The sequence below is a fragment of the Brassica napus genome, chromosome A2 (assembly GCF_020379485.1).
Source record: "Brassica napus cultivar Da-Ae chromosome A2, Da-Ae, whole genome shotgun sequence".
NCBI lineage: Eukaryota > Viridiplantae > Streptophyta > Magnoliopsida > Brassicales > Brassicaceae > Brassica > Brassica napus.
In genome coordinates this window covers 21,213,699-21,278,733 of record NC_063435.1, presented here as the reverse complement: position 1 = coordinate 21,278,733, position 65,035 = coordinate 21,213,699, and the positions used below count along the sequence as shown (strand labels likewise).

Below are 65,035 nucleotides of genomic sequence, written 5' to 3'. Positions count from 1 at the left end.
GAGTCGTGTTTTAGGTCCCTTTGGGCCGTCTTCCGACTCGACACGTTTACTACGAGTTTTCCGCGGTTTCTAATCCGCGAAGTTTGATCGATGAATTAGAATGGCGGGAAACATGGACTGAGCTTGCTACGGTCTTCGGGAGATAGCATTCGAAGGTTTTGACGAGAATGCAAGAACTGGTGTCGTATTGACGTTCGGAAAGGTTCAATCGCTACACAGCGACCGAACTTTGGCTCGAGCCCGGTCGCTTCGTAGCGACCGAGCGGGACGAGCGCTCGGTCGCTACGTAGCGACCGAGCTTGGCTGAGCTCGGTCGCTACGTAGCGACCGAGCGGGACGATCGCTCGGTCGCTACGTAGCGACCGAGCTTTGGCTCGAGCTCGGTCGCTACGTAGCGACCGAGCGGGACGATCGCTCGGTCGCTACGTAGCGACCGAGCTTTGGCTCGAGCTCGGTCGCTACGTAGCGACCGAGCGGGACGATCGCTCGGTCGCTACGTAGCGACCGAGCTTTGGCTCGAGCTCGGTCGCTACGTAGCGACCGAGCGGGACGATCGCTCGGTCGCTACGTAGCGACCGAGTTTTGGCTCGAGCTCGGTCGCTACGTAGCGACCGAGCGGGACGATCGCTCGGTCGCTACGTAGCGACCGAGCTTTGGCTCGAGCTCGGTCGCTACGTAGCGACCGAGCGGGACGATCGCTCGGTCGCTACGTAGCGCCCGAGCTTGGCTGAGCTCGGTCGCTACGTAGCGACCGAGCGTGACGATCGCTCGGTCGCTACGTAGCGACCGAGCTTTGGCTCGAGCTCGGTCGCTACGTAGCGACCGAGCGGGATGATCGCTCGGTCGCTACGTAGCGACCGAGCTTGGCTCGGGCTCGGTCGCTACGTAGCGACCGAGCGAGACGGATGCTCGGTCGCTACGTAGCGACCGAGCTTGGCTCGAGCTCGGTCGCTACGTAGCGACCGAGCTGTGTGCATGCTTGGTTGCCGCGTATCGATCGAGCTTGGCTTGTCCGCGGTCTGATTTCCATACTCGAGCTTGTCCGCGGCCGATTTGGATACATGTCCGTTGCCTTCGGACAATCGGTATTTAGTGGTTCGATTGAGATTTGGACGATATTTTACTGCAAGGCTGTTCGTAAAGATATCTTTACGAAGATTACTTTTCGTAAAAACGGTTATGCTGATTTTTACGGACTTTCAGACATTGATTCCGTCGTGACCGATTTTGACCCCAACAAAGCACCCCTCTTCAATCAAAAAGGCCAATTCGTGCTCGGCTTCTCGAAGAACGAAGGATAAAGATGGTAATTTGCCCATGCTTCACAGAACCGGCCAAAAACCACATGTAGGCATCCGTCTAGAAGTTGTAAGTTTTGTTTTAAATATTTATTTTAAAATATTCAATTAATATAATTTTTAATAATTTTTTTTTTGTAGTTGGAGAAGACAGAAGTCTTACCATCTCTGTCTGACCTATTCAAGATGACTCACGCCACATCCGACGGAGTTTTTGTGGATCCGGCATCTGAGAAACTCGCTCAAGCAGTGGCTACTCGGATTGAAGAACTGGAGACTCAACTAACTCAGGAGTCTCCCGATGGATTACCCGTCACATTGTCCACCGAAGAAGCCGACAGAATCTTCGAAGAGGTACAACTTAAAATTTTTGTTACATTATTTTTAATATTTTAACATAATTAACTATATTAATATATGTTTTAATTTTATAGCTGGCTCCTAGAAAGAAGGGACAAATAGTTGGTATAGGCTCTGTTAACGAAGTTGCAAGGGCAACTTCGTCATACACTTCGAGACGGGATGAAGAGACTTCTCAGATGAAAGCTCGAATGGATAGCCAGCAGGTTTGTTTAGACTCTCTTGAGGATTTGCTAGACGTGATGGCCGTGGGAAACCCGGTTATGCAGAGAATGTTGAGTCAGAGACGAGCCGCTCTTGGGTTGCCAGTACGAGATCCCCAAGAGTCCGATCCAACCCGTCAACAGCCGAGCAGCCCCACCGACTACTTCGATGATATGTAGTTTTTTTAATATTTCGGTGTGTATTATGAATTTAAATATTATGACTTTTAAATGCTTTTTTAAAATATGTTTTTTATTTTCATATTTCATTTTAAAATTAAAATTATTTATAATTCTGAATTTAAAATAAATTCAAATTTATATATTTGAGATTAAAAACAATATTCAAAATATATTATAAAACGAAACGTCGATGTAGGCTCGACGTAAACATTTACGACTGATTACCGTCGAAAATATTTACGAGGCTTTTACATCGAAACCATTACGTAGAGTTTACATCGAAAGTTTATGAGGGTGTTACATCGAAATGTTTACGTGTTTGTTACAACGAAATTGTTTACGTCTGCTTTACATCGAATCTATTACGTGGAGTTTACCACGAAGTCTTACGTCTCGTTTACGACGAATCTATGCTCTGCGCTTTACGAGGAATATATTTCGTCGTAAACTTAACAAGTCATTTACGACGAAACGTCGGTTACGACGGACGTTTTACGATGAAACGTGTTTCGAGGTTAATTCGTCGTAACACCCCGTTTACGACGAAGTTACAACGTATATAGCCCTCGTAAAAAATATGTTTTCTTGTAGTGTTCAATTAATCATGTGTTAAGACTTAAGAGAAAAAAATTTATGTCAGTATGCAGGCTGTTTTTGTAAGACAAGTGGAAAACTAAAGTACAATAATAACATACTTTTTTTTTTTGCAAAAGGCTTAACAATAATAACATACTTGTCCAGCCCAATAATAATTAATTGTTTTCAAAGCTAGAGAAAATGTCCAAGTAGTTGCTTCCAAGAAATGAATTAAACAGCTCACTTGTTTCCGTTAATGCCTTATCGTGCAATTTTTTTTTTTTTGGTGCAAATAAAACACATAAAGAAGAGACGTTCCCGAAACATGTTCCGTACGGCTTTCTCAAATCTCATGCAATAATTGATTAATTTCTTACGTCTTTTCCATAATTTGAAGTTTTAATATTACCAACTATAGAAAATAAACCACTTGGTTATATTAAAACGATGGAAATTTCCAAGTTGGCAAATTGATGAATAATCAAATAATATTGTATTCAATTACATTTAAAAGTCAACGGATCAGGCAAAACACCTCTCATTCTCTTGACAATTTGCTCCGCCTCGAATGTCCGGTGGTAAAGAGGCTGAACCACCGAGTTCGTGTCGAGATAATACAAACAAACAACCATCAAAACCGAGTTAACAAACATCGGTATCGGTCCAAAAAGCCACAGCAATAGATCAAGGGCCAAGTAAAGAGTCCTAAGACCAAGCGACCAAAAGTTTCCACCTCTCAAAACGGCTCTCGTTACCATTTCTGGTGGGATATCGTCGCCAGGAGTGGTGATGAGATAGTTCGCATGTAAGAAACACCTTGTGGACTGAACAAAACAACAGAAGCCGACTAGAAAACACACAAGGAGAGAGGTGTATTTGATGACCATTGTGATTGAACTTGTGTCTCCATAGACAAAATGTCCCGTAAAAACGGTCATGTTGACCGGTGAGCTTCCAATCCATGCGCCGATAAGTGAACTCAATGTTAAAGCAATGGATGCCATGAATGTTGAAGCTGATATGCTGCTCGAAAGAACAGTTAGAGCACAACCCAATTCATCTTTTTTTGCCTGTAATCAAATGAACTAATAATTTAAAGAAGAATAATAGTATAATTTCGTAGATAATCCAAATGTATCCTTGCAGCACTCTTATAACAATGGAGAATGCGAAAACTTTAAAAATATTTTAGTGAAGGAGAACTTGCCTGCATGATACGTTCGACCCAAATGGTTTTATCTATGTTCATGAAACCAATGATGGTGTGGTAAGGAAAGTAAAGGATTCTATAGAGAAGAAATAGATGGTAAGACAAAACTATGATTAATCCAAATGGGACAAGAACCAAATCTAAGTACTCTTTCTTCAAAAACATCTCCATCTTCTTCCTTTCTATACTTCTGTAATTATTATCTTGTCTTGATTACAATTATTTATACACATCTACACACACATAAATGTCTATAAAATAATTTCTTTGGCGTATAAAGTAAAGAGTAAGGAACTGACTAAGAAGAAAGTTAAGATTTAGAGGAATCTTGGACGTGTGGAATATCCACTTTGCTTCTTTTCATCTGAGTTGGCTTTTACATTATAATAATTATCTTATGATTTCGGATCTTGGCAGTTTCTGTAACTGTCTTGTATATAAACAGCGGAAACTAAATATGCACGTCAGCAAAAATTAAAATCAATTGCATGAAATGTGAGATTGAGATTGTAGAACATAGCGTATGGTATGGTAGACTTATTTAAGGAAGAGGTTACTAATAAGTGTGAGATTGTGCCTGACAGAGGGGAAATACGAAAATGCTAGATGATAATTCGCGCCATACGGGAACGAAACATCTAAAATAATAACATGTTGATAATTTAAAATCAATTATGTATTTGCGATTTGTTTTTTTTTCTCTCTCTCTACGTATAAGAACATGGTTTAAATTTAATAAAGCATAGACATGACACATAAATAGTGTTTTTTGTTGTTTTTATTTTAGTAATTTGATAGTGGTAATTGGTTAAAAATTGAGGTCTTTTTTTTTGTTTATCTCATTATAATTGATTTTACGTATATAAAACCATAATATAATTTTAAATTCAATCTTATTCAACCCATGTTTAAGCCCAAAACGAATTCAAATTAGCTGAACAAAAAACATAACTTTTTCTATCAGATCTTCACTGGAGAGAATCGAAAACATTTTCTCTCGGCAAAGCGAAAAAAGGAGAAATATGGTTATTCAACCAAATTTTACTCAAACTTCTGTAACATTATATATAAAAATATGTATGTAATTTGTTGGAATCTCTCCGGCTTCATCTTCCTTTCCAAAGAAAGAATAATGTTTTTCTTTTTAATATATTACATGACTAAATTTTACTCAACCAAATTTTACTCAAACTTCTGTAACATTATATATAAAAATATGTATGTAATTTGTTGGAATCTCTCCGTCTTCATCTTCCTTTCCAAAGAAAGAATAATGTTTTTCTTTTTAATATATTACATGACTTATTCTTAGGTTCACCAACCAATAGAATTGTGTCATTTTAGATTCAATATCTTTTAGAAAAGGAAACAAAATATTATCGAATTATATTATATTTTTAAAATAAAAATTGTATTAATCACAAAAATAAGATTTTTTAATCGCAAAAAAAAAAATGTTTTTCAAAAGTATTTTTAACGCTACCAACAAATATTAAACTCTAAACCCTAAAACTTTAGGTAAACCATAAACTCTTGAATAAATCATAAATCTTAAAGTTTAAGATTTGATCCAAGAGTTTCGGATTCATCCAAGGGTTTATGATTTACCCAAGGGTTTAGGGTTTACCCAATGGTTTAGGGTTTAGGATTAGGATTTAGGGTTTAGTGTTTTGTTGATTGTGTTAATTTTTTTTTTTTAAATTCAAGAATTTAAAATTTATCAAAGGGTTTAGGGTTTACCAAAGGGTTTAGGGTTTAGATTTAGAGTTTAGTGTTTTTTTTATGGTATTAATTTTTTTTTAAACTTTTTTTTTTTGCAACTACTATTATTTTTATTTATTTGTACCTTTTTAATTTTAAAAACGTAATATAATTTGACAATATTTTGTTTCCTTTTTTAAAAGATATCGGATTTGAAATAACTAAATCTTATTGGTTGGTGAGGTGAACCCAAGAATAACTCATATTACATGACCAAACATAAAAAAAGAATTAAATAGTTATTTTTTCATATTCGAATTTAATGATATTTATAAAGTATTAATTAATTTATTTAATGTCACTCTTTTAATAATCCTAGTAAGAAATGTTCTTAGCTTGATACGTAAGTATGTTCTTCAAAATTGTCATTTAACCAATGCTCCAGGATTAATATATAGGAATTTGATTTGGACCAAGACAAATAGTCTATTTTACTAAATTTATATCCGGCCCATTTAAACTAATAGGCCCCAAACTCTTATTACAAAACTCAACTAGATTTTGCCCTCACGTCCGGGCGGATATTATCTAAATTATTAAAACTGAAGTACAATTAGTACTTAACCCTGATTTTTCTTTAATATTTATTAACTTATGCCATTCAATTTTAACAATAAAATTAAATCTCTGCGAAGCCTTTATTAGTTGATCTTTATAAAGCCCATTAACAATAATGATGGTGATCAACAATAACTATCTGGCCGAAATATGATTATATCATATAATTTAAATCATATTACAAATCTTATATTATGTGTATTATCTGAACGATGACACTATCAAAACATCCCCTAATGATGATACTTAAAGGTGTCAAGTCAACATGACTCGTTCCTAATGTCATATCAATTTTTTCTCCATGATTATACCAGTCATAATAGTCTCGCATGAATCATCTACTATACATATATGTTTCCAAATTTTTGACCCCAGAAAAAATTTTATCGTTTTTGCAGACACTACATGGACATAAAAAGTTACCCCCATTACTCTGCGTGGTAGGCTGGCTATTTGCAAATGTCATGAGTTGATCCACCCCTGCTATGAACTCTTTCGAGAAATTTCCCATCTTTTCATCCATCCTCTTGTACATCCATTCTCGAAAATTGGAATAGTTGTAATTTTCCGACATTGTAACACTTCAAACAATCTTTTTTTTTTCTTTTGTCTTTCAACGATTTTTTTGTTCACTTTCTTTATATGTTTCTGAGCAGAAATGTATGGAAGATATCGCTTAGATTTTATAGAAAAATGGCCGACTTATTAGCGACTAATTACCGACTGCTCAGCAAAAATTAGTAACACCAATCATGAAATGTAAATCACGTGTTTTGTACATGTATTGACTGACTGATTAGCGACTAAGTTATAACCACTAAAACTCAGTCGCTAAATAGTCGCCAAATACTGACTATGTTGCGACTGAATTATTCCAACCATCAAACATAAACAACATGTTTTGTACCGGTTTTCACCGACCGATTAGCGACGACGTTATGACCCCAAATATCAGTCGCTAAATAGTCGCCATATACAGACTACATTGCGACTGCGCAACTCCGACAACGTTAATAGTCGCGAATCAGTCGTAATTTTATAACGAAATGACGACTGTATTTTGCAGTTGCTATTTAGCGATTGATTTACGACTGATTTTTTCGAGTCGCAAATCAGTCGTCCATCAGTCGCCAAACAGTCGTAAATGTCAACGACTATTTATTCAGTCGCAAACTATGGTCGGAAATCACATGTTTTCTTTTAGTGTTATTATTTGAATTAAACATATTAGCAATATACAATATACTAAAATCCTAACACTAAAATCACTATTAACTTTATTAACAATCTTGGGTTTTAGTTTTCTATTTACTTTAGTTAACTTTGGTTTGATTGTGTTCTTATAAAAAGATTTGTCGTTTTTTAAGATTTTGTTTCAGTTTTATATTAGATTTAATTTACATAGTCTTTTTAAGAAGCATTATTAATTATGTTTTTTAATTTTCTATTTACTTTAGTTAACTTTGATTTGATTATGTTCTTATAAGCTTTTTGTTTGTTGTAAAGATTTTTGATTCAATTTTATATTGGATTTTAAGTTTACATAGTTTATTTTTTTCATATTCACCAACATGATGATTTCATGACCATGTGTTTAAAAAAATATTATTTCTCTTAAAAGAATTAAAGTAAGAAAAACCAATTAAACCGAACTAATTATGGTTTAGTTCAGTTAGAAAAATTCTAAAACCGAATTAACCAAACCGAACCGATAAAATAACCTAAGTGTCCACCAAAACAACAGAAATGATGCCGTAGAATCCCAGTTCTGATATTATCAATCAAAAGGATGGTCGTGATGTTAAAGATCAGGGAAAGACGGTCATTCCTCTTCATCTGCTATGGGCAACTTTTTTTGCTCAGTTAGATGAACCAGAAGATGATTTTATTCGGATGTAAACCAGGGGCAGACGGACGCTTACGGTAACGGGTCACGTGCCCCCAACTATTTTTATTTTCCTTTGAATGTTCTATGTTAATTTGATTAAAATGGTTTTAGTTAGTGAATAAACAACAAAACTATCCCAATATCGGTACAGGATGTGGAGCAGTAGCTGTAGGAGTAGCAGTAGTAAGAGTAACAGTAGGATGCTATGTTTTCTATCAGCATCATGTTATTACATGAAAAAAAAAAAAAAAAAAAAGAGTAACAGTAGAAGTAGAAGTAGTATTAGCAGTAGTATTCAGTAGGTGGAGTAGTCTCCTTTATTGATGCGGAAACATCGGGGATAGTAGTGAAGATGAATAGAGGAGAGATGAGGTAGTGGGTTCTGAAGATAGTGGAGTATTACTGGGAAGGTTTGATGTCTTTTTTGACTTGGTGATTGTTGTTGGATCAAAAATAACATCAAAGGAGAAAGTATCAGAAGCTAAAGCAACACAAGCATTTGATGTCTCAAGAGAAGAAATTTTTGGCTGATGTTCAAAAGCAACTAAACATCTTTTTTTTTTGTGACCAAGCTTACCACACAGTCCATACTTGCTAGAGAGCCATGAGTACTCAACTGCCACCATGGAAACGTTTTCTTTTCAATCATTAACTGTGATTCTCTACGAAAATGGTTTGTCGAACTCGAGCTCCACCATTATCTTAGCTTCACCTAACAAATTGGGATAAAACCAAGGCTTATTAGTTACCATAGCTAGGCTTGCCTAGACCTGATGCTATCCATTTGATCCAAATAATTGAATAGAGCTGGCTTGGAATATTTTTTAAAGTGACTATACCGGAATCATGTTGATTTCCGGTAGAGATAGAGAAGCCAAAGAGATACAAGGATCAACAAACATGATGTAATCGTCAACATCCACAAACCCCATTGAAGGGCCCATGATCTAGTAGCTGCATCAAGAATATGAAAGATGTACGAACTCTCACCTAACTTCCGCACAAAAATCCTGCACTTCCTTCCCCAAATCTGGTTTATAACCACATGAATAAGACAATCAGATGGAACAAGCAACGATCAAACTGCCATATATATGGCGCGCGTATTCTTTCTGATTCTCTAGACCCTGGAGCAAAACTTAATTAGGGATTTGAACCTTTGGAGTACCATATTCCGTAAAGATGGGATAAGTAACTCGATGAAGATTCCTGAGGCTTTGATTCATTTTTACAGCCAATGGGAACCTGGATGGAATTTCTTTCTGCTTAGATTATGATAGTCATCCGATGGAGGTGGATCGTCAACTTGCTTTTCTCAAATTTTATGTAATAATAATTGGGTTAATTAGGTGTTCAACATCCAAATATGCAGGATTTTGGAAGACATAATTCTACGGTTTGTTTTGTTAAACAAATTTAACACAGCATCTCACAAACTAAATAAATTATTCTCGACATGTTTTTTTCTATTCTTATTGTTTGTATCCTACGGTTTGTTTTGCATTCAACTAACATTTTATCAAGATAAATACAATTTTAACTTGATGGCAGAAGAAAAACAATTTTAACTTTGTCTAAAAATAGGAGTTCAGTACACGTTCATCGGAAAGAATTTGGTTAGAAATCAAATGTAATCTGCACAATGATTAATAATGTTCCGAATTAGCCCTTTCCGGAAAAAAAATGTTCCGAATCCTCTTTTCACCGTTAAAAAAAATAAACATCAGATATTTCAGTGGATTAGGGGATATCTTATCAACATCTTTAAATTAGAAAAAATGAAAATTATACACGTTACCACCACTACAAGTCTACAATAACATATCCATTACTAATTGTCTAATACAAAGCCAACGCAGTATTTTATATACACATGGTCCAGTTGGTCTCGAAGTGGCAGAGACCTTAATTAACTTCTATTCTATAATGTTTTGAAATATAAGAAAAATTTGAAACTATTTTAAAAAAAAAACCACCAATTGATAGTACTAACCCTTACTTGTTTTCTCAACAATTTGTTTTTGCTCACTCTCAATAATTTCTATTAACAAAAATAACTAAATAAATACGCAATCGTACGCATGCATCAAAATATGGTGCGTCATAGCGTATCATATTCCACGTCCAAGGTATTTCATTTTTCATTAAAAAAATGGAGCATATTGGCTTTTAAAAATATTTTTAAAAATTATTGGCCTTCTTCAGTCAATATCCCCTACATATTATTTGAAAAGCATTGTAATATTTTTTTATAGCTACGTGTCATCATTAGAATGATTTTTAGAATCCTTATAGAAATAAGTTGGTTCATCTAAATATATAATAAGCTTTTTATTAAACCACAATAAATACATTATTAATGTGCTTCATTATTTCCTTAAATAAGATTACGGAATTGCCTAATGTGGCTAAAGTATATATGACAATTAATTATTTTGAAAAATAAAGATTTGATAAAAATAAGTGTGTATTATAATTATATTTTTTTAATTTTAAGCTATTAAAATAAATTAAACAATCATAGTAACCATATAATAAAAATTAAAAAAATTATTTATATATTATATTTTGAATTTTTAAAAACGAGTATAAATTACTAAAACTGTTAAAAGTTTCACATTCAAATTTTATGATCTATGATTTAAAACTTTTGTTATGAAATAATACAAATAATTAAAAACATAATATACGTTGAAAGTCTCATTTAATAAGTATCAAAAATAAAAGATATATAAATATATGTATCATTTTAAATTAAACTATATGCCATATAAAATACATAAATATCTTAGTTTTGAAATTTACTTTGAACATTTTTTGATAAAAAATTTGAAAAAATATTGACAACTTAATTTTTTAAAATATTATAAATTACTTAAACCATTAATCCTACAATGGAAATTTTGTTATCACTAATTTAGACTTTTTTCTATAATAGATACAAATGATAAAAAAAATGAGCGAAAAACATCATCTAATATACATTAATATTAAAATATACTATATATATGTTACTATCATTTAAATTTAATTATATATCATATCAAATAAAAAAATATTTTTTTGATTTATAAAATTTATTTATATGTTCGCACCAATTTAATTATTTAAGTAGTAGATAATGATTTTTTAATGATGAAATATATATTTATTATTTCATAATATGTTATAAACATATAATATATAAAATAATTTTTATATATAATGTTCATCATGCGCAAGGCGCGGGTCTTAACCTAGTATATATGTTAAACGGAAGCACACACCTCTTCCCCATAAAATGGAACTAGTCTGTTAATTTTTTTTTTTTTTTTTTGCTATGGTCTGTTAATTTTCTAAACTCTTTTGGACGTATGTAAAGATTCGCATTGTGTGACGCGTCATCTTCGTTGTCTATATACGAAATAAAAATGGAAAGTCTATTCACCCAAGCATCCGTATTAGAGAAAACACAGTTACCTAACAAAGAGAGATCTAGAGAGAGAGAGAATGGCATTAGAAGAGGCAGGAGATGATTACACAAAAGATGGAACTGTTGATCTTCGAGGCAATCCTGTCCGAAGATCCCAAAGAGGTCGTTGGAAAGCTTGTTCCTTCGTCGTCGGTATCTATTTCTCTTATTTTTTTCAACTTTTCTCTTTTACTAAGTGTCTTTTCCTATAATGTTTACACTTAACTGATTAATATCCCATTATGAAAATATATGGAACAAACTTTTAAGGTGATCAATATCCCCAATTATTGAGTTGTTCATTTGCGAAAATGGTAAAAACAAATCCCCAATTGATGTAATGATATATGTTCCATATAAAAAACAACTGCAAAGATTAACACTATTAACCCAGTCTTAGAAAATACGAGTACAACAACGAAGAAACTCTTACGTACGCGAAAATTAGTATGGTAAATTCAAATCTATAGTTTTATTATTTTCCCTATGACGTAAAATAGTATTGATACTAGTATAAATTACTAAGATTAATAATTTACATAGATGTATATTTTTTACACATTTTTCAATCCATAATTGATTACCTTATCCTAGTATTAATTAATGTTTTATATCAAGTGTACGAGGCATTTGAGAGGATGGCCTACTACGGGATATCTAGCAACCTAGTGATTTATATGACAACCAAATTGCACCAAGGCACTGTCAAGTCGTCGAACAATGTTAACCAATTGGGTTGGGACTATCTTTCTCACTCCCATTTTGGGTGCTTACGTCGCAGACGCTCATCTCGGTCGCTACCTTACTTTCGTAATCTCGTCCGCTATCTATTTTTTGGTATGTAATCTTCTGTTCTCTAACCAATAAAAACGAAAAATACAGAAAAAGCTAAATTAGTATATCAGAAAATAAATAAATAAAGGTAAACATAACATATTGGTCGTGACCACGTGAATCATGTGGTATGCTTAAAGATGTGAATCATGAATGTGATTTTAGTATGAGCATATACAGGAAAATAATAAACCTAGTGGTTAGAGTGTCTAAAAATTGTTAAAGTTTTTTAGACTGAGTTGTTGCAAAATTTGAGAAAGATTAAAGCACTGAAACAACCGGTTTAATATTTTTGTAATCACAGGGGATGTTGGTGTTAACTTTATCAGTATCCATACCCGGAATGAAACCACCTGAATGTTCTACGGCTAGTGCTGAAGACTGCGAAAAGGCTTCAGTTCTACAGTTAACCATTTTCTTTGGAGCGTTATACATATTAGCGGTTGGTACAGGCGGTACAAAACCTAACATATCAACAATAGGAGCTGATCAATTCGATGAGTCGGATCCAAAGGAGAAGATACAAAAAATCTCATTCTTCAATTGGTGGATGTTTAGTTTTTTTTTTTGGTACTCTATTTGCCAACACTATTCTTGTATATGTTCAAGATAACGTAGGTTGGGGCTGGGGTTATGGGCTTCCAACTTTTGGACTTGCTATTTCCATTTCTGTTTTCTTGTTGGGCACTCCTTTTTACCGCCATAAACTCCACATGGGAAGCCCTTTCTTGAAGATGGCGGCTAGAGTCATTGTGGCTTCATTTCGCAAAGCTAGAGCAAAGATGCCGCATGATCACACACGCGAATTGCCTTCACTGGAATATGAGCGGAAAGGCACCTTTCCGATCCAATCCACTAAAAGTTTAAGGTAATGATTCTTAGTATATCCTCAGTATATCACCGTACAATTCGAGTCCGTTCTAAACATAGTGAGGTAAAACAGTGACTTTAGGCCTCCAAAAGTTAAGAGTTAATATACATAAATACATGGCTCCAAAATTGTTAAACAACTAAATTGTCTAGAGACCTCAAATCACAGGAACAGTTCTACATATATAACTAACAATGTATTGCAGGTTTTTAGATAAAGCTTCACTCAAAACAGGAATTACCGGTCAGTGGAATCTTTGTACAACCACAGAAGTCGAAGAAACAAAACAAATGCTAAATATGCTACCTGTCATGTGCGTAACTTTTGTCCCAAGCGCGATGATCGCTCAAATCAACACTTTGTTTGTCAAACAAGGAACCACTCTAAACGCAAGGATCATCGGAAACTTCAGCATCCCGCCAGCGAGTATCTCCGCCTTCGTTACAGTCTCATTGCTCGTCTCCATTGTATTATATGATCGAGTCTTTGTCAAGATAGCCCGAAAGTTCACTGGGAATCCAAGGGGCATTACTTTGCTGCAACGAATGGGAACTGGTCTTATCTTCCACATGCTTGTCATGACCGTTGCATCTTTCACCGAAAGGTATTTTTAAGATGCAAAATAAAATGACTGTTTTGCATAAATATTTAGTTATAAGTACGGCTTACATAAACGGAATGATTCCATAGAAAAATGTAGTGTCACTAGCCATTCACAGGGCAATAGATGTATGAGATTATAACTATCTTTAGGTTAATTTAAATAAAAATAATTTCGATAATTTGAGGGATATGTGACCTATGTATGGTTATATAAATTTGGAGGTCAAGACAAATGTTTCTTAAAACCGACTATAGTAATCCATATTTTCTTGTCACACAGTTCTTTTATATGGCATATTTGTTACAGGTATAGACTCAAAGTCGCTGCTGATCATGGACTCATTCACCAAACGGGAGTAAAACTACCATTGACAATCTTCGTGTTGCTTCCTCAATTTGTGCTTATGGGTATGGCTGATGCATTCTTAGTAGTTGCAAAGCTCGAATTTTTCTACGATCAAGCTCCTGAGAGCATGAAAAGTCTTGGCACATCGTATTCGTTAACAAGTCTAGGGATCGGGAATTTCTTGAGTAGTTTCTTGTTGTCCACGGTTTCTAAGATAACAATAAAACGTGGAAGAGGATGGATTTTGAATAATCTTAACGAGTCTAGGTTGGATTATTATTACTTGTTCTTCGCGCTTATTAATTTTGTTAACTTCGTCTTGTTCTTGGTCGTGGTTAAGTTTTATGTTTATAGAGCTGAGGTTACTCATTCAGTGGATGTGAAAGAAGAGGAATCGAAGGTGATGGGTATCGAGGAGGATGAATGATATAAAATATTGTTCTTTTTAATACAGTTTTCTGGTTTCAGTTAATTTCAGTGATTATCTATTTAATTAACCCATGTGCGTTTAACTCCGTACTATTACTAGGTGATTTTCCATTGATCATAGACAGATATAAATATTTTAAAATGTATAATATATAATAATTAACTAGTATTTTATTTTATTATTATGTTTTAAATCGTGTTGTAATTCATATGTATAAAAAATAGGATAAGAGTCATCTGATTTTGCTTACAATCAATTTGATCGATTTAATTACTTTTTAACTATATGAGATTTGCTTTCATGAGTCCAAATAAGCTAAAATCAAATTATAGCATTTAATTTGGTTAATTGTCTTGGATTCATAATATATTTTCGTAAAAAAATGAATAGTTTGATGTATATTATTTTTGAAAACCAAATAGAAAAGTGATGGCGGTTCGGAGTTGCATAAATGAACAAAATTGGTAATATTTTAAAAGTCTATGCATGTATATAAATATATATGACCAAACAAATCCTAATAATTTGTTAATATATTGTTTTCACTTGTTGATTAGTTTTAAGTTGTTTGTAATTTGCATGCATAGAAATAAATAAAAAATGATTTTAAGTAACAATATATCAGTGAGTTAATTGGACTTTGAGTAAAAGAATCATAATTCACTTATTCATTGTCTGGCGTGTATAGTATGTATTCATCTAAAATGAACCGCAACCTTTTTTTTGTTCCAGTTAAGTTAAAAATGGTTAATTTTTAATGCATTATTTTAGTATTAAGTTTTAGATTTATAAATATATTATTTTATTTTTAACTACAAATACCTATTTTTCTTAAACTAGGTTTTATGTATAAAAATATATACATATATTTTGAAATTTATAGATTCCATTTTTTTACCTCAAACAAAAATTCCTACCTTAGCCCGAACTAAAAAACCGGAATCCGATCCGAACCATTATAAAAAAATTATCCAAATGGGAGTTAAGAGCTTGCTACTTTGGGATTTGGATATGACCCGAACCGAACCGAAATCCGAACTAGAATCTGAATATCCAAAATTAGTTAAAATGTTAATGTTTTATATAGTTAAGGTAATTAAGATGTTTTAGAGTATTCGTTTAAAACATTGTAGTTTTTATATGTTATTTTGAATAATTTAGTTAGTTTAGGTAGTTTAATTGATTTTTAATTAAGTTTTTGAATTATTTATATATTTTGGGTATTTTTCACAAATTGTTTAGTTTTTTTTTTTAAACAAATTGTGGAAGCTTTCAGACATTAGTTATAATCCGATCCTAACCAAATTCAGAAGGAAACGAACCAAAGCAATATGATAATTAGCAAAACTCGAATGTGACTTATGAGCATAATACCGAAAATCAAAAAATCTGAACCCCAAATACCTAGGCCTACATTAAAAATCTAACATATATATATATATATTGAGTATACAATCAGTTTTTTGTTAGGAACCAGAACATATATGATTCCAAAATCCAGAGAGAACATAACCTAGGTTCACATATGGCTATTTTACTCGATCAAATACATAAATAATCTAACTTATTACTTATTTTTGGAATCAAAAGATATTTAAATCTCAGGCTTTTTTATTTTCTCGGGTTTTCCCGTATATTTGAGGTTTTAGTATATTTTGGTATTTGATATATTTAAATGTATTTTACTCTTCATTAAAAATGAGGGTAAAAGTGGTTAGTGTAAACATGAAAAGTGGTACTATGAATGTGCAAAAATTAAGATTTCTAATTTATTAAGGTAAAAATGTATAAGAAAATAAATAGAATATTATATAGCTACTGAATAAATTTAATTACATTTTAATCAATTAAAAATTTAATTTCATGTTATAATTAATATATATAGAGCATATGATTAGTTAAATGAACAGTAATTATATGATATATATAAAAGAAAAAATGTATTTATTTTTCTATATTTTAGCAACATCATTTATTAAAACTAATTATAATATGAACAAATTTTTTTAACTGGTTCTAATATGAACCAAATTATTATCAAGATAAAATACACAAAATAATTTTAATAATGTTAGTTAAGCCACATAAAATAAATATACACAACTAAAATCTCTCTTATTAGCGGTAAATAACATTCAATTAATTTATAACTTTTTAATCAAATTTAAAATAAAATATGCGCTGTCACGTAGGTATTAATGATCTAGAGAGATTATCACTTTTTGATGGAAATGTTGTATACCTATTTTTGTTTAGAGGCTTACAAAACTTCAGCACATAACAGGGGTGATCGTTGGACTGTAACTGTAGAAAATTTACTTTAAAATTTAGTTTGTAGAAATTTTTCATTTAGCTATAATGGATATAGCTTTAAAATTTATTGCTACAGAAATATATATATTTTTATTTTATTTTGTAACACACAGAGATATATTTTCTACAGCTAAGAAAATGGAGATTTAGAAAATAATTTTGTTATAGCCAATTTTTTTTTCTGGCTTTTTTTAAGCAACCAATATAAAACATGATTGGTGACTTAAAAGCTACAAATTAAAACTAAAATCAGCCCTTAGTGCCCAACTAATCTCCAACATTTTTTAAGCCAAAGGAGACCTCATTTCCGCGTACAAAATCTTGGAGACTTTCTTCCCAGTTTTAGTGATGCATGGAGACGGATGAGATCTCGGTTCACCGATCGATTCTCTCCGAAATAGAACATTCTTGGGTGGAAAGAGCTTGCGATGAGGAGTTTGTGAAGCTAGTGAGTGCTTCTGTGTCCCGGTGTATCGTCTCACCGGCGGTGTCTTGAAGCGGAGGTGCGGCCGCGGAGCGAAGCGGTTGAGCCGCATCGAGTAAAGGATCTAGGGTTGTATGGATGTGGGCCTAAAGTGTATGATTTGGGTTTTGTAATATTCTGGGCTTGGCCCCTTAATCAATAAAATTTTAGATGGAAAAAAAAAAAAAAAAATCTTGGAGACTCAAAACAAATGATAGAAAGTAAAGGACGAAAATAAGATCATGGTTGAACCTGACTATTTGTTTTGGTGATTTGGCTGAGGTGTTTTTTCCAATAGAAAAAATAATGATGAAATTACTAATAAGGATTGTAATGGATTCTTCCCCTACCACTATTGCAACTTGGTTTGCTATTTCTGCTGGTTCAGCTTGAACCACCTCCCTATACGGTGGTGAATGCCTTGGTGATGGCTGCGGCAATTAGTCATGATGCGCCCGAATCAGAGGCAGAAACAAATCAAGAAGGCTTGGCTTATGAGTTTGGATTAAACGAGATGGGCTTGAGGAATTATGAAAAATATGTTTATAAGAATGTTTCAGCCCAAATAAAAAAATGCCCAACAAGAAAATACAAGTCGCGGGCTTATAATATATCAATCTGACGGTAATTCAGAGACCGTCGACCATGCAAAAGGACACAAACAGACGAAGAGTTTGGCGACCAAAAATTCTCAAATTCGGTCAAAGTCTTGGTCTTTGGTCTTTAGTCAAGTCTACAATATTTATGAGTTTTTAAGTTTCTAGGTTTTGACTAAACCTTTTGTATGCCAACCTTTTGTATGACTTGCCTATTATATAAAGGTCATTTGATCAATGAAATAAAATAAGTTTTGAGTGAATATTTTTAAAAACCTGTGAGAGAGATTCTCATGTTTGTTCCTTCGGGAACTTTTCGATCTTTGGTGGATTCCGAGATCAACTTACTTATCAAGTGAATTTCATTCTCATTTGTGGCGCCATTCTACCAACCAAAGGGTGTTCATTTGGTGTTTAAACAGTTCAGGTGTTGGGTTTCATATACTCATCATTGGTTCTGCATCAGACTTCATATGGAGGTTCCATCGCCTATCTTCTTGTTGAAACGTCGATAGCATCATGCATTGGGTTTAATATACCTCTTGATGGATCTAAACGACCCTTAGAAGCTTAAGATTATCCAAAATATTTCGGCTGAGTGATCCTTCAATTTTAGGGCGTATCATGTGGTATCAGAGCTACTCAACCGGTACTTGTCTGTTCATATTCTCATCTCTCCATCTTCTTCATCCATCTTCTACCTTTCATCTTCTTTTCTTTATAAAAAAAAGAGTTCTACGAAAAGCCAAGAGATCATCCCATCTGAAAGCTAAAGAAAGACATATTTGAGGGCAAATCTTTTTAAAGGAGGAGGGAATGATGCGCCCCAAATCAGAAGCATAAACAAATCAAAAAGGCTTGGCTTATGGGTTTGGATTAAACGACATGGGCTTGAAGATTTATGAAAAATATGTTTATGAACATGTTTCAGCCCAAAGAAAAAAAAGACCCAACAAGAAAATGCAAGTCATGGGCGTATAATATATCAATCTTACGGTACTTCACAGACCGTCACAATGCAAAAGACATGATCAGACAAAGAGTTTGGCAACCAAAAATTCCCAAATTCGGTCAAAGTCTTGGTCTTTGGTCTTTGGTCTTTGGTCTTTAGTCAAGTGTACAATATTTATGAGTTAGTTTTTAAGTTTTAGGTTTTAACTAAACCTTTTGTATGCCAACCTTTTGTATGACTTGCCTATTTTATAAAAGCCATTTGATCAATGAAATAAAATAAGCTTTGAGTGAATATTTTTGGAAATCTGTGAGAGATTCTCATGTTTGTTCATTCGGAAAATTTTCGATATTTGGTAGATTCCGAGATCAACCGGCTTATCAAGTGAATTTTACCCTCATTTGTGGCGCCATTCTACCAACCAAAGGGTGCTCATTTGGTGTTTAAACAGTTCATGTGTTGAGTTTCATATACTCCTCATTGGTTTTGCATCAGACTTCATCCAGAGTTCCATCGCCTATCTTCTTGTTGGAACGTCGATAGCATCAGGCATTGGGTTTAATATACCTCTTGTTGGATCTACACGACCTTTAGAAGCTTAGGATTATCCAAAATAGTCCGGCTGAGTGATATTTTAGGGCGTATATGTGGTATCAGAGCCACACAACCGGTAATTGTTTGTTCATTTTCTCATCTTTCCATCTTCTTCATCCATTTTCTACCTTTCATCTTCTTTTCTTTATAAAAAAAAAGGAGTTCTACAAAAAGCCAAGAGATCATCCCATCTGAAAGCTAAAGAAAGACAGATTTGAGGGAAAATCTTTTAAAAGGAGGAGAGAATGATGCGCGCCAAATCAGAAGCAGAAACAAATCAAGAAGGCTTGGCTTATGGGTTTGGATTAAATGAGATGGGCTTGAGGAATTATGAAAAATATGTTTATGAACATGTTTCAGCCCAAAGAAAAAAAATACCCAACAAGAAAATACAAGTCACGGGCTTATAATATATCAATCTGACGGTAATTCAGAGACCCGTCGACCATGCAAAAAGACACGAGCAGACGAAGAGTTTGGCGACAAAAAATTCCCAAATTTGGTCAAAGTCTTAGTCTTTGGTCTTTAGTCAAGTCTATAATATTTATGAATTTTTAAGTTTCTAGGTTTTGACTAAACCTTTTGTATGCCAACCTTTTGTATGACTTGCCTATTATATAAAGGCCATTTGATCAATGAAATAAAATAAGCTTTGAGTGAATATTTTTGGAAATCTGTGAGAGAGATTCTCATGTTTGTTCCTTCGGGAACTTTTCGATCTTTGGTGGATTCCGAGATCAACCGGCTTATCAAGTGAATTTCATCGTCATTTGTGGCGCCATTCTACCAACCAAAGGGTGTTCATTTGGTGTTTAAACAGTTCATGTGTTGCGTTTCATATACTCCTCATTGGTTCTGCATCAGACTTCATCTGGAGGTTCCATCGCCTATCTTCTTGTTGGAACGTTGATAGCATCAGGCATTGGATTTAATATACCTCTTATTAGATCTACACGACCCTAGAAGCTTAGGATTATCCAAAATAGTCCGGCTGAGTGATCTTTCAATTTTAGGGTGTATCAAGTCACTTGTCACCTTAGTAACTTTTTCCTTAAATAGAGATGTACCATAGCATACATTAGGCTATGAATCTTTTAGCTGTATCTTTAATTTCAGTTGTACAGAAGATAATCTTCCCTAATGGCTTTTATATGCTTAGTTGCTTACCTATCGTTTGCTTCATTATCTTACGTTACTTGTTCCTCAAGAAACCAAAGAAGAGCTTCCTTATGACAAACTGGCCCCTTATCAGGATGCTTCCGAGCCTGCTCGCTCACCGGATCTATGATGTCATTGTGGAGCTTCTCGAGAACTCCAACTTGACATTTCAATTCAAGGGCCCATTGTTGGCTGGTATGGATATGCTGTTCAGTGTTCACCGTTGATCCCAGCTAATATTCACTATATATTACACTCAAACTTCTTGAATTACACCAAAGGCCCTGAGTTCAAAGAAGTCTTTGATGTTTTCAAAGATGTGTTGATCAACGTGGACTCTAAGGCTGAAGCTTTGGAAGAATTATAGAAAGGCTGCTCAAGTAACACTCAACCATCAGAGGTTTCCCAAACTTGATCAGTGAGTGTCACGAGAGGTTCAAGAACTGGCTTGTGCCTCTTTTCGATCATTTTGCAAAGCAAGGGAGGATAAATTAAGAAGCATATATAGTCTCTGAAGGACCCCTATGCTACCTTGTTATATGTATTTTATGATGCATGAGATGATGAACCTCTACCTGATATTACGTATTTATGAAAATGTATTGATAGAATCAACGCACAGTTGATTTAGTATTACGTACATAAATATTACTAGAGTTAAGTCCGCCTTACACGCAGACGAATGAACAAAAACAATAATATAATATTTTAAATTTAATATATAGGTTAAAAAATAGTTTACTCACAATTAAAAATAATATTAATCTTCAGTATTTGTTTTTCATTTTCTTGTTAGAAATCACATGCTTGTAAATTTTATTTTTCAATTAATGTAATTATTTAGATTTTTATTTTGTTCCATTTTATTATAAAATAAGTAAAATAAAAGATGAAAAAAATTCAGTAAACTAAAAATGCTCAAAAAATTACCACTTAAATTCAATACAAAAATCATTATATATTTCTCCATCTTATACATTTTGTTTAATATTTATTTTTATTTTGAAATGTTTTATTATATACTATGTTTGAATTATTATTATTATTATTTTATTTTTATTTTTTTTATTAAAATTGTTTAATGTTAAGAGCTTTCTGAGACTATTTTCATTTTAGAGGTGTAGATCTTTTGATACATTTTTCTTATTTTAAATCATACTGTTTAATTTCAACGTTTATTATTTTCTCAACTTTTTTAAAACATTTTCATACGAATATTGAATTTGTGCTTTGGAATTCACGACATAATATTTTTATTTATCACATTTATTTAGATATAATAACCTTTGATCTCTTGTTTATATCATGAGAATATTTCTTTTATCATTTTTTTACAATTTTGTTTGTCGTATGTTATTTTCTGTTTTTCAAAAATTGTTCTTGAAGTATTCATTTTGATTATGTATTATTTTTTGGTTATAGGGTTTCATAAATTTCTTGTTAATTTACGTTGGTTTGAGTTTAGTGAAAAAAATGCATCACATTTACTCATTTTTTATTTTTATTTCAAAGTATAGGAGTTTTAAAAAGATAGGGCTTTTAGAATATTTTCTTACCAAACTTGGATGAAACTTTACAATGGCGCTATACATATCTTTATATACATGAGCTCAAACAATCTTGGTCTTATCTTCTATGGACAGCCTGTCTTGTGACCAGTGTTCAAAAATACGGCCTACGCGGCCGCCTATACGGTCGGTATACGCTATGCGGCTATATAACGTACGGAATTCAATGTTCTAAAATACGCTATGCGCTCTCTATGCGGTAACATGGACATATGTATGCAGTTAAATGAATGCAGTTAAGAGTAATTGAACCCAGCACCTCTAGCACTAGTAATTTCTCTTAGAACCACTAGGCTAAAGTCACTTTTTATAAATATGTGGCCGCGAAAATACTTATTATCGTGTCAGCTGGAAGCTCATGCTTCTTTTGCTTGTGGTCAGGGCCGACACTGAACTGACGTCAAGATGAAGATCCTGAAGTTAAAAACTTTGCTCCAAACAGTTTTGCAATGTTTCCAACCTTTATAACTTGATGCATATAATATATATCAAAATACTTTTGTTGTACACGCTTTTATTAGTTTTGCTTTTAAAAGAAGGTATTTACAGTTATAAATGTTTTGTGCCAGTGAAGTAATGGTTGAAAAATCTCTATACATATGTCATTTTAAAATAACATCCAACTTCTATATATAGTCAATACATATGTCCATGTTATATTCTAGACTAAATATTTTCTTTCTTAAAAATTTAGAAAACAATTTTTTTAGTCTACAAGCAAATGTTGTAGAGCAAGCATGCATTATACAAAATAATATATATTTAAAATCCATACACAAAAACATAAAAGTTGTTATAGGCATCTTTCTGACACATGCACACTCCACTATGAATAAGAATTAAAAAAAAACAGTATTGTCATCAAACTTTATCACAAATCCACATTTGTACATCTATAATTATGAGTTGGACAATTAGTTAATTTGATACAATACCAAAGCAAGAATAATCGAAAAACAATTATACCACCGCATACTAATAAGTAAGACATAACAGATAACCAAATTCTTGAATCTTAAAACAAATTTCAACTCGAGCATTTAGTGAATATCAAATTAATTAATATCCCGCCCGTAGGGCGGGCCGACCCTAGTTACTCATATAAAAATGTTTGTACAACAAAACAAATCGATGATATGGCTATTGAGTTCAAAACAAAAGAATTTTAGTGTCATAGATAGTTACAACAAACCATGTTATTTCCTACAGCGGGAGTGTTTGGGACGGATTGCGATGTAACAAATGGATCGCATTCAATGATTCTTTTAGAGAAAAAAACATTTACTCACAAGAATTGAGAGCCACAAAAATTAAAAACTACAAGAAAGAGTTTACAAGACGAAGAACGAAGTGGAGGAAAATTAGCGAGTCAGCCTGTCCTACGAATGTACTAGGAAACATCGTATTACTGCTAATTATGTTAAAAGTTTTTATTAACATGTTTTATGTAATTTATGATTCATGTAATATGTAATTCATGTAATATGTTACGTTGATTTGATATCAATAAAGTTAAGATGTTCCCAGTCAAAGAAGCTGCCATATTCCTTCATGACATCTGGTGCACTGTCGCCTCTTCGCTGGTCCCTCCTCGCACCCTGACCTTCTCTTCCTTGCCTCTGAACCCATTTTTGACATTCTTTCAGGTTCTCTGTCTCAGATCGTTTCGGGAGAGATCCCATTTACTCCGAAAGTAAAAATGGTGGATCTTCTCCTAGTTTGCTCATCTACTAGGGAATCTATCTGATGTTCAGGCAGATTTGTCTATTGATCTCGGTGTTCTTTGTGTTGCCATTAGGATTTCTTCCAATTTCATATTTTAAATTGAAATGACCGTCGGTAACTCTCTTTGATCTCCTGAAAATATGGTTGCAACCAGGGCCAGTTTTGAAGGTATCCATACAAAATATTTGAATGAAACCATTATTTTGTGGAGCCCCTAGTTTTTAAAACATCATATTATTTATATACATTAATATTTATATAATTATATATAAATGTAAAGATAAAACAAAATTTAAGAATATAAAGTTATTATGTATAAAATTTATAGAAATAGAGTTTGTGGTATTACGATAAATAAATATAATCATAAACTAAAAAGTATTAAGTTCACAATGTATTCAAACTAAAATAAAATAAAATAAAAGTATTTAACAAAGATATCATCAAATTTTAAATGAAACTATTTATTTTTTGAATAGGGCCCTTGATTTTTCCGGATCGATTTTGGTTGCAGCGGGTGATCTGCCACTGGCAGAATTAAAATGATTAACGTTGTGCATGTTTTCTTTTTGCCACGTAACTGAATATGTTTATATATGTTACACATGTATCTAGCTATGTTCTCACGTGTTGGGCTAAAAATGTACTATTTTACCTTTGGACTTTACGAAACAAAGAAGTTGACAAAATAATATTAAGTGGAATCAGAACCTCTTCCCCATAAAATTTTAAAATGGAGTGTAGTCTATTAATTTTCTGAACTCTCTCGGAGTCGGACGATAGTATTAATTACGTCGGAAGGTTGGCATTGTGTAGTGCATCATTTTCGTTTTCTATATATTAGCTCTAGTCACCCAAACATCCATGTTAGAAAAACACAGAATCTACCTAACAAAAAGAGATCTAGAGAGAGAGAGAGGAAATGGCATTACAAGAGGAAGGAGATGATTACACAAAAGATGGAACTGTTGATCTTCGAGGCAATCCTGTCCGGAGATCCCAGAGAGGTCGTTGGAAAGCTTGTTCATTCGTCATTGGTATTATTATTATTTCCCTTAATTTTAGATATAATATATATATGCTTAATTACAATGTATATATATGGTTGATATTTGGAATGTTAAAATGTTTAGTGTACGAGATGTTTGAAAGAATGGCTTATTATGGGATATCGAGCAATCTAGTGATATTCATGACTACCAAGTTGCACCAAGGCACGGTCCAGTCCTCAAACAATGTAACCAATTGGGTTGGGACTATCTTTCTCACTCCCATCTTGGGTGCTTACGTCGCAGACGCTCATCTTGGTCGTTACCTAACTTTCGTAATTTCTTCCGCTATCTGTTTTCTGGTATGTAATATTTTATCCTCTAACATATAAAAGAAAGAATACAGAAAAACTAACTAATATATTCTTTGTGTGGTGTTATTTTAACCAGTTATTCTGGAATATCAGTAAATAGAATATTTAAACATTGGATCACTTCTCGGCACAACCGTATGAATCATTCCCGTTATCCTCCAAATATTAAAGAATTATTATATATATATATATATATATATATATAAAAGTCATATGGCCCTCTAAATTGTCAATTTTTTTAAGCTCGGCCTAAAAATATTTATAGTTTATTAAATCTCAGATCTAGCTCTGTATAGACAACAAAATGGTTGTGATTACGTGAACCCTGTGGTATGCCCAGAAACATGAATCATGAATATGATTTTTTTTTTTTTTTTTGAAAGAATGTTAAATTTTATTCCTCAAAAAAACCTTGTTACAAAAGATGCTATCCTTATATCAAACTAGAGTTAAAACTCTGTGCAAAGACTCCTATAAAGATAATCAAAAGCTAGTCACACTCTAGTACCAAACCTGAGTTGCAAAGCATCTTTCATACCCTTTGCTCATTTAGCTCTCAACACACTAAGTTTATTTCTCACCCCCTTATCGGTCAACTTCTTCAACACAGATATAGGCATTAGCTTCTCCCCATGCCTAACTCTGTTTCGTTCTCTCCATATTTCATATATTGCAATGTGAAACGCATAACGGAAACAGAAAAGCCTCTTTCATGGCATATTAGTGGTTAGAGTGTCAAAATGGTTAAAGTTTCTTAGACTGTATTGTTGCTACGTTTGAGAAAGATTAAAGCACGGAAACAACCGGTTTACTGAACTTTCTGAATTACAGGGGATGTTGGTATTAACATTATCAGTATCTATACCGGGAATGAATCCACCAGAATGTTCTACGACTAGTGCTGAAGACTGCGAACAGGCTTCAGTTCTACAGTTAGCGCTTTTCTTTGGAGCGTTATACATATTAGCGTTTGGTACAGGCGGTACAAAACCTAACATATCAACAATAGGGGCCGATCAATTCGACGAGTGGGATCCAAAGGAGAAGATGCAAAAAATCTCATTCTTCAATTGGTGGATGTTTGGTATTTTCTTTGGTACTCTATTTGCTAACACTATTCTTATCTATGTTCAAGATAATGTAGGCTGGGGCTGGGGGTATGGGCTTCCAACTTTGGGACTTGCTATTTCCATTTCTGTTTTCTTGTTGGGCACTCCTTTTTACCGCCATAAACTCCCAACGGGAAGCCCTTTCTTGACGATGGCTCGAGTCATTGTGGCTTCATTTCGGAAAGCTAAAGCACCAACGCCCCGTGACCCAACACGCTTCCACGAACCGTCTTCACTGGAGTATGAGCGGAAAGGCACCTTTCCGATCCACTCCACTCAAAGTTTAAGGTAGTGATTTTAGTATATCCTAAGTATGTCATAATGTACAACTAGAGTCAGTTCTGGGGATAGCGAGATGAACTATTTGCTTGAAGTCTCCAATTTTTTAGAAGTTAATATACATACGAAATTACTAACCAAATATTTTGTTATGCTTTTTAATAAACGGTCTAAAACCCCTCAAAATCTCAGTACCGACTATACAAATGTAACTAATGGTGTTTTGCAGGTTTTTAGATAGAGCTTCACTAAAAACAGGAACAACCGGCCAGTGGGATCTTTGTACAACCACAGAAGTCGAAGAAACAAAACAAATGCTAAATATGCTACCTACCATGGGCATAACTTTTGTCCCAAGCGCTATGATCGCTCAAATTAACACTTTGTTTGTCAAACAAGGAACGACTCTAAACACAATGATTGTCGGAAACTTCAGCATCCCACCAGCGAGTCTCTCCGCCTTTGGGACAGTCTCTTTCCTCGTCTCCATTGTCATATATGATCGAGTCTTAGTCAAGATAGCCCAAAAATTAACCGGGAATCCAAGGGGCATTACTTTGCTTCAACGGATGGGAATTGGTCTTATCTTCTACATCATCGTCATGACCGTCGCATCTTTCACCGAAAGGTATTAAGATTTTAAATAAAATAATTACTTTGCATAAATCTTTCATAAGTAGGGCTTATATCAACTGAATTCACACGGCCTGACCCGAGTTTTAGAAAATCATAGACACTTCTATGTTAATTTTAAATCAAAAAATCTGGACAGTTTGAAGTCATGCAACCTATAATACGTCTTTAAAATCTAGAAGTGAAGTTAGATTTATATTTTCTTGTATTGATAGTGAACTTCACAGTTTCGTACTTGGCATATTTGTTACAGGTATAGACTCAAAGTCGCTGCTGATCATGGACTCATTCACCAAACGGGAGTAAAACTACCATTGACAATCTTCGTGCTGCTTCCTCAATTCGTGCTTATGGGTATTGCTGATGCTTTCTTAGTAGTTGCGAAGCTCGAATTTTTCTACGATCAAGCTCCTGAAAGCATGAAAAGTCTTGGCACATCGTATTCGCTAACAAGTCTAGGGATCGGGAATTTCTTGAGCAGTTTCTTGTTGTCCACTGTTTCTAAGATAACAATAAAACATGGAAGAGGATGGATTTTGAATAATCTTAACGAGTCTAGGTTGGATTATTATTACTTGTTCTTTGCGCTTCTTAATTTTGTTAACTTCGCCTTATTCTTGGTTGTGGTTAAGTTTTATGTTTATAGAGCTGAGGCTACTCATTCAGTGAATGTGAAAGAAGAGGAATCAAAGGTGGTGGGTATCAAGGAGGATGAATAATATAAAAATATTGTTCATTTATACAGTTTTCTGTTTACTTTTAGTTTCAGTACATTTACTTCATATTTTCATTATATATAGATGTGTTTAACAAGAAAATGGTAATTTAATTCTTGGAGTCTTTGAAATTCACACTTTTGTTCTCCAACTCTTCAGTATGACATAATATCAGAAGTGTGTAATTTTCTTGGACGTCTAAAACTCTACGTTACGCAGTAAACATGCATCATTAGTCTACTTTCCCCAAATCTAACCCTAATCATTTTAAGTTTTATGGGTAACATCTCTAGAAATTTAGGATCTAGTCGATGATTTGTTGTTTTAACTTTTAACCAACGAGGAGTTGGTCTATTGGCTATCTAAAATATAATTACAAATTTAAGAGGAAGAATCAAATTAAATGCAATCTCTCTTATTAAAACGAAATATTCTCTTTGGTTCAGTTTTTTTTTAAGTTTTTTAAATTAAATATATTCTTCTATATAGTTAAACTCACCTTTAATTAATTACTACTAGATTTTTTAACCGCGCTACGCGCGGATAAGATATTATATGTATTTATCAATTCTAAAAAATAATGTATAATATTGTATTATATTATTTAAAGAATAGAAAATAAGACTACATAACATAAATATATTTTTTATATTTTCTTTGTGGAAATCATTATGTTGTTTGATTGTTGTACTTAATTCACATATTTGCATAGATATTTGTGATAGATGAATAACTATATTTTTATTATCAGTAAATAATATATATTTATTATATAATATAAGAAAAATAGAATTATTTACTTTTTAACAAACTTGTCTCATGTTGGGGACTCGGTTATAGACATATCATATTCGAATGAAACATTTTTACACTTATCAATCTTCTTAACAATCAAGAAACAAATCTGAATATCAAAACAATATCTCATACGATCTCTTTGTGGAATAACTGCTCTGAAAAAATTGAATTTATGCATAAAAAAAGACTGGAAATGGATGTGCATATGTGTTATCTAAGTCAGCTTTACAAAAAACTATTTATAGTTCATATATCATTTATGTCCATCCTATTTTTTTGTCCATCATTTCTTAAACATCTTGAAATAAGTAATGCTAATTAATAATAAATTTTTTGCTCACAAAATAAAAATCAAATTTGTCTAATTATCGCTTAATTTGTCTAACTGATATATGTATTTCTCAATTCTAAAAAAATAATGTATAATATTGTATTACATTATTTAAAAAATATAAAATATGACTACATAACATAAATATATGATGACAAAAAAAAACATAAATATATTTTTAAATTTTCTTTGTAGAAATCATTATGTTGTTTGATTGTTGTACTTGATTCACATATTTGCATAGATATTTGTGATCGATGAATAACTATATTTTTATTATCAGTAAATAATATATATTGATTATATAATATAAGAAAAATAAAATTATTTACTTTTTAAACAAACTTGTCTCATGTTGGAGACTCGGTTATAGACATATCATATACGAAGGAGACATTTTTACAGTTATCAATCTTCTTAACATTGAAAAAACAAATCTACATATCAAAACAATATCTCATACGATTTATTTGTGGAATAACTACTCTGAAGAAATTGAATTTAGGCATCAAAAAGGACTGAAAATGGATGTGCAGATATGTTATCTAAGTCTGCTTCACAAAGTACTATTCATAGTTCATATATCATTAATGTTCATTCTACTTTTTGTCCACCATTTCTTAAACATCTTGAAATAACTCATGCTAATTAATAATAAACTTTTTGCTGAAAAAAAAATCAAATTTGTCTAATTATCGCTTAAATATTTTATTAATATGGTCTAAGAAGCTTTTAAGTGATATCATATTTAATTTATTAGTTTTTTTGTTAATTTTTAGAGGTTTTTGTATTTAAGATTTTTTTTCCATATTAAGCTTCTATTTCTTTCACGGAATTGATATATATATATATATATATCATAAAAATTACCATCAAATCAGTTTTACTTATTTATTATTTTGTTTTAACGAAAATACACTTTTTAAATAATTTAATTTAATTTAAAATAAAATTATTATTAATTTGCTGTATTTTAACAATTTCATTGATTTAATTAATTTGCTTTGGTGGATAACTTAAAAAGTTTTCATATGAATCGGGGAAAGCAAGCTTATGTTGTTATATTATATTTATTTTGTGTATATAGAATCTATATATAATGCTAGTGTAATAAAGAAAGAACATTATTTTTTTGTAACTTCAAAAAGATACATTATTACAATTTAAAATGAATCAAAATTGAATAAAATGGTAATTAAATATTTGTAAATCTAATTGTTTAGTTGGATTCTCATGAAAAAAAATCGATTGGTTAAACAAATGTTTCAAAATTTGTTGTGGTATTGTTTTGTCTATAAATTATAAAATTTATTGAATTAATATATTTAATTATTGCATCCTTAAATAATATTTTATTAAGACATTAGAAAAATATGTTTTGAGTTGTTTTGTCAAATTGTACAAAAATCTATGCTTTTTCATATTTGTAACTTCAAAAAGATACATTATGACAATTTGAAATTAATCAAAATTGAATAAAATGGTAATTAAATATTTGTAAATCTAATTATTTTTATCTTGTTTAGTTGGATTCTCATGAAAAAAAATCGATAGGTTAAACAAATGTTTCAAAATTTGTTGTGTTATTGTTTTGTCTATAAATTACAAAATTTATTGAATTAATATATTTAATTATTGCACCCTTAAATAATATTTTATTAAGACATTAGAGAAGTATGTTATGAGTTGTTTTGTCAAAATTTTACAAAAATCTATGCTTTTTCATATTTGTCACGAAAATTTATATGTTAAACTTACTTTTACAAAATCTTAACTTTGTCACGAAAACAAAAATCTATGCTTTTTCATATTTGTCAACGTTCTCACACTTTCTAAGAATATATTAGCTTAGTCACTTACTTATTTTTTTTTACAAAACAAAGTATCGGAGTCTTGAAAGTTGAATTCATATTATTGTAAATGTACATAAGAGTTTGTGATTATATATTTAGTGGTTTTTGTATATGTGTCCAAGAAAGTTTCAATGGCTTAGTGGTAACTGTCCTATATATATATCATACTAACCCGGGTTCGATTCTCACATTCGCATTGTTTTTTTATTTTTTACGAAAAATAAATGAGATGACATGGCAATTTCGGGTTCTCTGATTGGTTGATTTTTCTATCCTATGTGGACACCCTCTCCATGGCTTATATCTCCCTTTTAGTATAGTATAGATTCATCTCTTTAATTTAACTATTGTTACTATTTTAATGTTTCAGTTGCTAATTATAGAAAAGCTTTAAGCCAATGGAAGAGACAAATAAATGTAAATTTGGAAAAGTTAGTGGAGGAGCTTAAGGAAAAGGTGGAGGGTCTATATTTGAATGACGATGTTACTTTAAAGAAAATACAGATGTTCTAAAGGAACTATCTACTGTTCTCAAGGCATAAAAGATGTTTTGGAGATAGAAAAGTATGGTTCTCTGGTTAAGGAAAGGTGATAAGAACCCAAAATACTTCCATGTGCTAGTGAAGCGAAGAAGAGCAAGGAATAGTATCACACAACTCCTAAATGAAAATGGAAATATGGTGGAGAATGTGGAAAGATTAGTAGCCATTGCTACTAGCTATTTCAGGAAAATAATTGAATCTTCTAACCCGAAGGATATAGTTGATGCGCTAGCAAAGGTCTCGATAACGATTATTGGGGCAATAAATGAGGCCCCTACAGCACCAGTAACTGAATGGGAGGTTAAATTAGCGCTTTTCGCTATGCACCCAATAAAAACCCCAGGACTAGATGGAATGACAGTCTTCTTCTACCAAAAATTTTGGAATATTGTTAAAGAAGACTTAACTCGTATGGTTAATCAGTTTCTTTTTGAAGGAACAATGGCGCATGGGTTAAATGATACCAATATCTGCCTAATCCCTAAGACGACTAAGCCGAATGAGATGAAAAAGTTTAGACGTATCAGTCTATGCTATAAAATAATATCTAAGGTTTTATGCCAAAGATTGAGAAAGGTTCTTCCACAACGGATATCTGAAATTTAGTCAGTTTTTGTTTCGGGAAGACAAATCACAGATAATATCAAGAGAGCTCAAGAGATGTTCCATATGCTGAGAACCAAGCCAGGGGGAAGAGTTAAGAGAACGGCTATAAAAACGGATATGAGTAAAGCATATGATAGGATGGAATGGTCATTCATTGAAGTTGTCATGCGGAAGACGGGTTTTTCAGAGATATGGATTGATTGGATTATAAGATGCATCACCTCGGTCAAGTACAATGTTCTTATGAATGGAGAACCAAGGGGAAATATTATCCAAGGAAGAGGTTTATGTCAAGGAGATCCTTTGTCTCTTTTCATATTTATTCTATACACGAAAGCGCTCGTGAGCCTTCTTTATCATGCAGAGAACCAAGGGAAGATAACAGGGATGCGAGTCGCACGCGCTAGCCCTCAGTATCACACCTTCTCTTTTCTGATGATAGCCTTTTCTTTTGTAAGGCACAGCCTCGTGAAAGCGAAGAAGTTATGAAAGTAGTCAGAAAATATGGGCAAGCATCAGGGCAATAAATCAACTTTGATAAATCCTCATTACTCTTTGATAAGAGGATTCCAGCAAATGATCGACAACTGATTAAAAACACACTTGATATCCAAAACGAAGGGGGAATGGACTCCTACTTAGGAATCCCAGAGGATATTAATGGCTCCAAGTGTAAGCTATTCGCTTTCTTAAAAGAAAAACTACTACACAGAGCGATGTTTTGGATTGGTAGATGGCTATCAAAAGGAGGAAAGGAATTTTTAATGAAATCTATTTTGATAGCTCTTCCGACGTATGTCATGTCCAGCTTCTTGCTTCCTTTGGAGATATGTGAGAACCTTACAGGTGCCATTGCACAATATTGGTGGAGCTCAAATCCACCAAACCGGGAAATTCATTGGGCTAAATAGGAAAATATGTGTGCACCTTGAGAGGAGGGGGGAATTGGTTTTTACCATGATCTATGAATTCAACTTAGCTCTTTTAGCGAAGCAACTTTGGCGTCTTGTTCAATTTCCAGATTCATTAATGGCGAGTGGGAAAATATTATCGCCTGAGTCTGTCTTTGCGAATTGGTGCAGTGTATAACTCATCTTATGTGTGGACGAGTATTAAAACGGCAAGGAAGCTATTACTTTTGGGTATCAGGAGCAAAGTGCACTCAGGATATGAAATTAATGTTAGGCAAGATCCATGGATTCCCTCAACTCTAGCAAGACCGGCTCAGTCCAGGGCCCCAATAGTACATCCAAAGATGATTGTCAGTAGTCTTATTAATTTTGAATCAAAGGAGTGGGATGCTCGAGTAGTGGAACAGTATGTAGACCAAGAGGACATATCGATGATTCAGAGTCTAGCCATAGGCCCTACTCATCGACGTGATACCTTTTGCTGGAGATACACCAAAACTGGTCAATATACAGTCAAATCTGAATATTGGATAGCTACAAATATACTGACAGATGTCGACGAAAAAGAAGTTCTAGAGCCCAGTATAACCAAATTTCAAGTCTTTGTTTGGAAACTGAATGCACCACAAAAGATTTGTCATCTTATATGGCAATTAATCTCATGACAGGTAGTGGTCACAAGGAATCTGGTACGTCGCAATATGCGATTGGATAACTACTGCCCAAGATGTGAAGAGCCAAAAGAAACTATTACTCATGCGATCTTCGAATGCTCACCGACCTTACAAGCATGAGCACTATCTTCAACACCATCAAGCTCTCAAACATTCCCTATTTCGAGTAACTACGCCAACATGGATTATCTATTTTTGAAGAAGAATAATATTTATGGAGCCATAAGATGATAGAGACCATTATCCTTGGATAATTTGGTACATTTGGAAGGCTAGAAATGATAAGCTATTCAGAGGTATAGATAGGGACCCATTGGAGCTTGTCAGATATGTAAAGAATGAGTGTGAGGCCTGGTACAATGCAAAGGATACTATACATGTTCCTCTACATGCACAAATTGTTGAAGAAACACAAGCCTTAAGTTTGGGTAATATTTGTATGTTGGATGGTTCACGGACCTTCACGGATCAATTCAGTGGAATTAGATGAGAGTGGAAGGATAACATGGGTCCAACTTATGGGGACACATAATTTAAGGAGGTGTGAGATAGCACTACACTCTAAACTGGAAGCGTTAAGATGGGCAATTGAGAATATGCTACAACACTCGACCTGTCAGAGATTTGGGACAGATTGCAAATACTTGATTGCAATGATAGTAGGCCCACAAGTTTGGCCAAATTTTTCAACTCAGCTGGAGGTCATTCAAATTTTCCAGATGTGTTTTCCAGACTTAATCCAAAAGCGCAAAATGAAATTGATGATTCACTAGTTAAGAATATCCGTTCTTTTCATAGATCTTTTTACTTTATTGGTTGTTTTATTCATGTTTAGTTATCTAGATTACATCAAATTTGATTAGTAAAATAACTGTTTGTTACAAAAAAAATATATTATTATTTGGGCTTAGAAAACGTAGACAAACTATTTTAGAAATAAACATGTTTACATATTATGCAAATAAACTCCAATATCTCTCTTATTAAAACATAACTTTCTTTTTGGATTCAACTTTTCTTTTATAAATTTTTAAATTAAATATAATCTTCTACTATACAGTTAAACACACCTTTAATTTGACTATTGTTACTATTTGGGTTTAGAAACGTGTGCTAACTATTTTAGAAATAAACATGTTATAATAGTATGCAAATACACCCGAATATTACGTGAAAGCAGTGTGCAAATATGTTGGGTCCAATAGATTATGTCATATTTATGATATACGAGAGTTAACATTATGACATCTCCATTATTTAAAATCCAAATCAAAATAATCATGTTTGTTAAAAATATATATAATATCGATAGGGTTATAAAGTAATTGTTCACGTTCAAACGTTTTCAAAATTTAATAAAATTAGTAGTACTAAAATTTCCAAGTTAATCTTTTTTGTCCATCTGTCGACAATTATAATGCTATGAAAATACACACATAGTATGATTTTAACATTGGAACATAAGAGTATACATACATAATCTCTATTAAAATAACCGATAAATTATGTAATATTTTTTTTATTATGTAATAAACAAAAAATTCAAAACACTAGCTCATAACTTTGTGTTATAACTAAAAAACAACCTGCTTTTTCAAAGTGCAGGTCATGATATAGTTAGCAGAATTAAATTTGAAGATAATTTTTTCTTTAAAAAAAACGAGAGAGCAAGAGAGATAGGACCCTAGCAACCAAAGCCGCTGTCATCCCGACTTTTGCTCTGGCGGTTGATGCTTCTCACCGCTGCCGGAAGCAGTATCTCTTCCTCTCCTTTTACTTCTTTACGGTACTAATCTCGGTATCTCGACATCAGTGTTAGGAGCAGCTTCGGACCTGAGTTTTTGGAGTGATTCAGATGGGTTATTCTGTCGGATCTCGGTGCCCTAGTTCGAATGGAGATTAGATGGATGCAGGGCTTGTTGGTTTCACTCTGGTAGTCTTGAGCTTCTCTGTAGGGCTCGGTTACAGGTGAAGTTCGGTGGTCTTGGTCAGAAGAGAGAAACTCATGTTTATGGCTGTTTATAGGATGTCTAGGTTATGTTCATGTGTTAGTCTTTAGTTCTAGAGAAGCGGTTTTGAGTGGGTTTTTGGTGGTTGCGAGGTTGTGGTTCTTTTCTCTATCTCTCTTGTTTGTATGGCCGAATATTATGTCTTGTTCGATTGTATTTCAAATGTTTTAATATAATCCTTAGATAAAAAAGAGAATTTTTTTTATTATATATTTTCACACATATAATTCACACTTAAAACTTATAAACAAAAATATAAGCAAAATATTAACTAGTTACTATAATTTAGTTTTTTTATTAATATGCATCAGAAATTTAGCTATTACTCACTTAACCAGCTTTGGTTAGAAAATAAATTAAATATTTTTAACAATTTGAAAAGAAGTGTAAGAGAGTAACAAGTAACCAATGTAAACAAATAAAAATACATTTTCGGGTTCAATTATTTTTACTAGATAAAAATTTACAATAAATTAAAATAAAGCCTCAAGATAGTCGGTGGATATAATTCAATCAAAATTTTGACCATCTCTCATGTAATTTGCTATTTTCTCAAGAATATAAGAAATCTTTAATATAAGTGTAATTAACTTTGATATATTCTTCTAAAATAATATTTCTTTATATTTCAAATAAAAAAAATGTTATTTATTTCCCTAAATATAGAGGACAGAGTAGAGGTCTATATTTTATAGAAAGAAATAAAGATAGATTAATTAGAGTACTCTCAATCTAATAACGTCACTTACCTAGATATTTGAATCATTACATATATTTTGCTTATATTTGTTTATACCGTTTCCTTAATTATTTGGTGAATCCTCTTGTTTGGGTGTCTTGTTCTTCTGATCTAGATTATACTATGTGTCTGTAATATAGCCTTTGGTTTAAAAGGCTATGTTTCTTTCTCAAGAGAATTATGTTGATTCTGCGGGTTAATTAGACATATATTCTGGTGGCTTTATCTTTTGAGGGGTTCTTGTAACTCGCTAGCTATTTTATTCTGTAATTTCCTGTTTAATTATCATTGTTATGTGTTACAAAAAAATTTACCATCGTTATATTTTAGAGAAAAATGACGTGATTTTTATTTAGTTTAATGAAAGTAAGATTGGAGAAATATAAAAAAATAAATGTAGTAATATTTTTGAAATTTAATGTTATCATATCTGATCAAGTGTATGAGTGCACAACATCACTAGTTTTTAAGTTCCATAACATTTAAAAATAGAAAAATAACAAAAAGTAAAATGAAGACCTTCTGTCATATGAGACTTTGCTAAATCTGAGAAAGGCTGATTTTACATGTGTATATGTTGAACAAAAAGTTTTCATGCGCCATGCAAAAATAATAATGTCAAAAAAGTACATTTATAATAATTATTTTTATATTTTAACTTTAACAGTTTGAAAGAAATAAGATCATGAATGTTTTATTTTTTATTTATTTAATTTAAATATTTCAGTATGATTCTATTTAAATTTCAAAAGAGTTAAGATTAAATTTATAAAAATATATTTATATCATATTGTATTTAATGATTACTTATTTTAATATATTTCTTACCACCAAGTTTAAGTATATATATAGTGAAATATAAATTCTAATAAATATTGGATTTTTGTTTGTTTTAGTTAAGTACATTAAATTGGAAAAAAAATTGTACTTAATGAACTGATAAATTTAAATAAAATTTAATCGCTTAACAATTAAAAATTATTTGATTAGTATTGTTTTAGCTTTGTATTTCTTGATACACACTTACAATTAATTTTGGTAAAATATATATGGGTTATACAAAATGTGATATGTAAATTGATGTGAAAAATTATATTGGTAATTATAATAGCTTATTTTTATTTTTGTGATAGAAAATATATATTTATTTAATGGTGAGATATAAGTTATTAGTTATTAATATATTTTAATATTTTCCAAAAAAATAAAGATGTTTAATGGTGATATAGGAATTAATAGTTATTACCATATTTAAAATAAATTACAAAATTTATTTGTATAAGGAAAATTTATACATGGCACAATTAAGTTGATATCATATTACATTTTGAATGTGGTGATAACACATATACAATTTACTTCACAAATAATGTTTAGGGAGGGTCAAAGACAAATTTGTTAGAGATTTTAGTATAGTTTTCTTCTTCTAATATATTAAAATATATTTTAAAGACTCATTCTGATCTCTAAGTGATAATGGTGCGCTGACACCTGTTAATAACATTTTATTGTATGTTTAGTCAAAATCATTTTATTGAGACTTTAGTATTTTCAATAGTACTTTTAGTAACATAATATTGACCAATGGTTGTTTCCAAATAACAATCCTGAATTAATTGTATAAGTTATGTGACTCATCAAGGGTTAATGATTACTCAGCAATTTATGTAAAGATTATGATTGTCCAAGTGTCTCATTCCCTCATTTCCTCTCTCTACATATACATATATAATACATGAGACCAAGTAACAACTCTCGAACAAAAAAAAGATAGAGACAGAGGGAGGGAGGAAATGACATTACAAGAGGTAGGAGATGATTACACAAAAGATGGAACTGTTGATCTTCGGGGCAATCCAGTCCGAAGATCCCAAAGAGGTCGTTGGAAAGCTTGTTCTTTCGTCATTGGTATGAATTATAATTTCCCTTATTTTTAGATATCTGTGTATTATATGATTAATTACAATGTATATGTGATTGATATTTTGGAATGTTAAATGTTTAGTGTACGAGATATTTGAAAGAATGGCTTATTATGGAATATCGAGCAATCTAGTAATATTCATGACTACCAAATTGCACCAAGGCACGGTCCAGTCGTCTAACAATGTGACCAATTGGGTTGGGACCAGTTGGCTAACTCCAATATTGGGTGCTTATATTGCCGATGCCCATCTCGGCCGCTACATTACTTTTGTCATCTCTTCCGCTATTTACTTCTTGGTACGTATAGCTTTTCTTGTTACGTGTACGTGTATAGTTTTGATTTTTTTTTTTCTGAATTGATATATAGTTTTGATATTAAATAGTATAATTTATAGAATATACTATATTCCCCTATATTTTATCAAACAAACTAAATAATCCCCCACGAAACCTTCATAACCTACAGCATGAAACAAACGTGCAATGCTTGACTGTATGTAGTTGGATCGTAAAGATTTTGGTCAACAGTTGATCTTTTGAAAGATCAATACATAGTTTATTAAATTAATTTATATTACATTAAAAAAAAAATGATTGTCACAATCAGTTTATTGTATTTTACCAAAAAGACATCCTATGAGGGTGAAACCATAACCAAAATTAAAAATAGTTGAATGATTAATGAATACACCGGTGACTTTAATAACGTCGTGCCGTCATGACCGGTTTATATAATCATCAATAAGATTACACCGGTTAACTTCAAATCAATTTAACCGTTTTTGTTTGTATCATTCCCAGGGAATGGCGTTGCTGACATTATCAGTATCTCTACCGGACCTTAGGCCACCGACATGTACGAAGACCAATGTTGAAGACTGCGAAAAGGCTTCGGTTTTACAATTAGCCGTTTTCTTTGGAGCGTTATACATATTAGCAATTGGTACAGGAGGCACCAAACCAAACATTTCTACAATAGGAGCAGATCAGTTCGATGTCTTTGACCCAAAGGAGAAGATTCATAAACATTCATTCTTCAATTGGTGGATGTTTAGTATCTTCTTTGGTACTCTCTTTGCCACAACCGTTCTTGTTTATGTTCAAGATAATGTAGGATGGGCCTTAGGTTATGGGCTTCCAACATTGGGACTTGCGATTTCCATTATCATATTCTTGGTAGGTACTCCGTTTTACCGCCATAAACGCCCCATGGGAAGCCCATTCACGAAGATGGCTAGAGTCATTGTGGCTTCACTTCGTAAAGCTCAAGCGCCTATGTCACGTGATCCCACATGCTTCCATGAGCTCCCTCTGTTGGAATATGAGAGCAAGAGAACATTCCTAATCCATCCTACAAGAAATCTAAGGTAACGAATGTGTATTTGGTCCGGTTCGGTTAGGACATTCATTTTGGATATTTATTTATTCGGTTGAATGTAGGCATGTATGTTCGGGTTTGAATCGGATTTTTGGGTTTACCCTTCCAGGTTCCATTTAGGTCTCATATATGTTTGTGTCTAATTTGTTTACTAATACTTTGGTTCATATATGATTTATAAATTTGCTTAAGATCTTTTTTGGATCCAAACTCATTTCGGATTCAGATAATGTCATATCATGTTTTAGATATCATATTAAAATAAATACTCCTTCCGTTTAAATTTAATTGCCGTTGCAGAGTAAATTTTTCGTTTCAAAATAAAAGTATCATTTTAAAATTTTAATACAAAATTATTTAATATTATTTTTTCAGTTTATTTTCTATTGGTTAAAATATTTAGGTGTATATATGTTTTTATTATGAAAATATACAAAATTAAATATTTTCTTAATTTGTGTGCATAAATCTAAAAAACAACTAAAATAAAAAGGAGGAAGTGTAAAATTAAGTATTCAAGTACTTATTTAGGATACCAACCTGGTTTTTTAAAGCATGTTTTCGGGTTTCTTTCGTATTTTCAAACTTTTGAGTTATTTAGGTTTGATCAATATAACAACACTTCTAGTTCAGATATATTTTTATATCACCTTACATAATCTATTTGGGTACTCTTAGAAGTCTAATCGGACATGGAAGTTTTTTTGTTCGAATTATTTTTGAACTTTGGGTTTCAGATTTTTTTTGCACAAGCCTAGTTGAATGAGTTTCTTTTTGTTTGGTTACATTCATTAGAGTAAAGATATAACTATATATGTGTTGCAGATTCTTAGACAGAGCTTCACTCAAGACCGGACCAACCAATAAATGGAGTCTCTGTACTACAACAGAAGTAGAAGAAACAAAACAAATGTTAAGAATGTTACCTGTCCTGTTCATAACGTTCGTCCCAAGCATGATGCTCGCTCAAGTCATCACTCTATTCGTCAAACAAGGAACCCTCCTCAACCGTCACATCACCAGCAACTTCAGCATCCCACCCGCAAGTCTCGTAGGGTTCACTACATTCTCCATGCTCATCACCATAGTCATATACGACCAAATCTTTGTTAAACTCGCCAGAAAACTAACCGGAAACCCAAGAGGCATCACATTGCTTCAACGAATGGGAATCGGTATCTTCCTCCACATCTTTATCATGATCATTGCATCAGTAACAGAACGGTATAGGCTCAAGGTCGCTGCTGACCATGGACTAGTCCACCAGACCGCTGTACCACTTCCCTTGACCATTTTCGTGTTGCTGCCACAGTTTGTGCTAATGGGTTTGGCTGATACTTTCTTAGAAGTAGCTAAGCTTGAGTTTTTCTACGATCAAGCACCTGAGAGTATGAAAAGCCTCGGGACATCTTACATGACCACCAGTTTAGCAGCCGGGAACTTCATGAGCAGCTTCTTGCTTTCGACAGTGGCTCGGGTGACGAAGAACCAGGGAAGAGGATGGATTCTTAACAACTTGAATGAGTCGAGGTTGGATCACTATTACATGCTCTTTGCGGTTATAAACTTGGTTAACTTCATCTTCTTCTTGATGGTGTCTAAGTTCTATGTGTACAGAGCTGAAATCACTGATTCAGCAAACGAAAAACAGGAGACAAAGGTTCTAGATAACAACAAGGAGTAAGGGAATGCATTCATTCAGCTTCTTGATTTTGTTTTGTGTTTTACTAAATGTAATGATCACAAACTGGTCTTCTGTCTATCATACACTGAGAAAACAATACAGATTGTTCTTGTAATCTCCTCAGACAGATAGATAGATACTAGAGTACAAAGGCAAGGACTTGCATGGTTTTTCGATAAAGATTAGTCATCTCGGTAGTTAAACTTCCTTTTGACAGACACACGGTCATCTTCATCATCTTGCTCTTCCTCTTCCTCTTCTTCATATACTTCTTCTTCTTCGGCTTCTTCTTCTTGCTCAACATCATCTTCCACAGTGTTAACCCTCTCACACTCGTCAATCCATTCGCTATAGCTGGCATCCCATATTCGAGCAAAGCAGAGGATTTAGAAAAAAGAGTGAAAGAACAAAATAAGATACCGTTGCAACACATTGAACTTACATGTCTATAGCTTCACTCAAAGCTGCAAGAAACAAAACATGTAAAGTAAAAAACCAATTCTTGTACTGATAAAACAACAACAATGTCTTAAAAGAATTGAAAACATGAAAAAGAAACCTGTGATGGTGGTGCTAAAGCTTTCTTCACAGATTCTACAAGTTGCAATACCAATCATCTCCTTCATGTTACTGATAAAAAAAAAGCAGAGGAGTATTCAACATATACAGTTTAACAACAAGAGTTGGGTTCGTTAAAAGGTAAGAAAAAATCATACATTTGGCATTCGACACTAGAGCCGTGGTTGCAGAAAGGACAGCTAAAGACAGTGTCAAGCTTGTCCATACGCTTAGTAGTAGCAGGCTTCGCCCTTGACTTCCTCTTTCCCATTGCTTTAAGCACCTTTGGCCACAAAGCAGATAATCACAAAGAAGAAGAAAAATCAATACTTTCTCAGAAGGATCAAAAGAGATCTAAGAAATTGCTGATTTCAACCTAATAGATAAACAAGTTACCCAGAAGATTTGAATTCGACGAATCTCAAAAGTTTGATACACAAATCTAAAGAATCGAAAAGCCCAATGAATCCAGAGATAGACAAACCTGTAACTGCGCAAGATCGATTCCTCGGGAAGAGCCAAATACGAAACCCTAAGATAGTGCGACGAAGAGGTGTGATTTGTGGAAGAAAAATAAAAAGGAGATTGTTGCAACTTGATATTTTTCTAGACTCTCAGGAGCCAACGACGCCGTTTCAAAAGAAAAATAAGTTTATAATAAGACATTTTCTGTATCTTGTAATAGGGGTGGGCACTTTACCCGATATCCGAAGTGGCACCCGAACCCGATCCGAAAAACCCGAACAGAAATCCGAACCGAAGTAGCAAAATATCCGAACGGGTATTGAATTAAGAGAGATTGGATATCCGAACCCGAACGGATAATACCCGAACCCGAATGGATATCCGAAAATAACCGAACATATGTATAATTAACCTTATATTTTTAGTTTACATCTTTCATTTTATATAAAGTATTTATATTGATACTACACATATTTTAAGTTCATAAGATATACATACAATTACGGAAAAAATGATTTGCTACTCACTTAAAATACATGTCAAATTTTTTATTTCAAGAATGAACAAAAAGTTACATCCAAAATTTAAAAACAATAATCAAATTAATGTTTTTTAGTTTCAAAATGTTATGTCCAAATCTATTAACCATTCAATCTATTAAAAATAAAAGATTAGTGAAGTGAAAGTTATATTTTTAAATACAAGAAATTTGAAAAATGAAAATCTAATTTTGTTTTTTTCAAAATCTAAATATCCGAACCCGATCCGAAATAACCGAACCCGAACTAAAAATATCCGAACCCGACCCGAAGTACAGAAATACCCGAACGGGTTCTACACCTATATACCGAAATACCCGAAAATCCGAAATACCCGACCCGAACCCGAACGGATACCCGAACGCCCACCCCTATCTTGTAAAGACTTCTTTCCCGTCGGTCCGGAAAAAACGCACTTACAACACCTAACTCAAATTTGGAATACTTTCCGACTAATGCAATGGGTGGACCGATCATCTATACGGTCTACCATGAAAACCAGTTAGACTGAACCCAAACTCAAACTTCTTGATATCAATGGTTTACAAAACACTTCTTGATATCGGTTCATTTTTTTAAATAGAGTTTTGGTTTCGCTGTATAATATGAATGGTTTGGTATATGTTCGGTTTTAATTTGGTTTGGTTCTGGTTTTAGTTCAGACGCCAAAGACTCTGAGATAAGAGAAACAACGGTTGGCGGAGATGGAAAATAGAAGAGAATAATCATTCATCTATTCAAAATTCCATGAAGATGGAACTTAAATTTTGTAAGTTTTTGGACTATGTAAAATTTTATATTGACGTGAAAGAGTGTGGATCAAATGTGAGTTTACATAAAAAAACCTTTCAACTAAATCCCCTATATATTATTTGAAAAGCATTGCAACATTTTTTTGTAGCAATGTGTCATCACTAGAATGATTCTTAGAATCCTTAGAGAAATAAGTTGGTCCATCTAAATATATAATAAACTTTTTATTAAACCATAATAAATACATTATTAATGTGCTTCATTATTTCCTTAAATAAGATTACGAAATTGCCTAATGTGGCTAAAGTATATATGACAATTAATGATTTTGAATAATAAAGATTTGATAAAAAATAGTGTGTATTATAATTATATTTGTTTAATTTTAAGCTATTAAAATAAATTAAACAATCATAGTAACCATATAATAAAAATTAAAAAATTATATATATATATATATATATTATATTTTGAATTTTTTAAAATGAGTATAAATTACTAAATATGTTAAAAGTTTCATATTCAAATTTTGTGATCTATGATTTAAAACTTTTGTTATGACATGATACAAATAATTAAAAAATAATATAAGTTGAAAGTCTCATTTAATAAGTATCAAAAATAAAAGATATATAAATATATGTATCATTTTAAATTAAACTATATGCCATATAAAAATACATAAATATCTTAATTTTGAAATTTACTTTGAACATTTTTTTGATAAAAAATTTGAAAAAATATTGACAACTTAATTTTTTTAAATATTATAAATTTCTTAAATCATTAATCCCACAGTGAAAATTTTGTTATCACTAATTTAGACTTTTTACTATAACAGATACAAATGACAAAAAAATGAGCAAAAATCATCATCTAATAAATGTTAATATTAAAATATATCATATATATGTTACTATCGTTTAAATTTAATTATATATCTTATCAAATAGAATTTTTTTTTTTGATTTATAAAATTTATTTACATGTGTTTGCACCAATTTAATTATATAAGTAGCAGATAATGATTTTTTAATTATTCAATATATATTTATTATTTTATAATATGTTATAAACATATAATATATAAAATAATTTATATATATAATGTCCATCCCGCGCAAAGGGCGGATCTTAATCTAGTAAAATATTAAAGTAAAAGTTTCACATTATTTATGACAAAATAAATATCGTAATATAAATATGGCACTATGCAAGCCACAGACGTGTGCCGCCGTCGGGTCGGGGTTGGATCTTGGTGAATATATATATTATCCTACAAAATATTTCTTTGGAGTAAATTTATACCAATTTTACATAATTTCCTATATAAATCCTAAAGAATTGTGTCTAATTTATCTCGGTAAATTTAATTTTTTTAGTGTTAGTATAACTTAGGGAAAACTTCGAGACTATTATTGGAATATTTCAGATACATCTCTTTCATGATAAACATGAATAATTATAGAATATTACTAGAATATCTTATCGGTCAAACTTTCTAACCATATAAATAATCACCTAATCTCTTCATTATGATATACGCTTACGTGCAATTTAAAATACAAAATTTAATATATTTGAAACATATGATTTGATAAAAATGAATTTTCATTTTTATACCAATTCCACTTTTATAAGCTTTTTTTTATATTTTTAAAAATTCATCTTAGTTAAATAATTTTCTTAGGATATTGAAAATCAAATATCTTCTCTTTTAATAAAAAAAAACTATGTGACTATGCTTTTTGATAGTTATACAGTTTTATATTTCTACAAAAATTATCCTCACAACTTTATGCAATTTTTATAATTCCCGTAGCTTCATTAAAAAAAAGTTTGTTGATATATGCAAAATCAAAGTGAACACATGAGGTTTTGGAAAAATATCTTAAAAGAGTTTTTTTTTTACAGAATTTTCTTTTTTACAACACATGAGTTGTTTCCAATTGAGATGGTTTTGATTGATGATGAGATAATTTCATCATATTTTTCGACTTATGCTAATTCTACAATTATAAAAATTATAATTCCATCCATAAATTCTGTATAACTTCTACTTTATATTCTTATTATTATTATTTTAAAGAAGAGTTATCTAAGTCAGCTTTACAAAAAAACTATTCTGTATAACTTCTACTTTATATTCTTATTATTATTATCTAAGTCAGCTTTACAAAAAACTATTTATAGTTCATATATCATTTATGTCCATCCTATTTTTTGTCCATCATTTCTTAAACATCTTGAAATAAGTAATGCTAATTAATAATAAACTTTTTGCTCACAAAATAAAAATCAAATTTGTCTAATTATCGCTTAATTTGTCTAACTGATATATGTATTTCTCAATTCTAAAAAAATAATGTATAATATTGTATTACATTATTTAAAAAATATAAAATATGACTACATAACATAAATATATGATGACAAAAAAAACATAAATATATTTTTTAGATTTTCTTTGTGGAAATCATTATGTTGTTTGATTGTTGTACTTGATTCACATATTTGCATAGATATTTGTGATCGATGAATAACTATATTTTTATTATCAGTAAATAATATATATTGATTATATAATATAAGAAAAATAAAATTATTTACTTTTTAAACAAACTTGTCTCATGTTGGAGACTCGGTTATAGACATATCATATACGAAGGAGACATTTTTATAGTTATCAATCTTCTTAACATTGAAAAAACAAATCTACATATCAAAACAATATCTAATACGATTTATTTGTGGAATAACTACTCTGAAGAAATTGAATTTAGGCATCAAAAAGGACTGAAAATGGATGTGCAGATATGTTATCTAAGTCTGCTTCACAAAGTACTATTCATAGTTCATATATCATTAATGTCCATTCTACTTTTTGTCCACCATTTCTTAAACATCTTAGAAATAACTGATGCTAATTAATAATAAACTTTTTGCTGAAAAAAAAATCAAATTTGTCTAATTATCGCTTAAATATTTTATTAATATGGTCTAAGAAGCTTTTAAGTGATATCATAGTTTAATTTATTAGTTTTTTGGTTAATTTTTAGAGGTTTTTGTATTTAAGATTTTTTTCCATATTAAGCTTCTATTTCTTTCACGGAATTGATATATATATATATATATATATATAAATCATAAAAATTACCATCAAATCAGTTTTACTTATTTATTATTTTGTTTTAACGAAAATACACTTTTTAAATAATTTAATTTAAAATAAAATTATATATTAATTTGCTGTATTTTAACAATTTCATTGATTTAATTAATTTGCTTTGGTGGATAACTTAAAAAGTTTTCATATGAATCAGGGAAAGCAAGCTTATGTTGTTATATTATATTTATTTTGTGTATATAGAATCTATATACAATGCTAGTGTAATAAAGAAAGAACATTATTTTTTTGTAACTTCAAAAAGATACATTATTACAATTTAAAATGAATCAAAATTGAATAAAATGGTAATTAAATATTTGTAAATCTAATTGTTTAGTTGGATTCTCATGAAAAAAAAATCGATTGGTTAAACAAATGTTTCAAAATTTGTTGTGGTATTGTTTTGTCTATAAATTATAAAATTTATTGAATTAATATATTTAATTATTGCATCCTTAAATAATATTTTATTAAGACATTAGAAAAATATGTTTTGAGTTGTTTTGTCAAATTGTACAAAAATCTATGCTTTTTCATATTTGTAACTTCAAAAAGATACATTATGACAATTTGAAATTAATCAAAATTGAATAAAATGGTAATTAAATATTTGTAAATCTAATTATTATTTTTATCTTGTTTAGTTGGATTCTCATGAAAAAAAATCGATAGGTTAAACAAATGTTTCAAAATTTGTTGTGTTATTGTTTTGTCTATAAATTACAAAATTTATTGAATTAATATATTTAATTATTGCACCCTTAAATAATATTTTATTAAGACATTGGAGAAGTATGTTATGAGTTGTTTTGTCAAAATTTTACAAAAATCTATGCTTTTTCATATTTGTCACGAAAATTTATATGTTAAACTTACTTTTACAAAATCTTAACTTTGTCACGAAAACAAAAATCTATGTTTTTTTCATATTTGTCAACGTTCTCACACTTTCTAAGAATATATTAGCTTAGTCACTTACTTATTTTTTTTTTACAAAACAAAGTATCGGAGTCTTGAAAGTTGAATTCATATTATTGTAAATGTACATAAGAGTTTGTGATTATATACTTAGTGGTTTTTGTATATGTGTCCAAGAAAGTTTCAATGGCTTAGTGGTAACTGTCCTATATATGTATCATACTAACCCGGGTTCGATTCTCACCTTCGCATTGTTTTTTTATTTTTTACGAAAAATAAATGAGATGACATGGCAATTTCGGGTTCTCTGATTGGTTGATTTTTCTATCCTATGTGGACACCCTCTCCATGGCTTATATCTCCGTTTTAGTATAGTATAGATTATCATGGCTAAGTTGAATATATTGCAAAAAATATGACACCGCAACACAAAAATTATAAATAAAGCTTTAACTAAAATAACATAAAAATACACAAACAAATAAAACATTGGATTAAATATATTCATGTCTGCGCATGAATGCGGATCAGTCACATAGTAAATATTTATTAGGAGGAAATATATATATATTTCCATTTTTTTTAAATTGTGATATGACATAAAACTAATTGTGGCATGTAAACAATATTTTTTTATAAAAATTCATATCTTTGGAACTATTTTAAGAATATGATAGTGACTAGTATACATATCACTATTAAGTAAATTTATTTATAAGAATTCATATTTTTGGTAAAATCTGAAACTAAATAATGATTAATAACTCATATATCAATACTAAAGTATTTTTTTATAAAAGTTATATTTTGGCAAAGTTTTTGAAATATGGTAATGATTAATAATTTATATCTCATTGTTAATTAAATTTAATTTATTAAAACTAACTAGGTGTTTCGCCCGCACTTGCAGACTTAAGCATTTTATAATTACTAGGGGCACTGTTCCCGCGCAAGCGCGGAGTTGTGGACAGAGTTCTTCTTTCATCTTAATATTTGCTAGGATTATTGTAGTTGTGAATTTTGCGTTTTGAATTGTTTTTCAAGTTTTTTTTATTGTTATAGGGTTAGAGTTGTGATGATGAACTGTGTATGCATTGTTCTCCACTTATGAAGAACTAACTGTGTTAGTAATGTGATTAATATAGTTCGTGTTGTTGTTTGTTGTGTTACTGAGACTTATTGTTTATTTGTTCTTTTAATTTGTTTCTTGTACTGTTGAGAGTATATAAATTATATTAAAGTTGTTGAGAGTATCTTTTGTTTCTGAATATTTTTTCTTCAGGTTAGTTGTGTAAGTTGTGTGTATTAAGAAATAATTTTTATTATCCTTATTATGTTTGTTATATGTTATTATTTTATTTTTAAACGTGTTGCTCTTACCGGACCTTTAAAACTAATAGATGAAGACTTGTAGAAATAACTATAAAATGAGTGACAGTTCTGAGTATTTGGGCTTTAATGAGTTTTAAACGAATATGTATTTCTCATAAGAAGACAATAACATTGGTCTATTGACATTGGGCATGTAAGCTATTTTTATAAGACAAGAGGTGTGAGTAGGTGGAGCTGTTGTTGCCGCCTTTGTGTCTGTCGGGATTGTCTCTTGTATCTTCTGTTGTGGCTATGTTTGTTTATCTTTTATTTGATGGGTAATATGTAAACAAAAATCATTGTTAGTTGTATTTATCAGAGTTCATAACTTACTCTGCTTTTTTTGTTTAGGTAATTTCATTGATCTTGGTTGTCGTCTTCGTCTTCTTCGTTGCGAAAGTAAGTTTGTAAATTGTTAAGTAGCTGGCCGTGTAGTTTGTATTTGTTTAGCTGACTCGATGTATGTGTCGTTGCGAAAGTAAGTTTGTAAATAGTTGAATAGCTGGCCGTGTAGTTTGTATTTGTTTAGCTGACTCGATGTATGTGTCGTTGAGTTTTAGTTGAGGTGATTGGTTTGATATATTTGTTTTGAAGTTTATTTCTAAGATTGGACAAAAAATAGAGGTAATCATTAATGATTCGTCTTTTTTGGAATTCTAGTTTTTGGTGTTTTGATTGTTTAGGTAGTTGTGGTTTTTTTTTAAGCTGTAAAATAAAAGTTTGTGTAAAATTAGTTTGATAAGTAAGAGAGATAAATAGACGATCACATAATTTGAGTAGAAAATATTTTTGATTATTGATGTTAGCACAATATAGATAATAATATAAAGGAAATTTTGTGTTGATTGTTTCTTACGGATCAATGAGAAGACGGATAACGACTCAAGTTGTTTCTTTGCTAAGGTCAGAGCCTTGGACATAACGGATTTTTCCAACCATATCTGCGAGTTTAAATATCAGTTATGATAACGAAATATATTATAAACCCAGATGCAATATGATAATATACCTGGGAGTTCTAGGTTTGTGTTCGCAATCACTCGGAAATTTCAAACAGTTTAATTATGATTGGAGATTGATCTCAGGAGCACCCGTGATGACTTCATCAATAAAAATTGGTGAGATGAAATGAATGAGGAATGAATGATCAATTATCTTGTACATGCTTGAGCACCTAGCAACTTCAAAACTATCGACTTTCACAATGGAACCGGCTTTCAAAGATGACATGTAATGATTAGCACGTCCGGCGGGAATAAACCCATGAATCATGGAATCTGCAAATAATATTATTTAACAAAGCATCAGAAAATCAATTAAAAACAATTATATTAAATAAGTATGATAATCGAAGATTAACTTACCTTTTCATCAAGGAAGAGAACTGTGATTCCCTTAAACTCACTGTCTTTCTTGAAGTTCAAGAAATCCCATAAGCGAGGAGGTTAGAGGCTATGCTCTGACTACTACGATTAACACGGAGAGACTCGAAAGTTGAGTGATGGATGTCGGGAACGCCGGTTTGAGGAACTGGAGAGGCAGAGAGACATTTTCTAGAAGATCGTTAAAACTAAGAGGAATCAATGAGTTTTGTGGAGATGCAGATTGGATTCATCAAAGATGAGAATCATATATATATGGTTTACAAAAAAGCTACAAATCAGGAACATTTAAGATCAAGCGATTTAAGATGGCGAGATGAAGAGTTCACCGGTCAAAAAAAATAAATTACGAACAGACACACATCACAACTTTGTAACTCAGACTTGTCTAAGACAATGATGAAAAAAACCCTAACTCATGTTAAACGAAGACATTTTACAATATGGAAAAACTATAATTGTTGTTTTTTTTCATATAACGTGATGAACCTCATTTAAAAATGAAACTCATAATACACTTGTAGGCCCGAGCAACAGAGAAAACCGAAGAAGCAAAGGTTTCCGACCTTCATAAATATATATTAATTTCGGCCATCAATGTACAAAATATCTTTTAGTTTAGTGGTATAAATGTTGGTGTTTATATCTTAATAACCCGGGTTCGAGACACATGCTTGACACTTTTTTCACACTTTTTAAAAATGGGACCCACCAAAATGCTGACGTGTCATTTCAGGAATGACTCAACTACCTCATTATATTATAGATTTATTAATATATGCATTACTAAATAAGCAATTATAATGATAAATTATTTTTTATTTAAAAATCCGTACTTATTATAATTTTTTGAATTTTTTTTGTATAATATATTTAACATTAAATAATAAATGTTAAAAATCACTCAATGCTATCTTTTCAATTATATAAATTAAGAATTTATATTGATTAATATAAATATGTTACTAAAATATATTTTAGGATAACAACACAATATATATAGGAATTATCTTTTATTTTAAAATATATATTTTTAGATTTTAAAATTAAAATTTGTTTTATTTTAGCTAGTTTATATATTTTATTCACTAAGGATAGCATCATAGTTAACCGCTCTAACCAATCAAAACTAATTTTTCAAGATTTTTCAAATATAGTAAAATATTACATATTTAAAATAAATATGGTGATAAGTTTTTTTTTTGGGGACAAAATGGGTGATAAGTATTTATTAGAAGGAAGTATATGTAAATTACAATATTACAAAACGAGATAATGACCGTTCGATCTATAGATTAACACGATCTTTAAGTGAACCCTAACACAGAGGAGCAACTACTAATACTATAATCAATAGTTAAAATACACAGAATCCACAAAAGTGAGAGGCGCCTTTAGGGTTTTCGTCTGGTAGTGGTGTGACCGTAATAAAAAGAGAAGACGAGATCCCTCCTCCACTAATTTGAATCAACAAGACCCAATTCTCATTATCGAATCCGATTCTGTGTTTCCTTCTTTTACCAGTTTTTGATCTCTTTTTCTCTTGCGGAATTTGAGTTCTGTGGAGACGATGGGAAGAGGCAAGTTCAAGGGGAAACCTACAGGCCAACGCCGATTCTCTAGTGCTGCTGAGATACGTAAGGTTTCGTTTATGTGTTAGATAATCAGTGGGTACACGAAAAGTTTAGGTTTTGATTTGCTGTTGGTTGTTTCGTACCGAATGTTTGTGTTTGATAGATAGGGTTTGGTTAAGTTCTGCTACTCTCTTTGATGACTTGATTCACTTTTGCTTGGCTTTTGTAAACTCTCTGGCTCGGAGGATCAATAGGATTGTATTAATGTGTTCAATTGAATTTGACTCGGAGGATCCAGTTTTTTGGTGAATTTTGGGTTTATTTTCTAGGGATTTTATATATTTCAAGATTGATGTTATATGTTTTTCTTTTTGGTGTTATGCAGTTGCTGGCACTTCTGCTGCACGTCCTCGCTCGTTCAAGCAGGTACTTTTGTTGTTTTCTCTTACATGTTTTATACGTTTGTTTCTTTGTTTACGTGTGTTGTGAATGATTTGTTTTTTTTTCTTTGTGATGATATTATCAGAAAGAAGCTGAGTACGAAGAAGATATCGAAGAGGTGTCTGAAGAGGAATCTGAAGAAGAAGAATCCGAAGATGAATCTGATGTGAGTGGAAACCCCCTTGTAATGTTATGTGGCCTTTGTTCATCTATTATCATTGCTTTACAGTTTACCTTGTATAATAACATCAGGTGAAGAAGAAAGGACACGAAGCTCTAATCGAAGTTGATAACCCTAACAGAGCTAAGCCCAAGACCTTGAAAGCAAGAGACCTTGATGTAAGCTTATCTGTGTAATCACTTTCTGTGAGTCTCTTCATTTATATAAATATGCTTGTCTTAATAACTCTGTTCTTCCTATTTCTTGATTAGGCAAGTAAAACCACTGAACTCTCAAGGCGTGAAAGGTTTGTTCCTAGTACTGAACATTCAACATTTGTTATTGAATAGCTTCTTAGCAGTTCCATCTTATATGGTCTTCTGCAGGGAGGAGCTAGAGAAGCAGCGAGCTCATGAGCGATACATGAGGTTGCAGGAGCAAGGCAAAACCGAGCAAGCAAGAAAGGATTTAGGTAAAAAAACAATGGACCTCTTGTTCTCTTTCTTTGTTACCAGATGAGCCTATTGATTATCTTATCCCTTGTGTGCGTTTGTGTGTGTACAGATCGTTTGGCTCTGATACGCCAACAGAGAGAAGAAGCTGCCAAGAAGCGAGAAGAGGAAAAAGCAGGTAAAACAAAACATTATTTGTTTTTAAAAATTCAGAGTCTATTCCTTACTGTTTCTGATCTTATTTTAATGTCTCACTTTTGTTGTAGCGAGAGACGCGAAGAAAGTCGATGCTCGCAAATGAGCCAAGTGTTCAAGCACATCGAAGAACTACCCTACTTTATAACTAAAACAAAACAAGACTCAGCGACTAAGATGTGTTGTTTTTTTACTTTTGTTCATTTTCAATTGGTAAACAGATACAGCCTTTGCCTATTTACTCCGTGTGGATCTTAATACATTTAAAAGTTATTAAAGTCTCTTAGACTCTTTAGCATCCGATTGAAAAACTATAAACAACATTGGCTCGATAATTCTTGCCTATCTCTTCCTTATGCACTATCTTCATTTTTTCATAATCCATTTCTTTCTCTTCTTTAAAATACTTTTTGTTCTTCTAAATGGTTTCCCAATTGATGCATACATATTTATTATCTGCTAGACCTGAGAATTTTACTGGAATCTAATCCGAAAATCTGATCCGAATCAGAACAAAAATAAAAAAATATTTGATTGAGTTCTGTATTCAAAATGTTTGGATATATGAAAAGCAAAATATTTAATTGGGTTTTGTATTTAATAAGTTTGGATATCTTAATGATACACCCTTAAATTGAAGGGTCACTCAGCCGGACTAGTTTGGATAATCCTAAGCTTAAGCTTCTAAGGGTCGTGTAGATTCAACAAAAGGTATATTAAATCCAATGCCTGATGCAATCGACGTTCCAACGAGAAGATAGGCAATGGAACCTCCGAATGAAATCTGATGCAGAACCAATAAGGAGTATATGAAACTCAACACCTGAACTGTTTAAACACCAAATGAACACCAACAAATGAGGATGAAATTCACTTGATAAGCCGGTTGATCTCGAATCCACTAAAGATCGAAAAGTTCCCGAAGGAACAAACATGAGAATCTCTCTCACAGGTTTCTAAAAATATTCACTCAAAACTTATTTTATTTCATTGATCAAATGACCTTTATATAATAGCCAATGAATACAAAAGGTTGGCATTAGGTCTGGGCAAAATAACCGGAACCAAAGAACCGAACCGGAACCGAACTGAAATACTCGAAACTGGAACTGGACCAATACTCTCAAATACCCGAACGGTTCCTATATTCTTATATCCGAAATAACCGAACCGAAAACCGAACGGGTACCCGAATATATAAAAATATTAATTATATATACATATAACATAACTAAATATATATTTTTAATTTAAAATTCTATTAAAATCATCTGAAAATAGTTGAAGATAACTAAATTAATATAAAGTATTTGAACTACCCGAAAGTATCTGAAACTATCCAGATAGTTTTATCCGAAATATCCAAAGTAATCCGAAGTATCATAATTTTTTATCTAAATCATCCTAATTATTTGATATTTTACCCTAAATAACCGATATTTTATCCAAATTATCCGAATTACCCGAACTATCCGAACTATCCGAACCCGAACCAGATCCAAATGAAAACCAAACTTTTTCCGGATATTTTCTGGTCCCTACATTTACTATCCGAACCGAACCGAACCCGAAACTATCCGAACCGAACCAAACCAAAAATAGGTCAAGTACCAAATGGATACTTTAGCTCCTTTCCAAACTACCTGAAACCCGAAATACCCGAACCGAACCGACACCCGAAATGCCCAGGCCTAGTTGGCATACAAAAGGTTTAGTCAAAACCTAGAAACTTGAAAACTCATAAATATTGTAGACTTGACTAAAGACCAAAGACCAAGACTTTGAATTTGACCGAATTTGGGAATTTGTGATCGCAAAACTCTTCGGCTGATCGTGTCCTTTTGCATGATCGACAGTCTCTGAATTACCGTCAGATTGATAAATTATACGCCCATGATTTGTATTTTCTTGTTGGGCGTTTTTTCATTGGGCTAAAACATGTTTATAAACATATTTTTCATAAATCTTGAAACCCATCTCTTTTAACCCAGACCTATAAAGCTAAGCTTTCTTGATTTGTTTTTACTACTGATTCGGGGCGCATCATATCCGAACCTGATCGGATATATTCGAAATCCAATGCACAATCCGAAGTCATCTGAACATATATATACCTTAATCTAAATCTACATCTTTCATTATTCATTGTAGCCAAACTTTTGAAGTCGGTTAAGGTCCCTAATATTTACGATCTGAAAGCTAATCCAAAAGATATTCAAATTAATGAAAATGGACACTACAAAAAACTTACTCTCTTTGTCTTCTTCTCTATGGACGAGAGGGAAGAATCACATATGATTCATTTTCGAACATTTTTGTTTTTGTTTTTGTTTGAGTTAGGTGATTAAGGATCAGTGATACATGGATGCTTTTGAGTTTGTTTCATGATTTAAATTTTTAATTTATAATTTTTGCATTTAAGCATTTTTTTAAGAACTATGTAACTTTGTAAAAATACAAAACCCGAATCCAATCCAAATTACGTACTCGAACCTGAACTACAAATATTCAAAACCTATCCGAAGTGTAAAAATACTTCAACGGGTTCTATATTTCTATACCAAAATATATGTACCCGAAATACTAATATGAACCTGAATGGGGTATCTAAACGTATACCCCTAATCAACTAATTAAATATCACACCATCTTCTGATTAGGAAACTTCTACATAGTGATTGATCACTCCTAAATGTTTATGTAAATATTTTGTATCCACTAGATTACCCATCGGCTTTGACGTTATTTCTTACACATGACATATATCTAATGCTATATTATATTTAGCTAATATTTATCTAGATTTTAGGTTATTTCATGTCCGATAAATTTGTGATGAAATATTTAAATGCATCTCATAATGTAATTTACTTTCGCATGCTTAGTCAATGAAAATTAATGGTAAGAATGTTAAAAAGTATTTAGACTTGTTTTCAATGCATGTTTGAGTGTAATTAACTAATGTAAATTGATATTAAATACATGATTAACATATGAATAGATGTCATGAAATGAATTGATTTACTTGTATGATTTTAAGTTGAAGAAGCTAGCTTGTTAGTTGATCATTTAATTGTTATAAAATCCACCTTTTTTGCTTAGACAACTAGCATATCTATTTTTGCTGTAAAAAAAAAAACATTGACAACTTGCATTCTCTTTAATTTGAACACTCTAGGTTGGATTGACTCTTACTATAGCAACTCGAATTGTACTTTCAATTAAATTATCCTATTGACTTTTTATCTATCACGTCCCCTATTATGGATCAAAATTTGAAGTGGAGTTTGTCTATTGATCCATCATGCAGTTCTGCTCCAAAATCAAAGGACCATTTGTTCTTTGAATACTACTTCTGTTGGCAGCTTTGGTCAAGAGCGGCTTGACGACCTGCGCTAGTACCTCAAATAACCTTGAATAACTTGCTCATTCAGCTTCAGACATTAACTATAAATAGGTGTTGTAAAAGCTTAATTCTCCTATGTTGGCAAAGCAATAATATTTTTTTGGATGGAACGCAATAGTCGTTTCTATCGTCAGACTTTCAAGTCCATCGATGCAATATGTAATAATTTCAATCGCCTAATAAACAACCAGTTGGCAAGCTTTCGAGGTGATAATTCGGCTCTCTCTTCGACACTAATGCAACTATGTTGATACGCCCTCGATGCTAATGCAACTATGTTGATACGCCCTGGATCGAGCATCAACCTCTTTGGTTCATGAACACGGTCCAAGGTGGCGTTCTTGTTTACCAGCACGACCAAACCGAGGTTTTCATGTCGGATCATGCCAGTCTTACAGCCCGTGTCATTCAATCTGATCATTCCGTCCATGTTGATCATAATTTCCCTTTGGATCATGCTGATCAGACCGTCCGTACTGACCCATCCGATCACCCCGACCATACCGCATGTGCTATCCATCATATTGACCCACAGACGTCCGTAATGGAGGTCAGTCTGGAACCACGACCTAGAGATGGATTTGATCGACCCACTTCACTTCTTTCCAAGCCAGTTCAACATTCTAAGACTGATAGTCAAGCCATATTCAACTTGAGACGAGAAGAATCCAAAGATGTTCACAGATTTTCTCTTATGGACATTTTGGTGCGTCATGCATATCCCGAAGGCTGTCCTGACGTCCTTGCTTCAGTACCCGACCCATTGATGGATTTCTCTCATCCATATTTCACTAAGGAATGGAAACTCAGATGTCTGAAGACTTGTCTCACACTAGTACACATCTTGGTCATGAAAATCAACCGGCGGGTCATGTGGAGTGTCCGGCGTGTGTGTTGATCGTCCCGCGTATGTCATATCCTTCCCATCATGGACCTGCACGACCTGAATGAACTTGAACAGGAGACCAACGAACATCTTGACTAGTCTTTTCCATTTTCCGTGCATTGACCAGATCTAGTCAAGTTTATATTTTCTATGTCTTGTTTTTACACATTTCTCTTAATTCTCTTTGACTAAGATTTCTATAAATATATAAACACTTCTCATAATCTCATAATCGATTTTTCCTTATTCTTTTTATTTTATACTCTTTGTTCTTTGCTTAGAACATTTTTAGTTTTCTTGGTGAGGTTAGCTCCAAGTTAAACTCCTCTTTCTTGTTGGACCGGTGCGTCACATCCGGCAACAGATCGAGTTTGCTTCCTTGTCGGACCTGTGCATATCAGGCGACAATCAAGCACCCTGGTAGTATCATTGGGCCATCCGCAACCCTTTGTGTCACCGTTCATCCCATCAGTTCTCGTTCCTTTCGGATCGAGTCCATATCTTTCCTTACATGTCGAGTATTCTTTCCTTAGGGCGCATCATAGGTCTCTTAACAACCTAGTTCTTGATTTGACCAATTCATAGTCTTGTTAAAACAACAAAATGATCTTCATGGTTCTATGTGAATCTATGTAGTTATCTTTGTGGGTTTGATTATTGTTGAAGGTGTGTTTTTCACCCCCATCAATGTCCGGGGCCCGACTTAATCTAAGGCCCATTCGCACGAAAAGCCCAAAAAATTAAAAGACAACAGATAGAAAGCAGTGACTCAACGGCGAGCCGAAGCCCATACTCAAGGCATGCATGCTGAACGGTCAACGAATACAGACGACAAAGTGATTCACATTTAATACTTTGGGACGAAGCGAGGTAAACCCACGTCACAGAGAATACATGACTTCACCTGATAAAGACCGAATATCTGACCTCATCAATAAGGACGACGAGCTGTTTTTTTGTCTTATCTGATCTACACAATGGCTATAAAAGAAGACTTTTGCTGAACGAGCAAAGTATAGACTTTCCTTGAAGAGAGATAGACAGATTGTAGAGAGAGAGCTTAGCGAACCAGATCTTTATTTGTATCTCGAGCTCACCTCACATTTGTAACCTCTTTTTGACCTTGATTTACTTCTAATATAAAACCAAATTTCTGACCCACTATATTCTTAATCATTCATTAATTTTCATTTTGAACTCAACACTCAACCTTTGGTGCTTTCTGTGAGGATCGAACCTTGAAACTAACCTGATGCTCGTGACCAATGAGGTGTTGGCCTAGTGGTAAAGGAGTTTCTAGTAGGCACTTTGCCACTCGGATTCAATTCTTATTGAGAGAGATTATTTATAATGCTAGGATTAACGGCAAAGAGGTGAAACCACTATTAAAATCGGTGCTGCTGCTAAGTTGATATGATCGTTAAAGTTCTTGACATATGGCTTTCGGACCTTAATGTATATGGTTCTATTTGATCTTTATAAATATAGGTTGGCAATCCACTCAATGAGCCTTGCCCTTAAAAACCAATCCGACCTAGGTATGGAATAAACTTTTTTCTCTTCTTTTGCATTTATGAAACCAGTTACAAAAAAAACATATATGTATAAATAGATCCCCAAATTGTGAAACGAGATTGTGAGAACATATAACTCACTCTTTTACACCAAAGAAAACTAGTCCTTTTACGATTGTGAAATTGATTTCAGAATCCCAAATGCATGTTCATCATAACATAGTTTTCTTTGCGCTGCAAAATATTTGTATGGCTGACTTTTTCATAAATAGTTTACACTAGCTAGGTCTATAAGTTCATAATTATGCATTTCTCGGTGAAATATCTCTTATACATTAAAAGAAAAGCATTACAACATTTTAAAGTCTCTAAAGATTTTTGGTGCGAGAAGGCTTTATCTCTCTTATTTATATCTCTAAAACTCCTCTCTAAAAAGAAATTTTTTTTATCTATCTTTTCGTTTGCTCCGGCGGTCTCCACTGTCGGAGGCTTTATTTTTATTCTGCTTATCTCCTTTGCTTTTCGGCGGTCTCATCTCCTCTACATGATATGTTGGCAGCCCTGAAACGATGAAGCAGAGCAGATTGGGGTTTAGATCTACTTCCGTAGGTTTGTCTTCGGCTACTGCTCGGTGGAGATTTGGTGTTGTAACGAGTGTAGATGGTGTGAGCTGTCGGAAAGTCAGCGTTTTGGGTCTCTGGAGGAATGTGATACGCCCTAAATTAGGGAAGGATCACTCAATCGGACTAAAGGGATATGAACTCCCCAAAAGGGAGAACTGATGGATTGAACGGTGACACAATGGGTTGCGGATGGCCCAATGATACTACCAGACTTCAGTTGGTGCTTGATATGACTCACAAGTCCACCAAAAGAAGGATTTTTAAACTTTGCCTGATATGACGAACAAGTCCAACGAAATAGATATTTGTTTACTTGGGATAACCTCACCAAGAAACGAAAAGTGTTCTACAAAGAACAAAGAGATAAACTCAAATAAAAGGAAAAATGAATCTTTATTTCGTGGCTTATAGACCCTATTTATAGGATTACAAGTTGTAGAAATCCAAAGAAGAATGTGCTAAAAACAAGTCATTGAAAATATAAACAAAGACTTGACTAAATAAAGTCTTTGACTGAAACTTGAACTGCCTCTTGATATAGCCACGACCAGGAATTTGAAAAATGAAGAATATTCTCCTGATATGGGCCAAGAAATGTCTCTTTAAGGCCTTGTCGAAATCCATCTTTTTTCCTTAGCCAATTTTTATCGGTTTCTCCATTTGGTCCAAACAAGTATGTTTTTGATTCTTTTGTGTAAACCATCAAGCCCAAGACTTTCTTGGACATTTAGAACATGAATAATCACCTTTGGCATGATTGAATTGGTCGTTGGTTCATCAGAAAGAAGGTTAGCTATTTCCAGCTTCTCGGGTGGTCTGAATTCGCGAGAACTGAAGATCTCCTGATTTGTAAATGGCATAACTGTCACATGTGAACTCTGTTTGATCTGATTCTTCTTCGAAAAGCTCCGTAATTGAGTTGAGAACATTCTCCAACTAACTTCATGCGTAGAAGCGCTGGGGTTTAGAAGATATGCGTCAAACAATGAACATATATCTTTACTGCTTCCCATGATCAAGCCATGCATGTCTATTTTGCCCGGTGCGGTATCCAAGGGTGCATCAGAATGGATCGGTGTTTTCAAGTTTCTCGATCTACTCATCCGTGAGCGGTGCAGGCGCGTGGTCGAGTGTGGGTGTCTTCTCTCTCCATATCTGGTATTGGAGAGGAGTTGTCCGGTATGGAGGATGGTGTCTTTCTCTCAGCGTCGAGTGGTGGATGCTTCCTCTGTTTTCGGTCAAGTTGGGCTTTGGGGTCTGTTCCAGAGGCGTGTGCGTCGCGGTGAAAGCTGCTGTGTAGTAGCTGTAGCTCTGACGTTCATCGTGTGCTGCTGTTGGTCTTAGCGTAGAATGGGCCGTCTATGACCTTGTTTCTGTTCTGCACCAGCAGCGACCCTGTCTTCTACCTCACCGTTCACGCCGCTTTAGATGTTGTTGCTTATACCATCTCCAATGGCTTATTCTATTTTTTACTCTAAAATAGAGTAACTCTATAATAGAGTTTGAATTTGCTCCAATGGTACTGTATTTTCGAGTAGAAAATAGAGTACGGACAAAAAAAAAACAAATTACTCTATATTTGGAGTAAACCTATTTTTCACTCTATTATAGAGTGAGAAATAGAGTACCATTGGAGCATTTTTTACTCTAAACTCTATTTTAAAGTAAAAAACAAAGTGGGATTGGAGATGCTCTTAGTCTGTGTTGACAGCTTTTCTTCCTCTCCATTTCTTTGGAATCCTTTGTGTTTCTCCTCCACTGCTGTGATTCCAGGGGAGCAAGTAGGAGCTAGCTTACGGTTCTCGTGGTTAGCATGAGGCGATGATCTAGGCTCTCCTTTGGGTCATTGGAGTGCCGGTTCTTCGAAGGAGACTCATGTTTAGATTGGTCATTCCAGCACCTTTGGCGGGTCACTTGGTCCTCACTGGTGGACTAATTTATAGTCTTGCTTGCAGGCTTGGAGGAGCTTCGTCTTTATGTGGCCTCACTGCAACCCATGTTCTGCTTAGGGTCGCATTACTTCCGAAGTCGATCCGAATAAATGTGACTGGCGATCTTGTTATGACAAGCCAGAAGGTGCACACATAGCTCTCCGGTGAAATATGAGGTTTGTAGCTTCTGGTTCCCGATCTCTTACTTCCAGTGGTGGTTTGGATGCTCGGGTTTTCAGTTGAATGGTGATTAACAAAGCTCTGTGGTGTCGGTATCAATCATTTGGAGCAGCGCTTTGGGGAAGCCGCAAATTATCAAACATGGTCTCATGTTACATCAAAGATACTCTTAACATTTGGCGATGTTCTTTTCTCAGTCCAGCTCTTTCTTCTTGTCTATCTTGTTAGCTAGTATTTCTAATTGTCCATTGTCTCCTAGATTTCCAGGTTGGTTTCCTTCTCCCCCTTCTGCGTTGTTTAGTTTTCTTTTTATTTTTCTGCTTCTAGTTATATGTGTACCTTCTGTCAAAATTAAAAATTTGGTATTAAATTTAACATTTACACCAAAAAAAAAGAAGAAATATGTTGGTCTACTAAACATATATTATATACTTCTCATTAAAACTAACCATAAATTAATTAACAATCAATAATTAATAGTTTCATACTTTCCTTAAATAAAAGCTACACAGTTACCAAAAGTAAATAAAATATATATTTGACAATTAATGATTTTAATAATAAAGATTTGATAACAGTTTTCATATCCTAAATTATTTTTGTTTAATTTTATATTATTAAAACAAATTAAATAATCATATTAACCATATAATAAAGTTTAGATTTTTCGTATATGTTATATTTTAAAATTTTAAAAATGAGTAAATTACAAAAAATGTTAAAAGTCTCACATTGAAAATTTTGTGATCAATGGTATAAATTTTTTGAAATTAAGAACTTAATATTTAATTTCAAAATTTGCATTGAATTTTCAAAAAGATTATAAATTATTAAAATATTAAAAATCCACATTAAAGGTTTTGTTATTAATGGTTTAAAACTTTTGTTAAAAAATAAAACTGACCATAAATCATATGATTAGAAAGTTTCATTTCATAGATATTCATATTGAAAATATAGTATATATGTATGTTAATATTATTTGAATTTAATTAAATACAATACAAAATAGAGAAAGTAATTGTTTAAATATATTTACCACAAAATGATTGTAAATAAGCAAAGTTATTTATTTAATCTATGTATTTTTGTCAGCTTAATTATACACGTAACGGTTAATAGTTTTTCAATTATTTAAGATATATATTTATTAATTTGTTTCCTAATATGTAAAAATGTTAAACAAATAATAATACTAAAAATAAGGAAAATTGCGATAAATACCACATTCATAGTACCACTTTTCGTGTTTACATTAACAACTTTTACCCTCACTTTAAACGAAGGGTAAAAGACATTTATACACATAGGATTGACTAATTTAGACTTAGGGTTTAGAGTTGAATGGTGGGGTAGGATTTTTGGAATGTGAAATTTAGGATTCTAATATATATATATGAATAAATACTTAAACAAATATAAAAAAAATTTAAAAAATACTTTCAAACATAATTTTCGATTCAAAAGTAAATTTTGCAAAAAGAAATTCGAAAAGACAATTAAAGAAATAAAATAAAAAAGTTCAAATTTGAGAAAGAATAATCCGGAAATATAAAAAAAAAAATTATTATATTTGTTTTATTTAAAGTATTTTTGAAAATATCTCTTTAGTAGTGGTAAGGATGAATAATGACACCATGAAAGTGGTAAACATGAAATTCTTCCTAAAATAATGTGTATAAAAATATGCATCCCGCGCAAGGCGTAGATTTTAAACTAGTTTAGTAGTTAATTGCAATGGTAAAGGATCCTCAGGCGTGGCCAAGCTTTTCGACGATATTGGAGAGGATAGAGACGCTACAAATATGCTTCCCGGAATTCAACATCATTCACGTTCCACGAAGCGCACAATCAGATTGCAGATTTCTTGGCTAAGACTGCTAGATCTTTTCATAGGGAGTTACATTTTATTGGTTGTTCTATTCCGGTTTGGTTACCCAGACCACCTCAAGTTTGAGTAATAGAATGGCCTTTTGACGTCAAAAAAAAAAAAAAAAAACTAGTTTAGTAGTTTTTTGAGAAATTTTTATTTTTGAGTACTTTGGTAATTTAACACAACTATTAGTTTCATAAAAGAAAGATTAATAGATAACTTAAGACTTATTATTGGGTTCACCCCCTAGGGTGAACCTCTAGGTTCACCAACCAATAGGATTATATTATTTCAAATTTGATATCTTTTATAAAAGGAAACAAAATATTGTCAAATTATATTATGTTTTTAAAATAAAAAGATAAAAGAAAATAAAAATAGTAGTAATTACAAAAAAAATATTTTTAAGAAAAAACTAAACCTTAAATCCTAATCCCTAAACCCTAAATCTGAAACCTAAACCCTTGCGTAAACCCTAAACCCTTGGATAAATCATAAACACTAAATCAAAAACACTAAACACTAAAACACTCAAGGGTTTAGGATTTTAGTGTTTTTGATTTATAGTTTTGATTTACCCAAGGGTTTAGGGTTTACCCAAGGGTTTAGGGTTTCGGGTTTAGGGTTTACCCAAGGGTTTAGGGTTTCGGATTTAGGGTTTAGGGATTAAGATTTAGGGTTTAGTGTTTTGCTGAAGACGTTAACAATATTTTTTTTTAAAAAATTTCTTTTCTTTTGTAACTACTATTTTTTTTTACTTTTTTATTTTAAAAACATAATATAACTTGACAATATTTTGTTTCTTTTTTAAAAAGATATCGAATTTGAAATAAAAAAATTCTATTGGTTGGTGAACCTAGGGGGTGAACCCAAGAATAACTTAATCCAAAGTAGATCAACTACAACATTTTGCTTAGATAAATTGAATCTAAATTAATGTATTAAGTTAAGACAATATGTGCATATTTTACACGTATCTATGAAGATGGTGATCAGACAAGTTCATGAATAATGAACACATGTTCAAAGACATATGTGCTGAAAAAAAAAGGTTCAAAGACATGTATTTTAGCTTATTGTTTTGGCATATAAGAATATTGTTTTAGACATCGTGTTTTAGGATTGTCATCTGCATACGTTAGGCATTTTATAT

At 32.3% G+C, this 65,035-nt stretch overlaps 5 protein-coding genes and 1 pseudogene across 5 annotated transcripts; 4 read left to right on the top strand and 2 right to left on the bottom strand.

The window, feature by feature from the left end:
• Positions 1 to 3,102: 3,102 nt before the first annotated feature.
• LOC106436361 lies at positions 3,103 to 4,260 on the bottom strand. Its single transcript, XM_013877321.3, has 2 exons — positions 3,828 to 4,260; positions 3,103 to 3,690 (listed from the first exon to the last, which is right to left on the bottom strand). Exons 1-2 carry the CDS (start codon positions 3,999 to 4,001, stop codon positions 3,118 to 3,120), a joined length of 747 nt encoding a protein of 248 aa, XP_013732775.1. The 5' UTR covers positions 4,002 to 4,260; the 3' UTR covers positions 3,103 to 3,117.
• A 7,073-nt stretch (positions 4,261 to 11,333) lies between these two features.
• LOC106436360 lies at positions 11,334 to 15,985 on the top strand (annotated as a pseudogene).
• An 8,635-nt stretch (positions 15,986 to 24,620) lies between these two features.
• On the top strand, positions 24,621 to 28,065 carry LOC111213554 (protein NRT1/ PTR FAMILY 5.2-like). The gene is made up of 5 exons (XM_048760138.1): positions 24,621 to 24,978; positions 25,075 to 25,292; positions 26,136 to 26,701; positions 26,922 to 27,320; positions 27,579 to 28,065. Exons 1-5 carry the CDS (start codon positions 24,864 to 24,866, stop codon positions 28,042 to 28,044), a joined length of 1,764 nt encoding a protein of 587 aa, XP_048616095.1. The 5' UTR covers positions 24,621 to 24,863; the 3' UTR covers positions 28,045 to 28,065.
• Positions 28,066 to 33,865: 5,800 nt separating this feature from the next.
• LOC106436356 (protein NRT1/ PTR FAMILY 5.2-like) lies at positions 33,866 to 41,492 on the top strand. Its single transcript, XM_022717097.2, has 4 exons — positions 33,866 to 38,412; positions 38,510 to 38,727; positions 39,232 to 39,797; positions 40,634 to 41,492. Exons 1-4 carry the CDS (start codon positions 38,298 to 38,300, stop codon positions 41,490 to 41,492), a joined length of 1,758 nt encoding a protein of 585 aa, XP_022572818.2. The 5' UTR covers positions 33,866 to 38,297.
• On the bottom strand, positions 41,490 to 42,708 carry LOC106436357 (transcription elongation factor 1 homolog). Its single transcript, XM_013877318.3, has 5 exons — positions 42,535 to 42,708; positions 42,209 to 42,333; positions 42,052 to 42,122; positions 41,935 to 41,956; positions 41,490 to 41,846 (listed from the first exon to the last, which is right to left on the bottom strand). The coding sequence occupies exons 2-5, from the start codon at positions 42,319 to 42,321 to the stop codon at positions 41,675 to 41,677; spliced, it is 378 nt and encodes a 125-aa protein (XP_013732772.1). The 5' UTR covers positions 42,322 to 42,333; positions 42,535 to 42,708; the 3' UTR covers positions 41,490 to 41,674.
• Positions 42,709 to 51,989: 9,281 nt separating this feature from the next.
• LOC106346817 (28 kDa heat- and acid-stable phosphoprotein-like) lies at positions 51,990 to 53,759 on the top strand. Its single transcript, XM_013786264.3, has 8 exons — positions 51,990 to 52,284; positions 52,607 to 52,647; positions 52,748 to 52,828; positions 52,915 to 53,001; positions 53,095 to 53,129; positions 53,209 to 53,294; positions 53,387 to 53,452; positions 53,541 to 53,759. Exons 1-8 carry the CDS (start codon positions 52,218 to 52,220, stop codon positions 53,573 to 53,575), a joined length of 498 nt encoding a protein of 165 aa, XP_013641718.1. The 5' UTR covers positions 51,990 to 52,217; the 3' UTR covers positions 53,576 to 53,759.
• Positions 53,760 to 65,035: the final 11,276 nt, after the last annotated feature.

Coding starts and splice junctions, on each gene's coding strand:
- LOC106436361 (XM_013877321.3), bottom strand. CDS start 4,001: ATGGAGATGTTTTTGAAGAAAGAGTACTTAGATTTGGTTCTTGTCCCA. Junction 3,691..3,827: donor GGGTCGAACGTATCATGCAG/GCAAGTTCTCCT, acceptor ATTTGATTACAG/GCAAAAAAAGATGAATTGGG.
- LOC111213554 (XM_048760138.1), top strand. CDS start 24,864: ATGGCATTACAAGAGGAAGGAGATGATTACACAAAAGATGGAACTGTT. Junction 24,979..25,074: donor AGCTTGTTCATTCGTCATTG/GTATTATTATTA, acceptor TAAAATGTTTAG/TGTACGAGATGTTTGAAAGA. Junction 25,293..26,135: donor CTTCCGCTATCTGTTTTCTG/GTATGTAATATT, acceptor TCTGAATTACAG/GGGATGTTGGTATTAACATT.
- LOC106436356 (XM_022717097.2), top strand. CDS start 38,298: ATGACATTACAAGAGGTAGGAGATGATTACACAAAAGATGGAACTGTT. Junction 38,413..38,509: donor AGCTTGTTCTTTCGTCATTG/GTATGAATTATA, acceptor TTAAATGTTTAG/TGTACGAGATATTTGAAAGA. Junction 39,798..40,633: donor CATCCTACAAGAAATCTAAG/GTAACGAATGTG, acceptor TATGTGTTGCAG/ATTCTTAGACAGAGCTTCAC.
- LOC106436357 (XM_013877318.3), bottom strand. CDS start 42,321: ATGGGAAAGAGGAAGTCAAGGGCGAAGCCTGCTACTACTAAGCGTATG. Junction 41,957..42,051: donor CTTTAGCACCACCATCACAG/GTTTCTTTTTCA, acceptor TGTTTCTTGCAG/CTTTGAGTGAAGCTATAGAC. Junction 41,847..41,934: donor TTGAGTGAAGCTATAGACAT/GTAAGTTCAATG, acceptor ATGGGATGCCAG/CTATAGCGAATGGATTGACG.
- LOC106346817 (XM_013786264.3), top strand. CDS start 52,218: ATGGGAAGAGGCAAGTTCAAGGGGAAACCTACAGGCCAACGCCGATTC. Junction 52,648..52,747: donor GTCCTCGCTCGTTCAAGCAG/GTACTTTTGTTG, acceptor TGATATTATCAG/AAAGAAGCTGAGTACGAAGA. Junction 53,453..53,540: donor GCGAGAAGAGGAAAAAGCAG/GTAAAACAAAAC, acceptor CTTTTGTTGTAG/CGAGAGACGCGAAGAAAGTC.